The 71,731-nt window shown below is 38.4% G+C and overlaps 4 protein-coding genes and 1 long non-coding RNA gene across 7 annotated transcripts in view; 1 reads left to right on the top strand and 4 right to left on the bottom strand.

Annotated features, from left to right (window-relative positions):
* The window catches only part of abhd18 (abhydrolase domain containing 18), a 19,635-nt gene extending 5,111 nt beyond the window's left edge, over window positions 1-14,524 (bottom strand). Inside the window, exons 1-13 of the mRNA XM_055023625.1 lie at window positions 14,399-14,524; window positions 12,084-12,192; window positions 10,674-10,758; window positions 10,492-10,592; window positions 9,241-9,316; window positions 6,279-6,363; window positions 5,423-5,450; window positions 5,139-5,277; window positions 3,872-3,961; window positions 2,671-2,772; window positions 2,256-2,422; window positions 1,777-1,913; window positions 202-364 (exon numbers count right to left, since the gene is read on the bottom strand). Coding sequence (XP_054879600.1) covers window positions 202-364; window positions 1,777-1,913; window positions 2,256-2,422; window positions 2,671-2,772; window positions 3,872-3,961; window positions 5,139-5,277; window positions 5,423-5,450; window positions 6,279-6,363; window positions 9,241-9,316; window positions 10,492-10,592; window positions 10,674-10,758; window positions 12,084-12,175 — 1,265 coding nt within the window. The 5' untranslated portion in view covers window positions 12,176-12,192; window positions 14,399-14,524. The remainder of the gene's footprint in view (window positions 1-201; window positions 365-1,776; window positions 1,914-2,255; window positions 2,423-2,670; window positions 2,773-3,871; window positions 3,962-5,138; window positions 5,278-5,422; window positions 5,451-6,278; window positions 6,364-9,240; window positions 9,317-10,491; window positions 10,593-10,673; window positions 10,759-12,083; window positions 12,193-14,398) is intronic.
* Window positions 14,525-17,088: 2,564 nt separating this feature from the next.
* On the top strand, window positions 17,089-25,225 carry igbp1 (immunoglobulin (CD79A) binding protein 1). The gene is made up of 3 exons (XM_055023617.1): window positions 17,089-17,599; window positions 21,172-21,507; window positions 24,387-25,225. The coding sequence occupies exons 1-3, from the start codon at window positions 17,129-17,131 to the stop codon at window positions 24,654-24,656; spliced, it is 1,077 nt and encodes a 358-aa protein (XP_054879592.1). The 5' UTR covers window positions 17,089-17,128; the 3' UTR covers window positions 24,657-25,225.
* Window positions 25,226-25,481: 256 nt separating this feature from the next.
* enpp6 (ectonucleotide pyrophosphatase/phosphodiesterase 6) lies at window positions 25,482-47,943 on the bottom strand. Its single transcript, XM_055023616.1, has 8 exons — window positions 47,614-47,943; window positions 44,735-44,914; window positions 41,566-41,677; window positions 39,393-39,534; window positions 35,600-35,779; window positions 32,615-32,752; window positions 31,003-31,126; window positions 25,482-28,735 (listed from the first exon to the last, which is right to left on the bottom strand). The coding sequence occupies exons 1-8, from the start codon at window positions 47,867-47,869 to the stop codon at window positions 28,527-28,529; spliced, it is 1,341 nt and encodes a 446-aa protein (XP_054879591.1). The 5' UTR covers window positions 47,870-47,943; the 3' UTR covers window positions 25,482-28,526.
* Window positions 47,944-55,187: 7,244 nt separating this feature from the next.
* Window positions 55,188-65,698, bottom strand: LOC129354146 (storkhead-box protein 2-like). 3 transcript variants are annotated; one of them, XM_055023651.1, is made up of 5 exons: window positions 65,531-65,698; window positions 64,825-65,010; window positions 63,366-63,518; window positions 59,775-62,139; window positions 55,188-58,399 (listed from the first exon to the last, which is right to left on the bottom strand). In XM_055023651.1, the coding sequence occupies exons 2-5, from the start codon at window positions 64,871-64,873 to the stop codon at window positions 58,195-58,197; spliced, it is 2,772 nt and encodes a 923-aa protein (XP_054879626.1). In that variant the 5' UTR covers window positions 64,874-65,010; window positions 65,531-65,698; the 3' UTR covers window positions 55,188-58,194. The 3 variants fall into 3 exon arrangements, with proteins under 3 accessions (XP_054879626.1, XP_054879627.1, XP_054879628.1); XM_055023652.1 differs by having other exon boundaries at window positions 64,825-64,999; XM_055023653.1 differs by having other exon boundaries at window positions 64,825-64,996.
* Window positions 65,699-66,254: 556 nt separating this feature from the next.
* LOC129354145 (uncharacterized) lies at window positions 66,255-68,390 on the bottom strand. Its single transcript, XR_008605129.1, has 4 exons — window positions 68,276-68,390; window positions 68,128-68,193; window positions 66,839-66,932; window positions 66,255-66,417 (listed from the first exon to the last, which is right to left on the bottom strand). It is a non-coding gene; the product is annotated as an uncharacterized LOC129354145 (long non-coding RNA).
* Between the last annotated feature and the right edge of the window lie 3,341 nt (window positions 68,391-71,731).

Here is a 71,731-nt window from a genome sequence, read left to right as displayed (position 1 = left end):
TGGTTAAATTCATTTCAATGTTTAATATCCAGGAGTTTTTAATCGGAATGTGAATCTTTCACATGAGTTTCAGAAGGTTTTGACCATCCTTCATATTTTGTTATGTCATGTAGCATGGTCCGCTAGTCTTGGTCTCAGGTTAGGTGGTCTACGTTTCTGAGGAATTATGCCAAAATCTAAGAAGACAAGTCTTTAGCTTACCTGAAGAAATTCTGTTTAAACAGGTAAGCACTGATGTGTCCTCCATTCAGATATCTGATTTCACATCCAGGCCAAATCTCCTGAAGGCTGAGGACTCCTGTTCGAGGAATGTAGGCGTCCTCTCTGGCCTGCACCACAATTATGAGACCAGTGTCTACGGGAACTGGAAGAGTCACAAAACATTTTTTTTTTAATTTTGTATCCACTGTTGGTATTTTAAGACGTTCTACAAAGCCATTTCCAGTGGCATGATTTTCATTGCAAGCTGCCAGGGTAAAGTTGTAGCTTTTGTTTATTAAGAGGCAAGATTTAAATTGAGTCAATGATTAGAGTCTAATCAATAGACGAATCCTTCCTGGGGGAGGCATTCCGTTGACAACGCTGGACAGTCAAAACACACATCAGGTCTGGTCAGTACTCGTCGGAAACACTGTTAAAGCAAAAACACTTGGCAGGAGAAGCCAGGAGTGATTTTTACACACAATAAATCAAGAATATGTTTATCCTTACTCTGTAAGAATTAGTTCTAGATTGGACCTAGACATAGATCCAATTCATATCTATGACTAAGTTTACATCTAAACTCGAGTGGTCAGAGATGTTTCCCTCTATTCATCCTTCCTTTCATAGAATGACCTCACTAGCACACGTTTTGGAATTGTCATAACATATACTATTTTTCAAACTTTTTCCAAAGTTTTGAAAAAAAGAAAAACACTCAATTATGGCTCCATTAGATGTGAAGATTTTAATGCTGACAGACACACATACACACACACATATACTCCCAACCTCGACCTCACTTGGCTTTAATAAAAGACATACTGGGACATTTAAAACATGGTGGAAATAAAAATTCATTCAAATGCAACAAGAAAGAAAAGGTATATTTTCTGAGTGTCAGTCAGATTTTTTACTCCACATGGTTGTCCTTAAGTTGTTTCAGTAGAAATATTTACCTCAGTTTGGTACAGCAATGTGGAAGACATCCTCTGACGTTTGATTTTCTCGTTCTGAGCATTCACATTTTTGTACCACAATAATAAAAAGAAAATTAAAAAGATAGCTAAAATCACACAAAATAGGAGATAATGCTAATTGGAGAGTAGTAGGAGAATGCAGCAGAGTGAGAAGCTAAATTGGGAGAAATTTGATCTCTTTAATTTTGATTCAAACTCTTACTGAGGCATTTTGGATCACTCAGAGGTAAAACCCTCTGAGTGATCTGAGTGACTGTATTTGTGGGCTTCCTGATAGTGAAGAGTTGCATAGTCCAGCCTGGAAGTAACAAATGCATGGACTAGTTTATCAACATTACTCTTAAATGTTTCTGATTTTGCCAATATTCCTGAGACCAAAGTGCTAGTCACAAGATTGTTTCACCAAATTTTACTTGAACTTGCAAAAAAATGTAAATCCCAGGTCATCTGGCATGTCCAGAGGAGGCACTGACATGGAAAAACGAGGTGGAGTGGAAAATGAAAAACTGTGCTCTACTCTTGAATACTATTCAAGAAGCCACCATCTTTGATCATGGAGAGGATCTTTTGCCAGACACCAGGCAGAGGAACTTACCAGAAAAGTTGGCCATGTGTGTGCATTCATCCATCACCCCTTTCATGAAGCTGATTGACTCTGTGTGCAGCGATGGCTGACAACATTTGTGGGAGTTCATCTTCTTCCCATGACCTACACTGTGAGCAGTGATGGTTCTAAAACACAAAGAGAAACCAATTCCTTAACTTTAAAATCTAGGTGCTAACACTTTGTAAGAGGAGGTAAGGATTTTAAACTGAATAATAAAGATTAGTTCAAAATTGTGACATGCATTAAGTTCTTGAGTTGTGAAAAGCTGCATGTATGAGAGTATTTTTTATGTGGCAGGTTCATTTCTTTATCCTGTGTTTCCACATCTAGTTTTAGATGAACATACTGAGGATTTTGGCTTCCTGTCTGAAAAACATAGTTTTATTTAACTATGAGCATTTTTTCAGGAAATGGAGTATTTCTCTGCTGGTTTCATTCACTGAGTTGTTATTATTAACAACAATTACCCGGTATTAGTTCCGCTTCTGTTGACTAGTGATGAGCTGACTTCAGACTGTGTCTCCACTTTAACGAAATGACCATCTTTGATTGGCAGCGCTCCGGAAAGGCCAAGCAGATTCCCTAAAGAGTCCACATTCCTCTGCAGTTCTGTTCCCATCTTAAAGGAATCGGCCTGGCAGGCAGAGGCATAGAGAGGAAACAATAAGCATAACGCTTGTGCTGTGTGATCAGAATAGAATAGAATAGAGGTCTGTATATTTGTATTTACTCGCCTTACTAATTAACCTGATATATTTCCATAAAAATTTCATAAACCTTATGGAATTCTGAGGTTATAACTATTCATTCCATGAAGGTTGTGAATAAATGGAATTGTTATGCAGTAATTTAGTGATGTTTAAGGAACGATGAGATGTTTACCCCACAGTACTCCAGCAGCTTGATGATCTCTGTCTCATACACTGAATTAACTGCATACTGCTTCTCCAACTCGGCCCAGTTTACTGCTCTGCTAAGCACACCCTGGATTCACACACAGACATTACACCAGCTCACTCTTAGTTTGATGGAACAACTGAATGAAAACAGACACACTACTTGGCAGCCATACATCAAAGCACAAGTTCTAACAATCTTTCAGTATTTTTCTTTAGACATTATGTCATTTTATTTTTGTATCTGACCATCACAGGCTACACTGTCCAGCCAGTCAACCAGCTGTGGTCTGGACAGCTGGTTAAATATGCAGAAAAGGAAACTTGTAGCTGTGGAATTAAACTTTGGTCGATGTTTTTGCCAAAATTTGAGCCAAAATTTTTATTTGATGCCGTTTAAATTTTTCAGCAATGGACATCTGAAGTTTTTCACAAACTGCTGAGGGATGACAACATTTTCTTCAATCAAGAAAAGGTTTAAAGTTCAGTCATTCTGGCAAAAATAATAATAATAATAATAATAATAATGATAATAATAATAATAATAATAATCTTAATTTAACGAGGTTTGACCCACTGAGATCAAAAGATTTGTCAGAGTCGGTTAAGAATGACAGCATTCAGTTAAAAAACACTCAATTACACCACATAATTACATTAAACATACAATAAAATAAAATATACACAAAGCCACTCAAATTAAACAATAGCATTTCTGCAACTTGAAGAATTTGCACTTGTAAACTATCAGCACTCTTGAGCTGATCCTACCAATTTTCAATAGAGTTGGGTCTGGATTGGAGGAAGTCCAATACATCCCAAACTGTGTAGGAGAACATTGACTTCTAGGAGTTTGGCTCTATAGAGTGCAGATATTTTGCAGAGTCTCATCTCAACATCTCTGCACTGAGATCGCCTCCAAGATTACAGGCATTGCCTTGCCCCACATCACCACACTGCCTCCACCCAAAGCTTTTTGCTACTGAAAAAAAATTGTATTTTGGAAAGTTTTTATGCCCATAACACAAATACTCAACTCAATAATGCATTTTTTTTACGAATGTGAAAGAGGCTTTCTAAGGAAAAAAGATATTTAGAATATTGTTACAAATAATAACCTGACCTGTATTTCCTTGCTTTTGTGCTATGCTATGTTTATCTGCAAGATTTTAGAAACAATGCTTTACCGTGGTGAACACACTGGAGGCAGTAGACCACGACAGACAGGGAATCAGAGGAATGGGTTTGGGCCAGTTGGTCACTGCCAGAGATGCCATCTAGATACAAAACAGGGTCCATGAAACAAATGATCTGTACATAGAAATCATCTCATCATAACATAGCTTTCTTTTATTTTCATTATCCAACAAGATTTTAGTAACTTCATGGAAAGATGGTGAAAGATGACTTTCTGGGTGGAAAAAAAACTTCCCAGGATACAGTGTGGCAACACTGGCTGGTATCATTTCATCAAACGTATCTGTCCATGGAGCTTCAAGGTTTACTGACTGGCTGACTGCTTGGAACAACTGGAAACAGAGCAATTACGCCATTAGTTCCAAAAAGAAATCGCAAATTTATACATGTCAGATCAGGACAAAATGAAGTTCACTTTGGAAATCAGCCACGAGTTTATCTTCTGCTGAGTACTGAAAATACGTGAAAACACAGTAAACATGTTGCTGGGATCAGGCACAGATGACATCTGGAGTTGTCTTTGTGCAAAAAAGGTTTATCTTTTCTGGTGAACATAATGAGCCAGCTTGTCTCACTCTCAGTGCCAAACGCGCCACAGCAAAACAAAGCAGTACACAGATTCAAAAAGGCTTGTTCAAGCAACATATGTAAATAGTGGCATTCAATGGCATCATGGAATTATTAGCACTGCAGATCAAGGCAGAAAATAGAGAGGAAAGACTTTGTTTCTATGTATTAATGTCCACAGGTACCCAACACTATTTGTTTATCAGTATCTTCAAAAATCCAAGGCAGAACATCAGCATAAAAACAGATCCTTAGGTTTAAACAGAAATCAAAGACAAAAAAAATCATACAAACTTAAAGTAGTCAGCAAAAAGTAGACTTCCCCCATCACCCACTCACTAAAGTCACCAAGGTGAGCAACAGGTGATCTACGATCACTACCAACACCATGTGATCAAGAGATACACCAATCCCCAACATAAATGATCTTGTTTTCTCAAATATTGCTTTTGACAAAGAAATACAAACATTGAAACTTATTTTAACATGTTGACAAAAACACAGGACAAAAGGATGTTGTCCTTTTTATATATCTACCTGCTAAATGACTATAAGCCATATTGTTTCACAGCGTTTGCCACAGACAGTTTCTCCAGAAGAACATCTTTCAGGTGAAGTAAGGAACAAGTTAGCAATTGGCAGGTTACTGAGGGCCAGGATAAGGTGTGTGAGCATATTCGATCTACTCACATATCCTCCCATAGAGATGCCAGTCATTCCTAAGGGCCAGTATCCTTCTCTCTCCAGCCAGCGCAACAGCACAGTTGACTCCAAGATCAACGCTCCTCCCATCACAAAGAGGTCCGACACATTCTTTAAACATGACCTCCTGAGATATAAAAATAACTTAAAGTTAACTGGCGGATCTTATAGCTGTCAATTACAATCTCATATGCTACTGCCATGTTGGGAAATCTCAGATTATTATCTGCTTCTACAAAACAGGCCACCACATGTTTGGATAGTTCACTTACAGTTGATCTTTGGGTTTGCGATAGCCATGTGACCTGGTGGTCAAGGAACATAAAAGATTGCAAACACTACAGCTGCATGTTATGTATCAAAAAACTAAAACCACACATTTCTGTTGTTATTCCAAAGTGGGGAAGATCCATGTTAGAGCTATGTGTGCTCTGATTGTAGGGCAGTTTAGTGAGACAACAGCAGGCTTGTTGTCTTCAATGGACAAGCCTGTTGCACTTGAAACTGTGCATCAGTTTGGTGAGGCGTTCTTCATCCTAGTCCTTCCAGGAACAACCTGAGCTGGGAGAGAAATATTTGCAGCATTTGCAGCCATGTATTTCTATCACACTTCTTTCCAATGCTTATTATCAAATCAAAACAAGACTTCATTGCTTGAAAGTTTACCTTACACTTTCAAGCAAAGTGTAAGGTAAACAAGCTTATCATATTCTTAAAAATACAATTCAAGGTTAATTAAAGCCACTTTTTTTGTTGAAATAAAGTTTGTTCTTTATAAATGAAAGAGTTTATGCACAAATAATAAGCTGAGAATTTTTCTATGATCCCAAAGAGGGATCTCCAGGTAAATAATTACTTTTGGTTTAGTAGGTACGAAGTTGAATAAGTTGGGGATCGTTTTTCCAACCAAATACTTTGAGCTGGTTATGGGGTACCACTTCTCTACATAACCAAAACTAGATCATGAGTATCAAACAAAAAGGCAAGTTTAACCATCTAACACTGGTATCGAACATTTACAGACACTACTATAGTAGTTTAACAAAGAAAACTTAAATAGATGTATTTATTTACATATAAGGATACATTGCCTGTTTAGACATATGCTCAAAGATACATAAAGGATATAATACGGATTTTCCAGAAGCAGAGAAGCCATTCCTGCCTCCTTGATCATGGGCCTGGCCATCAAGGTCCGACGCCGCCAAAAAAACTACAAATATAGAAGAGACACATAGAACAGAATGAGAAAATCTTATAGCACTCTTTACTGAACAGTTTTCTGATGTGCAGTTCCGCTTGGACTGTAAATTCTCCTACTGCTGGTTACTGGAGACGTGTGAGAAAGATTGCTGCTGCAAAGCTGACTGCACTGTTTTTTCTTTTGTTTTCTTCATAGAATACTTTTGGCTCTAGTGGCCTTTATTTGATAAAGAACTGACAAGATGGTGGTTTATGAAAGAGGGAGAAGTCATGCACCAAAGGTCAATAATGGGACAGGACTCTAACCCGCAACAACCGCAATGCTAACTGAGGCTTCTGTACACAAACCTTACCACTGCGCAACCCAAAGCCGACTGCATACATACACACGTACACATACACCATGTTTCAGATTATTATGCAAGTCATATTTTCTCAGATTTTCTTAAATGATCAGTATAAATGATGGTCAGTATAATTTTCAAGTTCTGAACTTTTACATGATCAAATTTTACTGAACATTTGTATCAAATTTTACAAATTTTTCTCGGTTGAGGAGTGTGGTTTGGCTGTTGTGGAAATTGTCGGATGTGAAAGTGTGAAAGCAGCGTCCAGAATGAACAACGCAGTGGTTTTATTTTGGACTCAATTGAAAAGGTGAACAGCGTAGTTGAGAGGGGAATTGTTTTGAGAAATACACAAACTACTGTTTTCCCTTTAATAAACCCTGCAAAAAAAGATCATCTTGTCTAATTTGCCGCCTTTCATTAGTGACGAAGTGTTGCTGAAGGAATTGTCACGTCACGGTCAGATCGTGTCAGCAATGAAAATGCTCCCTTCGGGTTGCAAATCACCGAAGTTGAAACATGTTGTGTCTTTTAGAAGACAAGTGTTTATGATTCTTAAAAGTGATATTGAGGAACTGAGCATAGTGATGAAATTTAAGGTTGACGGCTTTGATTACACTATTTTTGCGACAACGAAAACGATGAGGTGTTTTGGATGTAATCAGGAGGGACATTCAGTCCGAAACTGCCCTGAAAAGGTTCAAAAAGAGACTGTTCAGGTTAACGAAAATCCAGAGCTGATGACATCAGCGGATACAGTGAATGGAGCTCCAGTGGGCACAGTTGGGGAGGGAGCTCCGGAGGCTGATGCTGGGGAGGGAGACCCGGTAGCTGCCGGTGGGGAAGGAGCTCAAGAAATTAATGATGAGGAAGGAGTTTCAACTGGAGAGCAAAAGCTGTCAAATGTTGCAGAACGTGACATTGAGGATGTCATTAGTTCTGTTGAAAGAACTGAAGAGAGTCAAACGACCACACCTGAAGGATTACAAGAAGAAATGGATTTTGATGATTTAGTTCACAGTGAAGGAAGACTGATTAGGGATGATGAAAGTGTTTTCAAAGTGCCAAACACTAAAAGAAAATCTAAAGGACCGAAAGGGGTGAAACCTAAAAAGAGTTAAGAGTTAAAAGAAAAGAGTATGAAAGAAAGAGTGATTCTGATAGCGAAAGAGAATCTTCTGATTCCTCTATTCCTGATGGCCAGAGTACTAATGGTTACAATCTAGAACAGATTAGAAGGTTTTTGGAAGTGACAAAAGGGAAACGGGATGTGGCCATAGATGATTTTTTTCCTAATAAAAAATTGTTTGTTGACTCAGTTAAATGGTTAATGAGACAAAGGACTTCTGATGGGCTAAGGGACACTGAAGTATATAGACTTTGAAAACTTGTGCAAAAACTTAGAGCTCGTATTAAGTAATATGAAATTTCAAAATGTCATCAAGACATAATGATGTCATCAAGACTTGATGATGTCTAGATCACATGATGATGTCTCAATGACATAATGATGTCATCAAGACATGATGGTGTCATCAAGACATGATGATGTCATCTAGACATGATGTCATCAAGACATCATCATGTCATGATGACACGATGTGTCATCTAGACATCATGTCTAGATGACATGATGATGTCTAGTAGATGACATGATGATGTCTAGTAGATGACATCATGATGTCTAGATGACATGATGATGTCTAGTAGATGACATGATGATGTCTAGTAGATGACATCATGATGTCTAGATGACATCATGATGTCTCAATGACATCTCCTCAGGTATGTTAGGAGAGGTGCTATATTAGGAGCTTAAGTTTAACCTTTAAGTCTGGTTTTACTTTTGATAGACATGTTAAGCCTCTGGTCCATTCCTATTTCTATTATGTGAGAAATATTCAAATTAAGGTCCATTGTGTCACATCTGTAGTTAATGAAGCATGCTTGTGTTTCATCATGTTTGGATTATTGAAATTAAATTGAAGCAAGTCTCAGCAAAACTTCTACACAGCGGTTGCAAGTTGTCCAAAATACTGCTACCAGCGTTCTGACAAAATACTCAAAGTTTCAATATGTGATTCCAATCTTGATGTAAATCCACAGGCTCTTGCTTTTCCAGAACAAGTTATTTGTTTCATAATTTTTGCTAGAGGTTGTAAACATGTGTTAAAATTATGACACACTGCAACATGCAATGAGTTTTGCTGTAAAGTTAACACAAAACAAGTGGTTGTGGCCCCCTGCTGGTCCAGAAGGGTTGAATGCTGCAAGTCAGTGACTCGATCTACTGAGTTTCCTTCGACACTGTATTGAGAATACTGCATTGTTTAGCAACTAGGATCAAGTGGAATGCATCTATGATTGAAATGTGTTTTTTGTGAAGTGCCTTGAGACAACATTTGCTGTTAACTGGCGCTATATAAACTGAACTGAATCTGTATAGTTATGAAATCCAGTGAATATCAAATGATTTTGTTTTATGATTCAAAAAAACTCAAATATTCAATATTATGGAGATGAAAATGCAGAGAGCTTACATGATCTCCAGTCCCAGCTAACTGAATACATACTGGTCTGTTCCACTGCCACCTCTTTGGTACAATAAATTGGAACCTGAAACAACACACACACCGGAGGTACTGCTTACACATTAGAAAAACACATTACTGCATGTGAGCTAAAATAAAGTGACAAAATAGATTTTTCTTGTTTCTTGTTTTCTAGTTTAAAACATTACTCTAGACAGAAATAATCTGCTGCAGCATGGAGAAAAAGGTATATTCTTTAATAACTTGTAGATGCATGTATTTCTCAAGAATATTTCTCAGACTCATTCTTACATATTACATCATTATGAATCGTTGTCATATTACAATGTGTATGACAAGCTACAGAAGTGCAGCACATCTGTAGCTCTAGAGTTTATTCAGTGTTTATGATGCTCTTCAAATAAAACATGTTTGGATAAACTGTATATCCAGTTGTACTTTCCAGTGAGCACTGTTTGGGCCAAACTCCAGAAGTGAAACTGGGACTAGACGTCCTCACAAGATTTCAGATCAAGGAGTGAAAATAATTAGCAAAACGGGCCAGAAGTGGACACAACTGTGTTCAAAGAAGTTCCCCACTGGTCAATTCCAATTAACTGTAATATAGTCATTACAGCTTAACTAACTTAATTAACTGAGCTAACTTAATATCTCTACAATGATGCAACTGTTTCCACAGGTCATGAAATGGGTCAACCAGCCATCGCACATTCTTCAGATCAGACAAAATTGTTGTCAATCAACTCAACTACATTTGTGCTGCTTTGGCTTTGAATATATTAATGAAAGTTTAGAGGTCAAAATCCCCACTTTTACAAAGTCAAACAAAATTTGTGTGAAATGTTAGTGCCATGTCGAGCAGAAACGTTTGACACAAATTTTGAATGATTTGATGAAGGTGGGGGAACCAACTTCACTCAGGTTCTAGATCTTTCTAGAACCTGAGGAATATATTCAACAAGTACTTTTACTTTCAATACTTTAATGTATTTTTAAAAGAAATTACTTACTTTTACACAAGTAAAAATGTTAGTGTAATAGTTTTTACTTAAGCAGATTATTTTTAATCTGCTTAAACTAAAAAATCTTAATAAACAAAATTAAACCATGACTTATTTAATTTGGATATTTTGGAAATGTTAAGTAAAAATGGCTTGAGATTATCTAAAAACTCCAAGTTTGTGATGCAAATGTTTCCATCACAGATTCAAAGGATCACCAGACTGCCATGTTAGGTACCTTGCTTTGACAGCCTCTTGTGGCAGGATGCCTGGCACCAAATGCTCCAGTGGAGAAATGAAAAAACCATCATGGATGTGGCAGTCAGTGAGCTCCTCTGTCTAGGCAGAATGCAGAAGAAAAGATCTGAGAACACAAAAACTTAGTACCAATGTTTTTTTATACAAAAACCCATCACAAACCTTGTTTATGTAAACAGGATAGTCCACAGGCACAAGTGTCTTGCACTTTTCTCTGTCTCCAATAATCTTTCGGAACTCAAAGATTCTGCAAAACACAAAAAACAAAGAATGAGTGTTTGAAATCTGTGTATATTTAGTGTTGGGAGGAATAATGGAGGTCATGAATATCCATTCATTATTGTCTGCTTATCCAAGATCAATCACTTCTTCTAAACCTCTGGCTAAGTGTTGTTCCCTGATAGGAAGGTCAGCTTGGTGAGACTAAAATAAGTGATGGAGAGACGGGGGATCAGGAGAAGGTCCAGCATCAGCTGTGCCCCCCTCTGGACTGAAAACTGTTAGTTTTTTTAACCTCAGAATGGCCAACTCTTTGTTATTCCTATATTGATTTGATACAGTGGGGGCTTCCACACTTCCCACATCTATGCTCTGTTTCACTTGTTTCAGCTGTTAAAATTGTTGAATTCATTGTTAACAAGTCGTACCGTGTTTTTCCGAGCCACCTTTAAATGCAACATGAGCGCTTCGATGCTCACGCTGGGTTTACCCCTGTGCAGCAGTGATGGAGACCTGCTGCTGCTGCTGTGCAGAGCTACACAGGTGTGTGTTACAATCATGGCAGCAAACCAGCAAAATGCAAGGAACCTTGCACAGTTTTTTCCCCAAACCAACCAACTGAGTTGAGTAGTTTCTGTTGACCGTATCGTTGATTGTTGGCACTTGTGCATTGTTTGGCCTGGTCAGTCTGTGTCTCAGTCCTTATAAAGTTTGAAACGAGATAATAAAAATGGAACAGATCTTTAATTGTGACAGAACACAATTAAAGATCTAGAGTTGGCCTAGAGTTGATAGATACACGCATCGGTCAGATGGGTTTCCCAGAGTTAACCCAGTGTGGCCCTCTACCACCATTCGTTTGCCGCACGTTTACACTCTTTAAATATGTATATATTTCAAATGTTAAGCTGACATTCGTAGTCATAAATGTCAGCTTAACATTTGAAATAGACCAGCAAATATTGCAAGCGAATGCAAAACTTATTGGGAGAGAACGCAAAAAAATAAAAAATAAATCCCCATGTGCCTAGAGAGCTCTGTAGTACCTCTTCCTTTTATTGAGTATTATTATTATTATTGCTGCGTAGATTGATTTTATCCACCCAAAAATGAGCCGATGCCCCCCCTCTTAAACTCGTCTGGAGCCAGGGCCGGTCAGGAGACAGTCATCCATTAGGTTCTAAGTCTGCAACCTCAGCCGCAAAACGTTTAACATAGTGTAATAATAAGTGGAATGGCATATTTAACTAAAGGTATTTTAGTAGTTTTGCATTATTCCAAGAATGTAAACTCGAACACACAACAGACTACTAGTAAATAAAGTTCTAGGTGGTAAAGCAAGAATTTTGTTACCTTTTGAGGTCTTCGGGCTTTCCCCATCCCCCAATGAAAAGTTTGGTGAGGAGAAGCCTTCTGTAAAATACATCCAGCCGACTGATACCCATGGACTAGACCTGGGCATCTACACAGAGAGACAGGAGCCGTCTTCACAAAGTAGATCAACCAGAACTTTATGGTACACAAATTACTACAAATTGAAATCAAAAACGGTGTCAAAGTGAGAAACAGAGGGGGGCTGTGTGCAATTCCAGGACAGGAATATGATCTCTAAATGTTCAACATTTTGTTTATGGCAGACCAGCTATTAAATACGTCACACACAATTAAATATATATCTATATTTAACTTATATTTTTAATTTAATTTTATATATATTAAATATATCAAACAGTCTGTGGAATGTCAACCTCTGTAGAGAATTTGTAACAAAACAAAATAACCTGATAAAACGCAATCAGAATGCGTTAATTGTCTGCTTCATTCACCTTTTTCTTTCATACATTTTTGTGAACCAACTCTTAAATGTTTTACTCTAGCTCTTCCTCGGCCTCCTCAGACCTCAGGTGGAACATGCTCAGGATCTCCTGCAATTCGCCTACCAGGCAGATGTTGGTGTGGAGGATGCCATCCTCTACCTGCTGCACCGGGCCCACTGCCACCTGGATAAGGGCAGCGGCACAGTGAGGATCCTTTTCTTGGACTTCTCCAGTGCCTTTAATACAATCCAGCCCCTTCTGCTCCAGGACAAACTAAACAGCATGGGAGTGGACCAGCACCTGGTCACCTGGATCCATAGTTACCTCACCAACAGGCCGCAGTATGTCAGGCTGAAGGACACCGTGTCTGACACTGTGGTCAGCAGCACAGGAGCCCCTCAGGGCACAGTGCTGGCCCCTCTTCTCTTCACCCTGTACTCCTCTGACTTCCACTACAACTCGGAGCTGTGTCACATACAGAAGTATGCCGATGACACAGCCATAGTCGGATGTATCATGGACGACAGAGAGGAGGAATATCGCTGTCTGGTGAGGGACTTTGCACTCTGGTGCCACACAAACCATCTGGAACTCAACACCGCTAGGACGAAGGAGCTGATTATAGACTTTGGGAGGTCCAGACCAAAGCCGAGACCAGTTGTTCTAGAGGGAACGGAGGTTGAGGTCGTGGGCTCCTACAAGTACCTCGGGCTGTGGCTGGACAGTAAACTGGATTGGTCAAAACACACCAGCCACCTGTATGGGAAGGTGCAGAGCAGGATGTACTTCCTGAGGAGACTGCGGTCCTTTAACATCTGCAGCAAACTGCTGTGGATGTTCTACCAGTCAGTGATCGCCAGTGTCCTCTTCTACACCGTGGTGTGCTGGGGAGGCAGCACATCCAAGAAGGACACGTCCAGACTGGACAAACTGATCAGACGTGCCGGCTCTGTGGTCGGCATGAAGCTGGACTCTCTGGTAACGGTGGCAGAGGCGAGGACACTGAACAAACTGCTGGACATCATGGACGATAGCAGCCACCCTCTACACGCCGTCATCAGCAGCCAGAGGAGCCTGTTCAGTGACAGACTGCTGCTTCCCAAGTGCCGGACCAATAGATTCAAGAACTCCTTTGTCCCCCACGCCTTCAGACTGTACAACTCCTCACTGGGGGTTGGGAGGTGACACAGGACAGAGGGAAGAAGGAGTAGTTTTTCTACAAATGTGAACTCCATATTTATCAGGCCAAACCATACAGTGCAATACCATATCACTGGTCAATCTATCCACCAAATTGCTATAATTTCCTTTTGTGTTGTATTTATATTCTTTGTGTTGTATTTATATTCTTATTATATTTACTGTGTACCTTGTATTTAATTTGTATTTTTTGTATTCTTTTGTGTATGCTTACTGTGTGCCACATTTTTGCCTGTGAGCTGCTGGTAACTATAATTTCCTGAGGGAGTCTTCCCAAGGGATCAATAAAGTATAAGTCTAAGATAACAACACAGTACAAAGGGATTTTAGGAGAGCGCTGTGACAGTATGATCCAGAGCCGAGACAAGACCAGAAAACCAGAACAATGGAGACAACAATGAAGAGAAGAGAAGGTAATGAATGAAGGTCAGCGAACACCACCGACACATATCGAAAACCCTTCAGGGTGAATGTCGCTTGTACGTATCTACGTGCATACATACATACTGTCTGTCCCTCATGCGCCCATGACAGGAACTAAAACACTTGTTAGAAAGCTGGTCAAAGTTCAGCTCACTGTTAGAAGCATGGCGGCAGCTTGCCGGCCGGATCCATTCTAGTCAAACGATGAGCAGAGGATGGTCACTCTACCTCAGAGCATTCTTAATCGGTGGGAGGTCAGGCTGCTGTTAAGGTTGCAGAAAACTCTTCGGCCGAAACTCTGGGTGGAAGGAAGACAACCGAGTACATTCAAGATGCGTCCAAATGGATTTTCGTTTTTCTTTTGATTGTTGGTTAATCGACAAATAGGAGCGAGGCCGCCACCAACTGGACTGGAGGATGAAACAGTAGAGGAGCAGAAAAACATCCAGATTGCGATTCTTTTTTCTTTTATTTTCTATTTTTATTTCTTTCAAAACTACAAAATCAACACACTTTCCTGGTTTGCAGTTTGAGCTTGCCTTAAGGTTTCACATTAGGAATTTGTCACAAAACCAGGATGGTGGATTAAGTCTGGATCAGCCTCTTATCTTGGTTTAATCAAGCCTCAATTCGGTTTCACAAAGACGTAACGCCTAAGAATTATAGCACAGGATGACCATGGTGACTCTGCAGCCTGTCAGTTAGTCTGTGCTTCTGACAGACTATCTGTTCAGTCTGTGCTTCTGACAGACTATCTGTTCAGTCTGTGCTTCTGACAGACTATCTGTTCAGTCTGTGCTTCTGACAGACTATCTGTTCAGTTTGTGCTTCTGACAGACTATCTGTTCAGTTTGTGCTTCTGACAGACTATCTGTTCAGTCTGTGCTTCTGACAGACTATCTGTTCAGTTTGTGCTTCTGACAGACTATCTGTTCAGTCTGTGCTTCTGACAGACTATCTGTTCAGTCTGTGCTTCTGACAGACTATCTGTTCAGTCTGTGCTTCTGACAGACTATCTGTTCAGTCAGTGCTTCTGACAGACTATCTGTTCAGTCTGTGCTTCTGACAGACTATCTGTTCAGTCTGTGCTTCTGACAGACTATCTGTTCAGTCAGTGCTTCTGACAGACTATCTGTTCAGTCTGTGTTTCTGACAGACTATCTGTTCAGTCTGTGCTTCTGACAGACTATCTGTTCAGTCTGTGCTTCTGACAGACTATCTGTTCAGTCTGTGCTTCTGACAGACTATCTGTTCAGTTTGTGCTTCTGACAGACTATCTGTTCAGTCTGTGTTTCTGACAGACTATCTGTTCAGTCTGTGCTTCTGACAGACTATCTGTTCAGTCTGTGCTTCTGACAGACTATCTGTTCAGTTTGTGCTTCTGACAGACTATCTGTTCAGTCTGTGTTTCTGACAGACTATCTGTTCAGTCTGTGCTTCTGACAGACTATCTGTTCAGTTTGTGCTTCTGACAGACTATCTGTTCAGTCTGTGCTTCTGACAGACTATCTGTTCAGTTTGTGCTTCTGACAGACTATCTGTTCAGTTTGTGCTTCTGACAGACTATCTGTTCAGTCTGTGCTTCTGACAGACTATCTGTTCAGTCTGTGCTTCTGACAGACTATCTGTTCAGTCAGTGGTCACATAGAACAGAAACCAATTAGTTTTGTCTGTCATTTTAAAACTAATAATTGTATTTTCTACCACTGTAAAGTTAAAATAATAGTACTTGACTAAACACCAAAATTAATTAGTGGTGTTTTAATGAAGGGTGATAAAAAAAAAAGTCAAAACACAGAGATAAGAAAACAGAATCACAGACAAATACTTATTTTTTCACTTTTCCTTTCACATGTTGATTGGCCAGGAATTGTACAAAGTTAATTCTATCATTTCAAATTACTTTTAATTCAATTCAGTTTATTTATATGCAATAAGTGTGAATTGGTGCTGACGGAGGTAGGAGATAGTCACTCTGTCCAACTGTTGTTTCCTTGTGCTGAACACATCATGCCCTGGCCTGCTGGTGGCCTCACCTGTCAGACAATCCAGTAGCTTACTACTGTCAGCATGTGAATGCATGAATGAGTGAATGCATTGTGAAGCACTTTGGGATCATCTGGACCACACAAAGCCCTATTCATCATCTCACCATCTCACTGCACTTTACAAAAAAAAAAAAAGACAATTCAGTCTCACAGACAAATTCCAAGTCAAGTTCATACATTCCAACGGCTGCCATCTATTATCTATTATTTATACCTGCAGGGTTCACCCTGGACAGGTTGACACATGCAACAGATGCATAGGACAACCAACCGTGCAAATACATACAACTAAGGGCAATTTCAAGAGACTAATGGAAATTTTAGATGTGCCTCTGCTGCACCACACCTGAATAGACTAATTCGGTCATTCGCAGGACTCTGGAGAACTGATCTACACAAGATGGAGGTAATTAAGCCGTTTCATTCCAGTGTTCTGTACCTGTAGCTAAAAACTGCACAACAGAGGACTGGAGTTGGACACCCCTGACATAGAGGGTTCCCGACTGGCCCTGGGTTGCACTGACTTAGTTTGCTTATGCTTTGGGCAGGCCCTGATAATAGGATCGAAAATGTTTTCTTTTTTATTGCATGTTTGTCATTTGGTCCACACTACTTAGTGGCAGTAATGCTTCCTTCAGTTGTTTGCCAACCTCTAAAATATAACTATGAAAAAGATTTTTAACAAAACATTTATTTGTAGAATAATTTAACAGGACATGGCTTGTTAAACAAAGGTTTTAGAACATAGACATGAATTTTAAAGTCTGGTATAGTATCCCGATCCACACGCCATTCCAGTGGATGGCGGTAATGCACATCAGTAAGTTGCTTGCCAACCGCCTCAAAAAAATAGAAGAAGAAGAAAAGAAAGGGAAGGAAGAAGAAGGAGAAGAAGAACAAGAAGAAGAAAATGGCTGAAAGTATGGCCAATGCGGCTGAACAGTCATCCGCTTCTGACACTGAACAATTAAAACTCTCTGACTTATTGGAGCGAGGCTGGAAGATACTCGAGGAACTGGACAGTTCAAACGAACCGTTTGGCCCCAACACCGTACATCGCATTAAACGCGGTATTAACATGTTGGATGCCGCGTCCAGGATGGTCGTTCAGCTCGACCTGTTCAGCCGTAACGAAGAGGTGGAAGAGATCGCCACTGCAGACCTGAAGTACCTGCTGCTCCCCGCCCTGCTGGGGGCCCTGCACATGAAGCAGAGCAGCCCGCACAAACGACTGGAGACGGTGCAGACAGCTCGGGCTTACTTCATGGATTTTTTAAAGACGTGTCATGACTACAACATCTCACAGTTTGAGCTGCCGAAGGCATCAAATGAAAACGATGTTTCCGAGGAAACATCAGAGGGCGTATTTTCAAAAAGCAAGGTAAAAACTACCTTGAACTTTATATACATGTGTACGACTCGTAACATACATGTCTCATGCTGACTTCCGCCAAATGTTGCAGGTATGGTTTAAAGAAGTTTGTTTTCAAAACGCAGGGCTTTGATATAAAAATGAGATTTATACATCACCTTTTGTACGTGAATCTAATATTTTTATTTTAGCTGCAGTCTTGCACATTAAACCGTATTGAAGCACAGACAGACAGAGAGAGACAGACAGACAGAGAGACAGACAGACAGAGAGAGACAGACAGACAGAGAGAGACAGACAGACAGAGAGAGACAGACAGACAGAGAGAGACAGACAGAGAGAGACAGACAGACAGAGAGAGACAGACAGACAGAGAGAGACAGACAGACAGAGAGAGACAGACAGACAGAGAGAGACAGACAGAGAGAGAGAGAGAGAGACAGACAGACAGACAGAGACAGACAGAGAGAGACAGACAGAAGGCTCAAGCCTCTCCTTGTCTTAGCACAGGGACCTGGTGATCAGGGCACCGGGTTTGTTTAGAGCCGCCGTTTTCTCCTGCAACGTAGCCAGGGTTACCTTAACATTGAAAGATGTTAAGTTGACAGGAAATGTAAAATATTATTACTGGAAGACATCGCCAACAATAATTAAACCCACAACTTAAAAACAATAAATAAAAAGAAATAAAATAAAAATAAATATCTATTATTGTTAAATCCAAATTAAATAATCCGTTAATGGATCTAAAACCACTATGTAATGCTGATCACATTGAGAACCAAGGCATAAATGAACTAAGAGAATATTATTGGTGCTACTTTTGATTTAATGCTTTCAGTATACATAAATTAAAAGAATTTTAATTGTTTAACATCTAAATTTAAGATTTTAAGTATACTTTGTAAAATTTCAAAGAACAATATTTATAGTTAGATTATTTTGTTACCACAGCAACAATATGATGCTGTCAGTTTGATCTTTGAGTTTATTTAAGCTGTTTGTTTACATACATAAGATGTGTGTGTTCATCCATCTTAGTAAACTACTCAGCCCCCTCTCCCAGATTTCACTAAATACAAAGGCTGTTAGTGGTCCGGATGTCATTAGGGGCCAATTAGCGCAACAGAAATAGTTTTGGTTACCCAAGCTTTATGGGACGAGTTTTTCTGATGGTCGTGCAGCAACTCCAGCAAGTGGACATAGCATTTGATATGCATTGTGTTGCTGCAAAAAAAATTAAATGAACAAACCAGCATGCTGCACGACTATCAGGCAAACGCGAAAGCTTCTCCACAGGCTGAACTTCCGGTCCACTAACACACCTGCTAACTGGAAACTCAGACTTTAACAGCGCAGACAGAGTCAATGTGTGGAGATGTAAACACATACACTGCACTTAATACTTTGTTCTTAAACAAATTTCAATCTCACTGCATGTTCAACGCCCATCTCTAAATGCACACCAATGAACAGTGAGTGCAGCTCAATGTGAACATTTGTGGTTCACATTGAGCTGTGCAAGCAAAGCAAATGCGGTGGATTTATACTCGACTCCTACCTTGATTAATTCTACAAAGAAACATGGATCCTCCCAGGGGTTGATATAAATATCCATATAGCTCAGCCTGTGTTCAGTTTGAGTGGAAGGAGGCGCTCACAATCTGTACCGAGGTAAACTGTAGACATCAAGCCGAGGAAACGCACGGAGGTGTCAGTGGTGTGATTGGTGCACACGCCGTGTTCAAAGCATCAGCTATTAAAACTACAAAAAAACCTACTCTTTCAGGAATAATTCTGCCCTGCTAGTAAAATGTTCACCACAGCAGAGAAGCTTTCAATCCAGCTTATTAAAAGAAAAAAGTTTTTGTTATTTTAATTTTATTTTTTTTTATTAAAACAAACGCTTCGCCGGCCATAAAAAGCCTGGCAGCTGCCATGCTTACAGTGCACTGGGGGAAAGCTTGGGTGATCTTTTAGTTTGCCTTCTACAGATCCAGATTTGGACTCTGACTGCTATTTAGAACTGATCGTTTTTCCACTTATGTGGACAGAACTGAGCCCAGATGTTATGTTCTTCAGGTTATACCGTGGCTTTTGTGTAGTTTTGATCATGTGCAGTGTAATCTTTGCACTAGGTACCCCAAGAAATGTGTCCCAAAGGTTTGACTTTGATTTTGACCAACCATAATACAGCCCACTACAATTTTTGGGAGGGCGGGGGGAAATGTTATTTAAGATTGGAAGTTGCAGTGCACAAGCCTCTGAAGATTTCACTGATGAAAGAATTGTCTGACCTCCATCTATCCATTTTCTTCCGCTTATCCGTGGTCGGGCCGCGGGGATAGCAGCCTAAGAAGTGAGGCTCAGACTTCTATTTTCCCAGCCACTTGTTCCAGCTTCTCCAGGAGGATCCCAGGCCAGCTGAGAAACATACCATATCCTGGGTCTTCCCCGGGTTTGTCATTTGTGGTGTCTTGCCCATGCCACATATGAGAAACTTGTGGCGTGCCTGGAACACCTGCCCAGCAGGCGACCAGGAGGGATCCTGACCCGATGCCTGAGCCTCAACTGGCTCCTCTCGACGTGAAGGAGCAGCGGCTCTACTCTGAGTCCTTTCAAGATGACCAAGCTTCTCTCTCTATCTTTAAGGGAGAGCTCAGACACCATGTGGAGAAAAGCCATTTTTGCTGCTTGTATCTGTGACCTCGTTCTTTTGGTCATAATTCAAAGCTCATGACCATGGATGGGGGCAGCAGTGGTAAATGAAGAGCTTTGCTTTTTGCTTTTTTCATACTGGTCATAAAAAATCTGGAAAGTGTTGTGAAAACCATCATTTATTCTAAACCCGATAGACCAAAAACGTGCAAGCGCACGAGCAACAAATCAGCCAACATAAAGCAATCAGACATCTTTACGTTTTTTATTCTTTTTTAGCGCTAAAAAAGAGACGCTTACCATCACAGACCAGAAGTGAAAACCAGGGGCCCCGAGTCGATACAGAATGTCAGAAAAACGGGAAGATTTGTTGCTTATGATCTAAGAACACGCCCAGTGGTCATCCGATGTCCTGCGTCGCCTAAATCTCTATTTGCTTGAGATGGGAGTGAGGAGATGATTCAGTTTCTGTGTCTGTTACAAATACAAAGGCCTTTGTTTGAAAGTATGAGAGTGTAATGTGTGTAGAAGCAAATGTGTGTATTTGACCTTGGTAAGCGCCTCAACAAAAGTCATTTATTTTTATTTATTTTTCCATTTTCAAGGCCTGGAAAGTCATAGAATTTCAGGTCAAGAAAAGTCATGGAATTTGCAAATAAGGGCAAAAAATGCCATCTTTTTCTATGGCATGAGTTTCTGTGGTTCTCATCTTGGATTCCACTACATTTGGTCTCGTCTCGATGTCAGACATTGAGGACTGTGTGTTTTATTTCAAGACCACAGCTGTGGAAATATAACTAAATTACCAGGATATTGTCTAGTTTATTTGTCAACATCCTTGTTTTAACTCGGTGCAACGGTTGCTTGATACCGTTAGACATAAATTCATGGACTTTGATTTACTTATGTTGCTGTGGTTTCAGTCTTTTTCTGCAGGTTCATCAAATTTGGTTGCCATGGCAGCAAAGAGACAAGCGAAGATTGAACTTTATCGACAGAGAAAGGAACTGGAGACTAAACTGTCAGATGTTCACAAAGTAGTGGACAGTGGACAGGCCGATGACGAGGTCAGCAGAGAATTTTACCTTCTGAATGTCCAGAGATGGATCACTATTTGTCTGGAGGAGATGGAGGCCATTGACCAGGAGGTGGAGATACTGAAAAACATGGATGTTCTGAAGCAGAGTCCTGCTAACCAACCAGCGCAGCCTCCCAGAAAGCCCATGAAACCCTTAATCCTCTCTAGAGATGCTTTACAGGTGAGTTTGTCTGATGATGGCAACAGATGAACTGGTTTGTAAGTCAGTTCATGTGAACTTTAAGAATCATCAACATTCTTAAAGTGCATCTTTCACTTAAAACACATGTTGACGCCTTTGCATTGCAACAGGTCTGAAATTCACATTCTCACTGCATAAATGGCCCATATTTCAAAGAAAAAGTACTAGTTCCTCCTCTTCCTAGCCTACTTTCTGCTGCGCCTGTAAATAACGCCCCTTAGCGACAACCGTTAATGATATATGCAGAGTGAAAGCTTCTAGACCAGGGGTGTCAACATCCAGTCCTCAAGGGCCGCTGTCCTGCAGGTTTTAGATGTGCCACGGGTACAAAACACTGGAATGAAATGGCTGAATTACCTCCTCCTTGTTCTCCAGAGTCTTGCTAATGACCTATTATTCTATTCAGGTGGTACAGCTGAGGCACATCTAAAAGTTGCAGGACACCGGCCCTCAAGGACTGCAGTTTGACACCCCTGTTCTAGACTATGCAACAAGACCTGGAGGAGGTGACCAGTCCTGAGCATTAAATTGGCTACATGTTTAACATTGAAGGCTCATATGTACGTGAACCAGAAGCTCGACCTGTTGACAGCATGGTAAACAGAGTTCATTTAAATGGTTGGAAAGCAGATGTTGAAATGGAAAACAGCATGCAGACAGACCTAGAAATAGGGCTGGGCCAATGTGCTGAGTATACTCTGAATCGAAAGAATTCACTGATTGAAGATGGTTCTTGTCTTCCCAATACAGTCTCGTGAAGAGGATGGTCTGGGTTGTCCATAATTTTCTTGATTCAATGAAGAATCCTTATTTCCATAATCATTTCCAGGGATTCCATAGTCACCCCCCAAACAGAACCTGCCTCCTTAATCAGGTTGTTGAGCCTTTTTATGTCCCTGGCTCTGATGCTGCTGCCCCAAGACTGCAGAAGAGATGACACTCTCAATAACAGATTGATGGCAGATCTGCAGCATCTTAGTGCAAACCTTGGAGGGTCTTAGCTTCCTCATCGAGTCCAGTCTGCTCTGTCCCTTCTTATAAAAGGCTTCACTGTTGCGTATCCAGTCCAGTCTGCTGTCAAAGCAAACACCAAGGTATTTATATTCCTCAATCAACTCCCCTTCTCCTCCCATGATGGAAATAGGGTTTGATCTATCGCTGTTCCTCCTGAAATCAACAATCATTTGCTATGTCTTGTTCACATTTAAGATGAGATCATTGCTCCCACACCATGACACAAAACAGTCCACCAGATCTCTATGCTCTGCTTCTTGGCCATTTCTGATGCAACTGACAACTGCAGAGTCATCGGAGTATTTCTGTTGATAACAGAAGTCAGACTTGTGTAGAGAGTGAAAAGGAATGGTGAGAGTACAGTCCCCTCTGGTGTTCCTGTGTTGCTGGTCATCTTGTAAGACACACACTCCTTCAGTCTCACAAACTGGTGTGTTTGTGAGGTAGTCATAGAGACAGGCCTGTGACAATAACAAAAACGATTAACTGTCTCAAATTATTGCAATAATCTATAATATTGTTTGAAGACCATTTTAAACTGATGTAATGGTAATAACATAATGATGTGAGCACATCCTGCCAAAAATAGATACTTTATTTTCAAATGAACATTTAACACTGGAAATGGTAAACAAAATACACTAATCAACCAAAAACAAAAGTAAAATGGAGTCTCAGTCTCTGTTAACAAAAAATCACTCGAATAAAAAGCAAACGCAACATAAAACCAAAGCGCAAAAAAAATTACATTCAGTACAGATTATGAAGTGTGTATGCTATACAGCCCCTCAGTAATCATTCGATTTAGATGGAGAAGACAGGCACAGCCAACTACCTGATGCAGTAGTTCACTTCTCCCTTATGCTAAGGAAATGAGGAAGGGAGGGTCAGTGGAGAGCATTGGAGTTGAACCTTTTTTCAACCAGTGTCAATAGAGAAAAAGGCAAGAAAAAACAAGAAAACCAATAAAGTAAAATGTCGACAATTTTTATTTATCCTGCAATTGATTAATTTATTGTTTATGCCGACAGACCTAGTCATAGATACAGGTGACTGTTGAGGCTTCCACCTGTCTGCTAGAGTTCCTCACTGAGCAAATCAGGCTGAATTAATGGTGAAACCATAGAACATGGTCCTCACAGTGCTGCCTGCTTTGTCCAGGTGACAGTGGGTTAGTTGAAGCAGGTGTCAACAAATATTACATTATGGAGAAGGTATATGTCATTAGTGACAATGGAGACAATGCCACATATATATACACACACACACATATGTGTTATAGTGGTACTGCAGTGGATTTCAGCTCAAATTTTGTAGTTTCTCCTTGCAGCAGTGCACACTGATCACCATGTTAGTTTTCATACTGTGAGTGGTGAAATCTTACCTTCCCAGCTGGATGAATCTCACCCAAAGCTAATCATTTTTCCTGCCTCACCATGTCCAGACCAATTGCAGCCTGAGCAGTCGCACATAAACACGTTTTAACCACACATGAACGAACAAAACCTCCTTAAGCTCAGTGATTGCATGGCAGCCGTTTGGCTCCGTTCACCTGCAGTTGTCACAAATCACACGTTTTTTCTAGGAGAGCTTTTTTGTTTATTCAGCACTTTCAAATATTCACTAGCAAATTAAAAACCAAATACAGCAACTAGATTTACAATTTGACCCCAGAAAAATATTTTTCTACCATTTAACAGAACCTTGAATATGCATTTTAAGAAACAGTTTCAGCTAGCTCTGTTCACTGTACATGCTGCTAGTGCCATCAGCTGCAGTATAGGTTGTCATTTTCAAACTATGCTGAGTCACTGTGCGATGAATTTCATTTCTCTTGTCCACAGGCTCAAGTATTCGGCGCTGGGTATCCTAGCCTCCCCACCATGACGGTGGATGATTGGTATGAGCAACACAAAAAACACGGAGTCCTGCCTGATCAGGGCATGCCGAGCAAAGTTGCTGTGGAGGACGACACTGATGTGCAGGCAAATGATGAAGAAAAAGAGGAAAAGGCTGAGAATGATGATGAAGCTTCTTTGTTAAAAGCCAGAAACTGGGATGAGTGGAAAGACGATCACCGCCGAGGATATGGAAACCGCCACAACATGGGCTAATCCTTTCTTAACACTCTTAATTTCATGTTTGTAATGTAAACAACAAAGTGGATCTTCTTCACATTATAAGAATGTCTCAAAATTTGGAATGGCCCTTATGTTCTTTTATTTGTATTCTTCAGAAAAGAGTTGTTTGAAACAATGAATCAGGATGAATTATTTAAACATCCTCTCTGCTTTCTTCTTTCTTGCTTTCTTGAAACCATGGCATTTCAGTAATGCCATGGTTTTAAAGCTACATGATGGTTGTACAACTAAGCTTTTCCTCGTTTGTGATTACAAAATACAAAAAATCCTGTTAGCCAAAGCATGAACGTATCGGCACCATAACGCATTTGTAATATAAATGTTCTTGTCTAAAACTCATCCTTGTGATGTCACCAGATCTGAACATCTCACAATGTCAGGTTAAAGAAAGCTTTCAAGTGATTTCTTGTGTTGTGGTGTATGCAGCTGCTGGAATGGAAACTTCTAATAAAAATGCTGAGCTGGCTTTTGGTTAGCCCACAGAAACAACTGAAGGTCATCATCTGAACATAGACACATTAAATATTTTATAGCAGTTTCAATGTTACAACTCATTTTAACATAGTGATAGTCTTACCAAACCTATGCTGGTTGACTTTCTGTCACAAGCAAAGTATCTCTGCTTTGGTGAAAAGGTTTGGTTGCTGCAGGCTATGCAGTCTGAAGTGGAGATTGACTTTGGGATGCTAAGCAGCATCTCCTGACATATTCTCCTCAACACTAGCTTAAAAAGTCTTCTTGTTGACTTGCTTTGCACCAGCCCATCTGGCTAAAGAGGGTCGGACCCTTTAAACAGAGCTGTTTCAAGTTGCTTTATTTATTTTTAAGTTTATTTGATAGGGACGGACACACATTGACATAGACGAACTGCACAAAACAGCAGTCTCATGTTTGCGTCATAGTGCAATAGCAACTGCTAATTTGCAGCCTTGCCCTGGATGGGCTTTTAAAAAGTACATTTAAAAATTGAAGTGATAAAATTTAAATTAACATAATGTTGACAACATCTACAAACCAACAGTGGAACATAAAACACTGAAAATGGATGCAGTTCTGTTTTTGATATAACCAGAGTTTTGTTTTTTGAATATACTGAAACTGGTTATGGACTTTAAATCAACCGGACATAAGATGGTTCCTTGCAGAATCCTTGTTGCTATTTTGCAGAAGACAGATTTACTATTATTAACGACAACACATTGTTCACGATCTTTCAAATATGATTGAAACCAAGACAATGATCGTTCTGAGAAATTAAAAGATGAAAGCCTTGAGATCAGTAAATTGTGATTCACGGTATGGAAAGCCTTTTTCAAGTCAAGGAAAACGGCACCACTGATTTGTTCTCTATCAAGTGATTGTTTAACCTTTTCAAGCAGCAAACTTCTAGCAGTCACTGTGGAATGATTCCATCTGAAGCCAAACTGAAGAGGATGCAGAAGATTGGGGCGTTCTAATTACAATAGTAGTAGTTCTAGAATAATTTTCTCCAGCACTTTTGACATGACCGGAATGAGACTTACTGGCCTGTAGTTGCTGATTTCATGGAGACTTCCTGATTTGTAAACCGGTTTCTCCAAAGCTTTTTTTCCATGCATCGGGAAATTGCCCTGTTCTGATGGAAATATTAACTAAGTGAGTTAAAGATTTTATTAAAATATTGCTGTATTTTTTTAAAACAGCATCTAAATTATACATATCTTTGCGGAAGAATTGCTTAAGCTGTTGATAGCTTTTTGAATGTCAGTGATGAATTTCCTTTGTCTCAAACCAATCGGAACACTTTTTCATTTATTTTGTACCATGTATATCCATTGGAGCTGGTGGGAACTTTGATGCCAAGTCTTCAACTGAAGAGAGGAAAAAATCATTAAACATTGTTGCTAGCTGAGCAGGATCAGTTATGATTTTTTCTTCTACCGCAAGTTCATATTTGTAATTAGTGCGTGCATTATTGGGATTCAATAAACTGTTTAATTGTTTCCAGATCGTCTTACCATTCCCTCCTGCTTCTAACTAAACATTTATATCATATTTTGCTTTAGATTTACAGTGGTGAGGTAAGTTTAACGGCATCAAACAGTTTTCCCTAGAAATGGATCATAAGTGGTTTGAAAGAATGAAAGCCTCAAACAACAGAATAGCCTACTGGCATTCGGCAATGCAACCATTTCAGTTTGATATCCATCACATTACTCAGAAGCTGAACTCTACCACTGACTGCTGGTCCAGGGAGTTTGCAGAAGAGGGGGGCAGTGTGTGTAAATTCCAGATCAGGGCATGCCCAGTGGATGGTGAGAGGAGAGGCCTGGTTGCAAGGCAACACCAAGAAGTGGAGTCTCTTTCTCCAGTGCACTTAATACGGTTCAGTCTGATTTGCTTTGTCAGAAAATCCAGAAGACACAAGTGAAGGCCTCAACAATCACCTGGATATATGACAGACAGACTACAGCTTGTGAGACTGACCAGCAACACAGGAGCACTGTAGGGGACTGTACTCTCACCCATCCTTTTCACTCTCTACACTTCAGACTAAAAGCACAAGTCTGACTTCTGTAATCTACAGAAATACTCAGATGACTCTGCAGTTGTCGTTGTATCTGAGGCTGCATCTGATGGACCTATCTTACATGTATGGCCCTATGGGCTTAGAAAAAATTTAATCTACAATTTGTGTTTCTGAAACCACAGCAAAGCAAGTTTTACAACCCTTTTCTGCATTTTTTAGAGAGATCCCCTGTTTCTTTTTTTATTTTATTTTCTATTCTTATTTCTTTGAGTGGTTCACTGATTAGGACAGCTTCCAACAATTTATTGCTGTCTGCTTTGTGTTTAGGGAGAACATTTAAGTGTGAAAATTCGGATGCTTTCATTATTGTATATTGCTGCTTTATTGATGTGATAAAATACGTTAGATAGGATATCTGTGGAATCAGATTCTCTAACTCTATATCCCACAGCCACGGTGACCTGAAGGCCACTCTTAAAGCAGAATAGGAGGCCACGCTTCAGCAGTTTGTGAACAGCATGCAGGTTGTTGTCAACCTGCAATTGATGCTCAAGGGCACATGGCACTGTTGCTTAGAAAGTGCAGGAAAAAATGTACCCCAAAATACTGTGTTCCTATAAAACAGTATTTTGGTACTTCATGAAATAAAAAAGCAGTCGATGTGGAACAGAGCACCATGTAGTTCCAGCCTGAATCACAAACCCATACTGTAGGTCCAAAGCATTCTCTCTTCCTCTCAGTCTTATAGACTAACAGTCAGCAAATTTCAGCTTTTCTGACAGAAATTACCCATCATCCATTTGTTAATTTTCAAAACTGCATCTCTGTTTTCAGTTTAGTTCCACATGCAGATTCTCATAGAAGGCTCACAAAATAATCTCTAAATGTTAGACCGACACATTGTGATCAACTTTACAGGAAGTTATTCAGTTTTTTGGAAAAAAAATTTCTAGCGTTATTTTTGGACAACCATATATTCTCTTTGAAGATTACAGTTTTGTTATATGGTTAATTAGTCCATCAGTTTACGGAAACGGAAAATTATGTTCTTAGATAAAATTCTTTTTAAAAAACAGAGAAAAAAACATTGACTGAAAACAATACAAAGCAAAATTATATTATGCATAGTTTTTATCAATCTAAAAATCAAGCAAAAATAAAAACAGAAGTAAATTGAAACATAAGCTAAAAGTACAATTTCAGTATAGTTAGATATCTAAATATAGATACTACTTGTCAGAAGTATAAGTGTAATTAAATTTGTAATTATTCTTTCACCAACCACAGCAGATCATTACAACAAAAATCTATATGTGGTAATTAATTTGCATCTCCTAGTAAAATTCTAACAGTACTCCCAGAAAACCCACACTGTAGGTCCAAAGCATTCCAGACTGTAATGGACTTTCAAAGCCATTAAGTAGGTACTCAACTCGAGACCAAGATCCATTATTAGGCAAAGGATTTACACCTAAAGTCCAGCACATCAGGTTGTAGACATCCACTGCTCTAATGGGGGCTGCTCGAACATTCTTCTTGAAATCTGGGTAGACAAAGAAAATATATTTAGATCTCTGCTTTATATTTTGTCATTCCAGTTTGAACACAATTTCATAAAAACCTGACAAAGCACCAACATACATTTTCTATTCCAAATATACATCTTGTGTTTTTTTGTAAATCGATTGATTTTATAGATTTTCAACATGAAAAAAACCACACCACAGTCACCTCCCAAATAAAACACACAACAGTGGGAGGACATAAGATAACAGATGGTATTCATAGCAAATCCATAAAATATGGCATCCATCCATCCATCCATCCATCCATCCATCCATCCATCCATCCATCCATCCATCCATCCATCCATCCATCCATCCATCCATCCATCCATCCATCCATCCATCCATCCATCTTCTGCCGCTTATCCGGGGTCGGGTCGCGGGGGTAGCAGCATATAAAATATGGCATATTATTTAAATTTATCCATCAAGCTAGTAGTGGTTGTCAAATATCATAAAACAGAGTTTTTTGGTTAGGCAAGGTCAGATTGTTATGAATATATGATTTTGTGTGTTTTGTGTCTTTCCTCTATTTTTTATCTGCACACATGCACACTGTTGCACGAATAAACATTGCCATAACATATAAGATTGGCGACAGTCACACATAAACAAAACTGATCAAAACAGGCTAACACCTCTTAGAGAGGAAGCAGAATGAGGAAAAGATAAAAGCAGATATTGCATTACAATCTTTATGGTGTGCTGAGTGGAGCCCAACTGGAACGTGAATGTCACTCTGTATCCATTTCTTGTAACATTTCATCATTTTTTGCATAAAATGCTGTTGTATTCTTAAACAAAGCAGTGACTCTGAGGGGTAATGCTCTGGTCCCAGAATTGTTTAATGGACCTGGGAGTTACATGGAACAGAAAAATTGTGCAAATCAAAAACCGGGGGCTTGTCCAAGTCGGTTTCCAGGTTCCTGAGACCAGGGCACCCTTCTCAAGGAAATTCCAGGCCATGATGTCCAAAAATGGAGCTTGTGAGCACAATTAAACAGGTAGATGGAATGTTTTTTTCTGCTGGTAAGACATTTTGAGAACAGAATGCACTTTGTACAGAGGAACATTCAGTTAGTGTATCTGAATGTTAATGGTAATGATGAAATCATTGAAGAGTGTATTGTTGAAAACCATTTTTAGAAGATTAATTAGGTCATTTGGACATGTCAAATTACAGTGTTTATACATCTAAAATAAACACTAACTGTTTTGAAATGATCAATTCATTCAGCTCTAGACTAAAAACAACAGTTTTGAATCAATTAATTGGGAAATGTAATTGCTAAGTGATCATTTAAATTATTGCACAAACACAAGAATTACAGTTTTCGAAAGCTATCAAAAGAAATAACCACAGACCTTTGTTTTTCTTGAAAGGTTACAAGAATATAAGGATACTCTAACCTACAAAAAATAGTTTTACTTGATTTAAATGTATTTTCTATTTTCAAACAATTTCAAACTGCAACCATAAGTAAACAAATATGATTTGAAGACAAACAAATACTGAAATGCAATATAAGTAATGATTTTCATTTCGAATTTTATTTGGATATATAATTTGAAAACTTAACATTTTAGGCTCTTAACTTAAAGTTGTTCATGACTTGTGACATGATAAGTTAGAGTAAACCATGATTTCCTTAACTTTTCTAGAGGAGAACCAGTCACAACTCTGAGTTGTATTTGTATTTGGATCCACTGGACCTGAATATGAAATAGTTTGTAAAATGGGTTGAGGCATTTACAAGCCATCTAAATTGACACCTTTGGTGGAGAGAAGCAGTGGTTTTACTTTGGAGGCTTTCTGAATGACAGAAGTTGAAATCCATATGTCATGGTCCTAGGATCAAAATGCAGATGAAATGGTGATCAAGAGCTTTGCTTTATGGCTCGGCTCTTTTTTTCTTACTGGCATTAGAGCAGAAAAAGTCCAAGTCAGTCTGACCATCTTCCACTTTATACCACCATCACTCATAAACAAAAAGATGAAGCAGTCAACTTTCTTAATTGAGCTAAATGTCATCCCAATCCCAAAGAGTTATTTTTTTCTCTTATATTATAGCAAATCTCGTATTTTTATCTCTTTTAGGCAAATGCATCTTTTGTTTCTGTGTTCCACACTTACTGTATGTGATACACTTACTGTGTAAGTGTGTTACACTTAAAAGTGGTGTAAAAAGGTGTTACTAGATCACAAATAAAACAAAATACCATGCTAAATTTGAAATGAATTTACCTGGCCCTACTGCCATGAAAAAGCCTCTCATGTCGATAAACTCGTTATCATAACCATGCCAGCCATTTTGCCAAGCTGATGCCTCCCCCGAGTCATTTTTCCAGTAGGGAAGTGTTGTCTTGTTCTGCAGAGAACACCAATAAATATGACACGATGACATAAGACATAACATGCTTTCAGACAAAGTAAACAACATGTAACATAATCATATTTACACAATGTATGTAGAGAATATATAATACCAGTCTTTACTGAAAGAAAAATGAAACAAGATATTTCTACATAATTTTAAAGTTAAATCAGACCAAACCTCTCTTTTATGCTTAGCTAGAATGATCAAAATTATTATTATTTTTATTATTATTATTGTTTTGATTCATTTTAGTTCAGTTACAACACAAAGAACAAAAGAGAATTCCATGCTGTCTCCCACATACACGCACAAAAGAAATAAAAGAACAAGGGGAGTGCTGTGATAATGTAGGGGTTCATCATAACCCCTACACTATCACCCTACACCGCGTTGAGGCCGACGCGGCCGTCGCAGGTTTGACTCCCAGTCCCAGTGACATTTGCCGCATGCCTACCATCTTTCTCCATCCTTTCTTTCCTGTCAGCCTACTTTAAAAACAATACGGGCCACTAGAGCCAACCAAAATCCCCTGAGAAAAAAATTACAAAAAAAAAAAACTATAACGAAATATTTCACACGAGTAAAAGATGAGGAGTTATTAGTCTTTTCTTCCACTCCATGTCACCTCACAACCGTTAAGACAAAAAGAAAAAAAACTCCAGCAAGAATAAATAAAGGCTATCTTTAGCCTGCCAATATCTACATCCCCTGTCTACTGTCCTATTGATATAAAACTTATACCAGTAGCTTAGAAAACAGGTGTGATTATGTAGAAAATGTTATTTCACTCTTAGCTCTTTGTTTCTTCAAATTTGGAGGGGAATGCGTTTTTTGGCAATATGGATTTTGAGCCTGCTGATATTTGCATGCCCTGTCTATTTTCCCCAAATATTGTTCTATTGATACAAAATTTATACCAGAAGCTTGGAGAATAAGTGTGATTATGTACAAAAAGGGAAATCCCTCTTAACCCTTTATTTTATAGATTCTAAATTTATAAAATAAATATATTTTAAATGTAATTCGATCACAAAAATAGTACACTTAAGATATTCTTAAGAAACCATATACTTAAAGTATACAAAGTATAACGTTAGTTGTTCCAACAAAAAAAAAAACGCATGTTATAGTACACTTAGCATACTTTAAATTGTGATATAGAACAATTGAATTAGTACTAAAATACACTAAGAACAAAATTAGTTGTTTAAAATAACACACTTAAAATACACCGATGAGTGGTCTGGCTTCAAGTATGCTGAAGTTTAACATGCTAAGTATATTTGTTTTTTAGCAATTTTGTAAGTAAATACATTGAATTTAAAGTGAGTTTTCTTTTACTTTGATATTTCTTTTACTTTCTAACTCTAAACGTTTAGCTGGAAAATTATATTCTATTCTCAAAGGCAGATACTATAACTATAAAAGATGAGATGACAAATAAAAAATTATATAAGTTGATATAATGTTATTTCATACCTTAGTGATAAACCAGCCTGGTTCAGCAACCAAAGTGAGAGAAGAAACAAAGTTCCCTTTTTTGTAAAGAAACCGTTCAGGGATTTCCTGCCTGGAATAGACACGCATGTTACGGACTTGGCTCAAGGCAGCATAGACCTGGTAATACACACAAACAGAAAAAACTAATTTTATAAAGCAACTCTGAAATGGCTCTATTCCATAGGCATAGGAACCAGGTGGGACGGAGGGGACGTGTCACCCCCAATATTAGAGACAGGTGCATTTGTCCCAAACATATGCATTTGTTTCACCCAAGAATTTCACCACAATTGCAAAAACTATTTGATTTTGAATTTTTCTACTATGTAGGTACAACACACCACCGTCAACACAGGGCTCCATAGAGACAGGAAACAGCAAAAAGTCAGAAACTCCTTTCACATGAATGTGAACATCTGTTGGGAACGTTGCCATGAATATTGCTTGTTTAACTTCTTAGTTTACTTTCATAACCAAATATTTTTGGCTAAGTCGTTTTAATTCTGAAATAGTCCAATGTTTTACTAGTAATTTTGTCTAAAAGTTAGCTACTCGAGCCACAATGTTTTATTTCTCATCATAATGAGACTGAAACAGCAGCAAAATGAGCTGTTTTCTGTTTAAAGTGTAAAATCAGTGTGAGCAATGGCTGCACAACACTTCATCCTTTATTTATCAACATGTATGACATTGGATGGCAGTGCTAGAGACAAAGGATGCTCAGGGGAGGTCTTCAGTTAGTTTACTAAAATATGTATTAACATGTTATTACTTAAATAAATTAAACAATTTTTTTATTAAAAGAGTTAGTAATGCATCAAGTGCATTACTAAGCACAACATCAGGGGTGCACAATGTCCAAGGGCCCCTTCACTGCCAGATGCATTTAATAAGTTCTACATCAGCTTTGAGGATGCTAACGCTTCCCTCAGCACCAGACTAACACCACCACCTGGTGACACGCCTCACACATAGCAACGTGATCAGCTTCCCTCCAGGAAATCAACCCCTGTAAGTCTGCTGGCTCCAACAAAATCCCAGGGCGAGTACTGAGGGACTGTGCACACCAGCTGTCTGAGGTGTTGATGGACACCTCAGACAGGTGTCCATCTGAGGTGTGCACACCTCAGACAGGTATTGAGACAGATGACAGGTGGGCACACTGTCATCTGTGCCCACCTGCTTAAAGACTATTATTACTGACCCCAAATGCTCCCCAGTGACAAGCCTGAATGACTATCAACCAATAGCCTTAACATTGGTAGTCATGAAGTGCTTTGAGAGGCTAGTCATGAATCACATCAAGGACTCCATTGACATCACTGTGAACCCCCAAAGTATGCCTATAGGAAGAACCGGTTCACTGCGGACGCCATTTCATCGGTGATCCACACAGCCTTCACACAACTGGAGAGAAGGAACTCCTACATCTGTCTGCTTTTTCTGGATTTCTTTTCAGCTTTCAACACCATCATCCCAGAGACCCTGGTGCAGAAGCTCTCCTCTCTTGGATTGAGTTCCATACTGGGGAAGTGGATTCTGGACCTCCTGACCAACAGACGTCAGACTGTCAGGATTCACAATACTGTCTCCTCCTTCATCCCCCTCAGTACTGGCTCGCCTCAGGGGTACGTGGTGAGCCCCCTCCTCTTCACTCTGCTGATATATGACTGCTCGGCAAGACACTCCAGCTGTCATATAGTGAAGTTTGCTACCACATCCAAGGAAGGCAGCAGGCGTGCAAATTACCCATTCCTAACTCGGGTGAGGTAGTGATGAAAAATAACAATAGAGGCCTCTTTCAAGGCCCTGTAATTGGAATGAGTACACTTTAAATCCAGCTCTACTCAGGAAGCTGTAGACAGCTGGTGTCTTCTGCTGATATATAAAGAATATTGTATCCCTTCAATCATATTTTGATCATAAGTAGAGTGAATGTAAACATGGCAACAATTGTTGCCGCTAGCACAATACATAGACAGTACTATGCTAGGTCTCCACAGCTTTACTGTCCATTCAATATACCTTGCTGTTCCCACATAGCTTAAAACTATCAGATATTTTAGATCTTCTAGACCTAAAGGAATCTGAAAATGATGTCTTCTACATCACTGTCATTCCCATAGTTGAAACCCTCCCTTCTCTAACCCCCACAAAGGCAACTCTTTACACAAAGTGTGGCCTATTCATTGAATGACGACTACAAGATGACGGTTCAGGACAGGGCCACGGTGTAGTGATTGGTCTAGTGGAACAGGGACAATTTCCTCCCAGATGCAGATTTGTTCAGAACATTTTTACCTGATTTTGCCTCTTTGATGAAATTACCAATTGAGGTCGAAGGTTGAGACAATGACATCTGCAGGATGCAGTATTAAATCTTTATGTATCTAAAATATTTCTGAACACTCTTGTAACCATTCTTTGTTATAATAGGTCATACATGTCATAATTTTTCTTCTTTTTATAAGTATAAATAGGCCATATATGTGCAATTTACACTATGCTGTTTCCCACTAGCAACAATTGTTGCCAAGTATAAAACCTAAATTTTTACTAACATAATCAACATAAAATGTAAAAATTCATAAATATGATGTGTTAGGAAGGTCAGAGGATTGAAATGCATGCACATATTTTGCAGGAAAATTTTTGGGATTAAATAGGTTAATTCCCTCCTTGTCAGCTTGTCAATTCTGATGGATTTATAGAACAAATGTATACGTTTGTCATATATTTTCCATTTTCAAGAGATACATATTGTTGCATTTTATTTTAGAACAAAGCATTAGTTTAGATTTGATTCATCTTTGTTCCTGATATGTTTGTTGTGTTCCTTATTTTTATGATATTACATGTAAAAATAAGAATGTTCTCCATCAACATGCTGAGGCCACAAAATCGCAACATTTATGCAGAGTTTTATTTCTAAAAAATATAGTAAAAAAAATGACACAGGGTTACCTTTTGGTATGTGGTGTTTTTAGGCCACAGGCTGACTACTGGTCCTCTATCCATTATCTTCACAATGTCTGACATGTCTATATATTTGTCCAGTTCTATCACCTTCTCCATCCACTGGATCTTTGTCATACCATGGTCTGAAAATAACATCACATTTAACTGATTCTCCAGGTTGCTGTCCTGAAAGGAAATAAGAAATTATATATATATATATATATATATATATATATATATATATATATATATATATATATATATATATATATATATATATATATATGCCGCTACACCCCCCCTCATGACCTCCTTCCTATATATATATATATATATATATATATATATATATATACATATATATATATATAATATATATATATGTATATATATATATATATATATATATATATATATATATATATACACACTTATTTAAACATTCATTTTGACATGAAACTCACACTTTATGCCTTATGCATAACTCTCTTCTATGGTTAAAGTTCAGAATAACCCTCTGATAACATCCTGCAGGATGTTATCAGAGGGCAGCTGAACCCGCTCTGTCTAGCTTAACATTTTCCATGAAGTAAAACAAGAAAACAATCATTTCTGAAATTTTTATTATCGAACCTTCTTTACAATGAACAAAACTGCGGAGAAAAAAAAATCTTATGTGTCAAAACGTCTTGAACGTAGCACACGTTCAAGACGTGGGTGTGGCAGGCCAAAGTGGGTGTGGCAGGCCAAAGTGGGTGTGGCAGGCCAAAGTGGGTGTGGCAGGCCAAAGTGGGTGTGGCAGGCCAAAGTGGGTGTGGCAGGCCAAAGTGGGTGTGGCAGGCCAAAGTGGGTGTGGCAGGCCAAAGTGTGAATCTTATTGGTCCATTTACTTTGGTCCATTTACTTTGGTTTATTTAGCAGCTTGTCATTGCCGCTACACCCCCCCTCATGACCCCCTTCCTTCACTCTCTCCTCTCTCAGTCACTACTTCCTCTTCTGAGAGGGGAGATGTGCTACCAGCTCTCCATCTAACGGGTCAATTGAGTTTCCTAAATCTGCTGGGATTTACCCTATCCAGAACTGAAGTAAACTCTGTTTAAGCTGGTTTCCAGAAAGGATTCGCCTGGTTACTGACGGCCTACATCCAGATGTCTCACCCTTCTTCCCCCTGTGAATTAGCCAGACTGAGCAACATACAGATAACTAGTTTCACAGAGCACATCTGTTAACGGTTGCTCCTTCTCTTTTTTACAACTTGCACTTGTTAGTGAATCAGGTTGGTTTAGTGACTCGGGCGAGTCCCAAGGATGTTGTTTTAAATTTGGGCTAAAGCAACCTATAAAACATGACCTAGTTTTCTTCCCCAGAATCAAACATCACAGCTATTTTACTACCATCAAAGAACTTTGAGTTGACTCATTAATTGAATGTCCACAACATCTTTTAGATTTTCTTTATGCTAAATATTTTATTAGTAAAGGAATTTTGCAAGGGTCAGTACAGCTTAATTCAGTAGCAGAAATAATCCAATAAGTAAAATCAATCATCTAGCCTGTCTTTCCCTAACGCTGATATTAAGAACTAAAAAGGGAATCTTTAGAGAGACGGATGGAGTTTGGTGTCTCCAACCCCAGAACTGGATCGATGATAAAGAAGGTGTTGCAGCAGGAAAAGGAGTTGATTGACGAAGGCAGGGATCTCTGTTGGTCTGAATAACTGTCATCTCTGCATGGGTGATGAGGACACGCAGGACTTGGGTCTTTATCTTTTCCTTGGTCTTCATCTTTGTCTTTGGAGTCTTTGGGGTCTGAACCCAGCCGATGAGAGAAGTCCGATTTGAAGCCACATGTTGCGGGGCTGATGGATTGGTCCCCGTGAACAGGACAGTCTTCGGCTCTGTAGCCCCGGCTCTTCTTCAGCTGCAGAGTTCTTTGTCCATCTCGGTCTTGGCTCGAAGCTGCCTGGAGGATCCAACCAAAGATTCCTCTTTTGCTCTCCCCTTATATGGGTTTATACCCGCTTTCAGTGCATTTTCATTGGCTAACACTGTTGCTGTGCTTTATTGGGTAACTTGTTTGGACAGATACACTCATATCCATCACTGTCTTAGAGACATTTTGTCCTGATGTCTTGGCTAATGTCTCAGGGTTGCTCAACGTTCCTCCCGTGTCTCTGACATGTTTAAGTTGTTCAACAATCTATGTCCTAATAAGGCCTTGGTCATCTCTGCTTTCCCGTTAGTCCCCATCTTACCCCTAACCCTTCACCTACTGTCCACTGTCAGGATTCCGGTGTGAGAGCGTGTGCATGAGAGTGTGAGTGGGAGTGTTACATCTTCCTTCAGCGAGGATCTTCGTGAGGAGTCTGGGGAGCCAGCGCAGGTGACGCTGATCTGCCTCATCAGCGTGCTGGAATATAGGAGCGGCAGAATCCTCCAGTCATCGCTAGATGGTTGACGCTACCGGTAGTCACTCTGGCCTCACCTGTTGAAAACTTGTTTCTAGAACCTTGTTGTGTAACTCGAAGTTACTTACTCTCCGTGTCCTGTTCGTTTCTAGGACTTTTTGTGTTCTCGTTTCAAGAAGCTCCTGAGAATCCCTGCCTGCTCCGCCATTTCCACTGACTCCATCCTGTTCCAACCACTTGTGATTTCTCCTCGCACTCACCCCCGGCACTGTTGCACACCCTCACGCCGGATCCTGACGCCTCACCCCTAAGCTCTGGAAGATCCGCACCAATGTAAACCAGCTCCTGATTCCTCCTCCGAACTCACACTCTGAACCCGTTATAATTCAGCTCTCGTTTCAGGCCAACCTGGTCGAGCGACCCTCGCCGCCTATCGAAGTCCAGAGGACTGAATTTTATTTGTCCTGTTGTAAATAAATCACTTGCCTTTCTATCCAGTGTGTGGTTCCTGCATGTGGGTCCGCAAGTTAAATCAAACTATGTCATCCACCTCCAACACATCATCAGTGATCTTTAATAGCAGTTACATGTTTTACACCATTTCAAATTCAATGTTAAAATCACATTCATAATCCTTTTAGTGTCTTTAATTTAGCATTAATTTATAAGTTTATGATAACCACAACTTATTACTCTTTTATTATTTGATACCAAAGTTACAGTTACTTGTTTTACTTGTACGTTTTTCCACAAGTGTAAATAAGTATTGTTATAAGTAAACCAATATTAACATAAGTACTTTACTTTAAATCTTATCTAATTACTCAAAATGTTTAGATTTTATCCTTTAAAACTTTTATGCTTTTAAACAAGGACGGGTCTCAGCTATGTTTATACAGCTGCAAGCTGGAAACTTACTTCCTCTTTTTCCAGGAAACCTGCTCTTCCTGTCTACATATATACATATATATACTTTTGTTATAAACCCTGAGCCAAGAAAATTTCTGTCTGTATCAAACAAGTCGTCCTTCGTGTTACTCTGTTCCCGTGAAGTAGCTCCCAGTCTCAAAAAGGTTGTGACCCCTGGTCTACAGTTCCTCAAAATAAATACTTATTTGGTTATAACTTCCAGACTTAGATCATATTAAGTTTGTTCAACACTTTTTAGTGTTTGTACATCATCTGCGGACAATTTTGATGTTGTGCTGGGGCCTTAGTGCATTCCTTTTGATATGTAGAACAGGAAGAACTCTTCATTTTAAACATTTCAGTTCATCAGTCTGAACTGAAATCAACAGTCTCGACACTAGCATTAACAAAAAGAAGCATACATCAAATACATAGATATACATATAAAGGTAAACCTTTGTAAAAGCAATAGTAATGTTATTACCTTGATTTTTTGGTTTAGGATCTGCATGGTGAGATCGAGGTGTTGCACAGCTGTTTTGACCTGAGGAGACTCTGGTCCAAAGTGATGTCCTTCCACATCTATTTGCTCATAGTAAACAGCTGCCATGTCTGCTTTTCCTGAACTAAAAGAAAAGGCATATTATAATGAATCTCCAACCAATAGTATCGAATAAATGTCTATGAAAACAAATGAAGCAATACATACAGAGCCTCAAGCACGTGCAGGGCTGAGGGCTTGAGACCCTGCCCCTTTTATCCTTGATGCCCCAAGTGCCCTTTTTTAAGTTTTTATTTTCACAATTTTCTCCATTTTTTTATCTGTGGGTCAGGAGACCTGCTTGTGCCCCTCAACAATAATATGTAGCTAAATATAGCAATTCAGCATTAGTCTGGCTACCCTTGGTCTAATACTAAAGGGGTACAAGTATTAAGGGGTTCTATACACTCTATCAGATTATGGTCAAAAATCATTTATTTTAAACTGTGAATAAAGACATAGGTCTGATGTGGAAGTTAGAAAAAACATTTCTTTTTATGTTGTTAATTGTTCTTGTAAATGCAGTGTAGCAATCAAAGAAGTTTACAGCAGCATTTCTGTGTTTGCGAGCCCAAACACAGGGAAACTTTTGACGTCAATTTCAACATTCTGCCTAAGTGCTGGACTAAATGCCCAATGCAGTTATTCATTACGTTGACTTTTTGAAAGTTTATAATGCTTGATTGAACTTGCATTTGTAAATATGTAATTTTAAGAAAGGAGAGGAGGAAAAGGCAGAAATATAGGATTAAAATATATATATATTTGCACTGACTTTTGAGTTGGGAATATTAATTTACACACTGCATTTAAGTCATATATTGAATTCCGTCAAAAATATACATATTTTCTGCAAATATGTGTGTGTGTGAAAAAAAAAAAAACACACACATTATATTAAAAAAATTCCCTTCTCACCCACCGAGGTGGTTCTTATCCTCTGAGCTCGGGTCCTCTACCAGAGGCCTGGGAGCTTGAGGGTTCTGCACATTATCTCAACTGTGCCAAGGACTGCACATTTCTGGACTGAGATTTCTGATGGACAAGCCCCTACATGGGATGTACCACCAGCAAATAACCCAAGTGGCTGATATAAGTAAATCCTACCAATGGCTGGAAAAAGCTGGACTCAAGGACAGCACAGAGGCCCTCATCCTGGCCGCCCAGGAACAGGCCCTAAACACCAGAGCAATAGAGGCCCAGATCTACCACACCAGACAAGACCCAAGGTGTAGGTTGTGCAAGGAGGCCCCTGAGACAGTCCAGCACATCACAGCAGGGTGCAAGATACTGGCAGGGAAAGCGTACATGGAGCGACATAACCAAGTGGCAGGCATAGTGTACAGAAACATCTGTGCAGAATATGGACTGGAAACCCTGAGATCAAAGTGGGAAACACCCCCAAAGGTGGTGGAGAACGCCAGAGCTAAGATCCTGTGGGACTTCCAGATCCAGACAGACAAAATGGTAATGGCGAACCAACCAGACATTGTCGTAGTGGATAAACATCAGAGGAAAGCCGTTGTGGTAGATGTAGCAATACCAAGTGATTGCAACATCTGGAAAAAGGAGAAACTGGAGAAATACCAGGGCCTCAGGGAAGAACTGGAGAGGGCCTGGAAGGTGAAGACCACAGTGGTGCCTGTGGTCATCGGGGCCCTCGGGGCAGTAACCCCCAAACTGGAGCAGTGGCTACAACAGATCCCAGGAACACATCAGACATCTCAGTCCAGAAATGTGCAGCAGTCCTTGGCACAGCCAAGATACTGCAGGACCCTCAAGCTCCCAGGCCTCTGGTAGAGGACCCGAGCACACACACATATATATATATATATATATATATATATATATATATATATATATATATATATATATATATATATATATATATATATACACACATATATATATATGTGTGTGTGTGTGTGTGTGTGTGTGTGTGTGTCCTCACCTCCTCTGTCACCATATTTTTCTTCTAGTTAATAAATCCCACAATTAAACAAAAAAAGTGAACCTCTTTTACCAATGAGTATTACATGTGTTGCCAAAGACTTACATATCTTATTCTATATCTTAATTTATCAGATATTATGTTTGAAAAAAAATGTCTTCTCACCTCAGGGCAGCAAGTGAACTGGTTATCGAATGTATAAGATCTTCTTTTGATGGACTGTTGACGTATTCTTTGCAGAAAGCCGGACGAACATTCAGAATTTCCACTTCACAGCCTAAAAGCAAGTATAAGAAATCATTGTGCTTGTTATATGTTACCTGTAAACGCATTAAAAAATAATAACTAATATCACAGTTCAGATGAGTATTAGACTTGGATTTACTTTAACCTGAAGCATATAATAAATTTGACCTTCTTTGAATCTTTGCTGTCAATCACAATTTCTCTATAACAAACACAGGTCCATGATAAATGGACTTGTTGAGTCAAAAGATCAATTTGACTCAACAAATTGACCTGCTGACAGGGGCATTACCATATACCATCAAGTACACCATTCTACAAGAGAAGATCTGCAGAGTTGTCCATTTACCACATAAAACTCTATCAGGTCAACATCCCTCCATCACTTTCTCCACAATTATTGCATCACAACCATAATGACCCCTTATTTGGACATTTCAGATAATACAAAACCTATAAAAACCAACAAGCATTGGTGTATTGTTAGGGTTGCGCATGGACATTCAGGTCTACGTAAGATGTTGCCAAGTCTGCCAAATGCACAAACCAGAAACCCAAAAAGACTTTGGTAAATTACAGCAAACACAGGTGAATGCACAATGGCAAATGATAGGACTATACTTGACTGAACCCTTTCCACAAAGTAGTAATGCCAATGTCCACCTCCTGGTTTTTGTGGATTATTTCTCTCTGTGGGTTGACATGTTTCCCTTCCAAAAAGCTGCTATAGAGACTGTCTCTCAATGCCTGATCAAAGAGATTTTGACACGATGGAGAGTCAAGTCAATGTTTATTTATATAGCACATTTACAACAGTCTCAGCTGACCAAAGTGCTTCACAACAAACAACATCACAAGTAGATAAATGGTAATATAGAAATTAATTTTAGTAAAAAAATAATAAGATAAATATAAAATTGGTAGAGATACCAAAAGCTAATACCATGAAACAAAAAACAATTGAATTTTATCTGCAGCAATTTCCTTCCATCCTTGACCTTTTTCTCTGTAACTGGTGTTACACCAGGGAGAATGGATGAGTTTTCAGGCAGGACTTAAACTGACCTACTGACTGAGAAAGCTTAATAGACAGAGGGAAACTGTTCCAAAATCTAGGGACAGCCTCAGAAAAGGCTCTGTCCCCTCTAGTTTTTTGCCTAGCTTTAGGGATGGACATTAAAAGCTGGTCAGTTGACTTTAGAGTTCAGGGTAGGCTGAAGTGCTGCAAGAGCTCACTAAAGTAAGAAGGGCCCATAGAGTTTAAACACTTGAAAACAATCAATAAGACCTTAAATTTTATCCTAAAAACAGGGAGCCAGTGATGGAAGTGTAAAACTCGGGTAATAAATTCACGCCTGCTTGTTTTTGTCAACAGACAGGCTGCAGCATTTTGGATGCTCTGCAGTCACTGCAGGGAGCGCTGCTCCAACCTTAAATAATCTAAATGTGATGTAAATGTGTGGATAACCCTCTCAAAATCAGCCAGAGGGAGATAAATATTTTATTTTATTAAGGCTCCTCAGCTGAAAGAAACTGGCTTTGATAATAGGCTAATATGTTTATCAAATTTAAACAATCACACCCAAATTTTTTCACTAAAGAACAACAAAAGACAGGGGACCAAACACATGTCCAAGCAGGGGATTGTGTTGACCAAACACTGAAAACCTTATTTAGTTTCAGAACATTTGCTCTTAACCATTCCTGCACATTTTGAAGACAATCCTGCAACATATGGACAGCAGACTGACTGTCTTTTGTAGTTACAGGTAATCCAATGAACGTCATCTGCAAACGATAAAAAGATATTTTGTGCTTTATAAAAAATACAACCCAGAGGCAAAAAACAACTAGAGGGGACAGAGTCTTTTCTGAGGCTATCTCTGTGCTTATTGCACACAAAAAGCAAAAAGAACAGGCACTAATATCAACCCTTGGGGAATCCCATACTTCAGAGGCAGAGAAATATTGCTGTCCTATATTTACAAAAAAAAAACACCTATTTGAAAGTGAGGGGACTGAAGTGAAAGTTTAGGAGTTATGTGTAACCGGTGTGTACTATTAGTGTTCTTTAAGTATAAGACAGCATACTGTTTTATACTGTCTGTTAACCTTGATGTGTTCTGCGTTGTGTTCTGTTGAAGAAAGGAGAAATTGAACCACAGAAATTGCTGGTTGTTCTTTAATGCAGGTTGCTGGCAGAGGCCTGCACAAATAGAAATAAAAATGCCCCTTAACATGCAGCTCTTCCATTCCCAGGAGCCGGAATTCCCCTCAACTCAAAGTATTATAGTATTATTGCTCTTGTAAATGAATCCACAATAATAAAAAAGGTCAATTTTTTGTTCAATAAAAAACCTCTTAAATAATTATATATCACAGCTGTTTTGTGCCTGTAATAAAACCAGTTTAAACATTGTAGAACAAAAGAACCTGCACAAATAGAACAGGAATCAGAATTCCCCAAGCAAGTGGAGAAACCCTGTGACTAACTAATAATATCTGCTCTAACATTTAAGGAAAATGTTCTTCACTTGTCAGAAAGAATACTCCACTGTATGTCTTAAAACAAATAAACATTCACTTACAATGATTTTATATATTTCATAGAATGTGAGCTTAACCACAAGCAAAGAGAATTTCCTACCTCTTCTCAGTCAGTCTAGCATCAACTGCAGGTAGTACAGTACTGATGCTCTCTTAAAGTAACAGTACCGGCACTAGTGCTTATCAAAATGAATAAAATCACAAAATTCATAAAATATAACAAAAAAATAGGATTCTTCAGCATTAATCAGGATTTGGTGAAATTTCAAACATTATAATAATAAAAAAATAAAAGCACATTTTCTAAAGTTGTTACATATAGTTAGCTCAGCCATAAGCTAACCATAATTTATGGCTAAGCTATAAGCTGTGAGCTGTGAACTAGTCTTATTTACACCAACCTGAATGAAAAATAAATAAGATCCAATAAAGTCACAAAAAGAAGCTACAACAATGGATTTCTTTACAATCTTTCAGCTGCAGTTGAAGAAATGTTATCAAAAGTGTTAAGAAACCCTTACGTTAACAGTGGTGCACTCACCAGGCCAGAAGTACATGAAAACTTTTTTTCCCAGGTTTTGCATGGTGACCCAGAGAGGTTCCGATCCATTCCACCAAAGAGGCAACCGACTGTCAGAATTGGTTCCAATAAGAAACTCTTTGTTTAAGACTTCATCCCACATGTAATTTCCAACCATCTGATGGGTCTCACAGTGACGGCCTGAAAAATAATAGTATTGGAAAGTTTGAAAACTGATTATTTCAAATCTCAAAAAACTACTCACTAAATCAAAAACAATAAAAACATGGACATCCTACTATTCACAAATTGATGAAGATCCAAAACAGGTGGGATGAGGTATTTGATATGCTGAGCAACAAGTCTCTCAAAGAACTTCATGATTACTGATGTTATGCAATAGCAGGGTTTCCCCCAGTGTATTAGAAACCTGGTGACCCACCATGCTTTACTAGCATAATATTAGCATTTTTAGGGCCCCTGAAGCCCTGGGGGACCTGATGGAGCCACTGACTTAATTTTGATCAAACAGAAGTGCAAATAACCGATATTCATTTTAATTTTATTTTTTGATTAGTTGTTTTTAAGACTAATTCTGGGTTAAATACAATTTATTACAGTTACCCAGGAATATTTTTACATTTCCTGTCAAATTAACATCTTTTAATATGAGGGCCACCTCGGTGCCCCAATCACAGGGCTTCGCAAGTTTTCTGGGGGAAACCCTGCAATGTATGGCAGCTAATTAAAGCAGCCATACACAGTTTTAGTTATTAAAGCTTTGTATGGCAGATGTTTTGCCTAATTTGATGATGGTTGCTGACTTGAGACAGAGACTGACAGTTGGCTGAAAATCTGAGTGAGGACCTCTGCTAGCTGCTAAGCACAGGCTTTCACCACTTCCCCAAGTACTCCATCCAGGCCAGGGGATTTTTTTCTGATGTACTTTTTTGAGTAGTCAATGTACTTGATGGTTGAAAGGCTGAAGAGTGAAGGCTGGAGGACTGTGAGACTGACAGTGTTTTGTAGGAGGGTGTATGAAAGTAAGTAAGTGTCACTAGGAGTTGAGTTAAAAATGGCCCTGAAATTTTAATGTTGTATGTTTGTGCTAACATTTTCAGTATTTAAGATACTTTTTTAACCTAAAGAGAAGTTCAAACAGCCTTAACTCAATCCTGGTTCTGGCAGACTGTCTGACAGTCTCACCTGTGCTGACCGGAAGAACATCTTCTTGTCATGAATCAGAGATAAACCTCCTTCCAAAACATTTTGGCACAAACTCATCATGGAACTTTCTCCTTTGTAATACTTAACCTACTCTCTTCATTATACAAAGGGACAATTTCCGTGTATTTGGATTACTTATCTCCGTTTCACAAATTCTACTGTTGCATTTATACTAAACAGCCTTATGATAGATTAACCGTGAATGTAAATACAGCTCTGGAAAAAATGTAGAAATCGCTGCACTGAAATTCATTGAAAACCTCATGGTTATTCAACTAAATATTGATTCCTAACTCTTATTCCACAAACTATTGATTATTAAACTCCTCCTGAGTTAAAATATTAGAATTGTTGTTTCTAAATTAATATGAAGCTGTTTTCTTTGAGGTCTGAAGGCACTGCCACTTTTTTGTTTTTTGACCATTTCTCATTTTCTGCAAATAAATAAAAACATTTTGCCTGGTACTTCAGAGATATGTCGTGAGTGGTACATATAATGAAAGAACAATGTTCATTTTACTCAAACATACATCCATAAAGAAAAAGTCAGAGAAACTGATCATTTTAAGGGTCTCTTAATTTTGTCCAGAGCTGTATATGTATGTATTTGTGTGGCACCCTGCCTTAACTGTGAAGATCTACGTTGTGTTTATCCTAGGTAATGTTTTCTATGTTCTATACTGAGCTGTTTAAAAAGGAAATAAAAAAATATAATTAAAAAAACTAAATTAAAAAAAGGGGCCCTTTGCACTTTGGGCTTCCAGGATAACCAAGTAGGAGTTAAAGCTTTACCCACAGGGTTACTGTGGGCAGATCCTTTAGGTATCAGGCTCCTCTCCTATGGAATCAGCTACTTTTAAAACGAGGCTTAAAACTTTTCTTTTTTATAAAGTCAGTGCATACACTTCCATAACGTAGAAACTTTTTAATCTACTTTGAATAATTAACTGAGCATCCTGTACTGTTTGATAACTAGAATCAATTGGAATGTGTGAATGAATTGAAAAGATTTTTTTCCAAAGTGCATTGAATTGGTGATATATAAATGAACTGGATGTCTGAAAAAGCTGTACTGAAAAAAAGCATTGATCTGTTAAATAGCACTTGAATTTTTTTTTTTGAAATATCAAAACTTAAGATCAAAATTATTAGCCCCAATTAGAAACTTTAACTGTATATATACACCTATATATGCACCTGCTTCATATACTCACAACAAGAAGAAGATGATTTGATACATATAAAGAAAGTTTGATAGACAGTCGTCAAAATATATTTACTCATCACTGAATATTGTCAAAGAATATCTTCAGACTACTCAACTATTTGCTGGACAACTTGTCTGCACTGTTGTCTATGAGGAGCAGAAATGCCATAGTCATAGGATAATTATTAATGATTGCAAAATTTTTAAAGGCCAAAGTCCTTTTTGAGTATGGATAACAGAATACTATGCCTCTCAGTCTGCAACAGTTCGCTTAAAATTTATGTTAAAATATTATTATGACTGGGATTTAAATAATTTCACAACAGATTACAGTTGTGCTAAATCAAAATGTACACTACCACAAAGGCACTTAGGTTTTACAGAAAAAAAATAATGCTTATATAACTTATAATATGATACAAACGGTCTGTGAACAAATAACTTGACTGATGGCTTGATAGCTTACCTGTCATTAAGGAATAGTAATTTGGGTACGACAGACTCGGAAAATCTGGAGTCATGTAGTCCACCTTCACTCCTCTCTCCACCAGCTCGCGAAACCCTGGAAGTTCATATAGTTCATCTATGTAGTCATAACGAAAACCGTCCAGCAAAAACACAAGTAACGGGCGAGCAGCGAGACCCGGATGTAGCGCTTCAAACAGAAGTGGCAGAAAAAAGCACAAATGGGAGAAACACGAGGAGATTTGTTTCGTGGGCATGTTAGGGCCTCGTTCTGAATCGTTCCACCAAATAGCACGATGAATGTTTCCTGGAGGTTCCAGCAGGCACGCTGTGGTGGGGCAGGGTGGGGGCAGCAGGCACGCTGTGGTGGGGGCAGGGTGGGGGCAGGGTGGGGGCAGCAGGCACTCTGTGGTGGGGGCAGGGTGGGGGCAGGGTGGGGGAAGGGTGGGGGCAGGGTGGGGGCAGCAGGCACTCTGTGGTGGGGGCAGGGTGGGGGCAGGGTGGGGGCAGCAGGCACTCTGTGGTGGGGGCAGGGTGGGGGCAGCAGGCATGCTGTGGTGGGTGTGGTTACACGGAGCTGAAGTTGGTTTCCCGACTGCAGCTCCCGATTTGGGAAATGGTTAAAGGGCGATTCCATCTCATTTTTCACGACCTTCAGCATCTTTTATGTACTCTAGTTAATAAAAATTACAACCTGGACTAGATTATTGTCAGTTAATAGCTGAATATTTAAAACTAAGTTTGTGTAACATTTATATGATGTGTGAAACTTCAATGAAAGGCAATGTCACCTAATTTTTTCACTAACTTCACCATCTTTTATGACAGAAAACAAAAACCTAAAACTGGATATATCAGTAAAACTAACGGAAATGTCACTCCTTTCAGTCAAACTGGACACAGCTGACCTGTTTGCAAACATAAGAGGGTTCATTGAACTATGCAGAGTGTTTCATTGAGGTAGAAGTCAAGACTAAAACCCACTGCGTTAGTTCTGGGTTTGCAGCTCTATGGTATAAACTGGAGTTGCAGTGAGCATGAGGTCAGAATGATTTATATCTGTGAACAAAGAATTATGTGTGGTATTCTGACTATCAGTGCTACCTCGTCAGATTTTCCTTCCATAGCATGGATAGTCTATCTGTCATCAAAAACTACAAACAGAAAACTACAGCGGGTTGTGTTAAATACATTGGATAAGATTATTTGCGTGACGAGACTGAAGTGAAAGCTTAAGAATTATGCTTAGCTTAACATTGGAACAATTTATATCCTTGACAAAAACACAAGAATATCACTTCCTTCATCTGAATAGCCATAAAATGAAAAGCTATGGATGTATGACCTAATCCTTTTATTAGAATATCCTACCTGCTAAAAAAGATTTGAAATAAAGATAAAACAGTATCAGACAGGGGGAACAAGTTTTCATTGAAATTAAATGAACACAAAGACAGATCACCGCAAAAAAAAATTGCGCATTATACGTTTGTCTGTTATGAGCACCGAACTGAGCAGATCACTGCGCTCCTGTGCTTGATTAATATTAATAATTAATTGTACACTAATATCACATGGCTATTACACGGCTTCAATCTCACAAAGCCACGTAATATCTATTTAGCAAAGTTTAATAATAAAAAAAGAGTGAAATTAAAATAAAATATTTTAAAATATAGGGACAAAGTAGCACAAAAAACGACGTATTTTGTCCTGATTAACTGAGAAATAATTTCTTGTTTGTAGTGGTATTGACTTTGCAGACGGCACACTAAAACCAAAAATATTTGCAAGATTCCTGTCATATAAAGTGAAGACATGAAGTAATACAGCAGCTTAATGTTACGTAAAGCTTATGGATTAAATAAAACACATGAAACGATACTTCCGCAGGTACTTTGTGTTTATAAGAAATCTGCAGTAAGCAGTAGGCTATGTCGATGTAGGATGGATCTACAGTTAGCACAGACAAACAGAACATGTAAATATCCATGCAGGTCAGTCAACCTGTGTCCAGTTGACCTGCATGGATCAGCGCAGAGGTAAACAGATGAAACCCGATCTCTGCTTTAAATGCATAAACTATACACTTAGCTTTTAGGAATACATTTACATTCTTTTCAAAGCTGTGTTTGATGACCCCAATCATTACCAGACAAACATTTCAAAATATGAATGCTTTTTTTTCCTTCTTTCTTTTTTTTATTTTATTTTTTTACATTTGTCACTAATTTTCTGTATGTGCATCTTAAATGAAAGTTTTGCATCAAAACATATACCTAAGTACCTTAGCTATAGCCTATCTACCTGCTTCAGTTTTTGCCCATATCATCTGAGAGCTACTGTGGGAGTAACTTTTTTTTCTTTGAATGAAACCTCCATTTATGTGACCATCTTTCAACCCTATCAATTGCTAATTGAATTCTAGTTTTAAAATTACTAATATTTCTCCTCTCACCCATAATGCCCCATCCTCTGCATATAATGCTGTACTTATTCTAAAATCTATATTATTAAAAATACCATTAATTATTATATTAAAAAGCAATGTGCTACATACACTTTCTTGCAGTGTTCCATTTTGTATAGCATAAATGTTTGAATGATATACCCCTACTTTTGCTTCTATTGTTCTATTTGTTTTTTAAATCCTTTATCCAATTATTTCAATTTTGTCCATCTTAATTAACAAACCATTCTTCCAAAGCATTTCATGTGCATTTTCAATATTAAAATATGTAGCTAGAAGAACTTCATTTACCTCAGCCTTTCTTATTTCACTTATAAACAAACAATTGGACCAACAGTTGTCTGTCCACTCCTAAAACCTCTTTGATGGGGAGAAAGAAAATCTCTTTTTTCTATTTAATATATTCTCTTAGTTATCATCCTCTCCAACAATTTACATAAATTAGATGCATGAGGTATTGACCTATAACTTTTAATCTGTACTGTATCCTTACCTAGCTTTGCTCTCAGTACAACTACTGAATGTTTCCAACTAGAGGGCAATTCACCTTGTTCCCGTACTTTATTGTATAACTTTAGAACTACTCCTTTAGCAGCATCTGATTACTGTTCAATCATCATATGCCATCTTTACCTGGAGATGTATTCTTAACTAAAAGATCTATTCATCTCAAACAATGAAAAATATTAATCTAAAACACCTCCATTCATCTCTTTCCTATTTAAAATATTCCTATTATCCTCAATCATTTTTAGTCTCCATGATAATTGTTCACTTGATAAATTTTGGGAACTGTGTACTTTCACAAAAGACCTCTGCTCTTTCTTTGTTATAGCTTCACATGGATTATCTTTTATCATAGGTAAACAAAACCTCTTCTAATAACTCTCACCTTTCTAATCATTCCCCCAGAATTGAACTTCTGTTCCAACTGTACTACAGAAACCCTTCCAATAATTCTTTTTAGATAATTTTATGATTCTCTTAACTTTAGGCTGTACTGTTTTGTATAATATTAAATTATCAAGTGAATAATTCAATTTTAACATTCTAAATAATTTATTCCTAGCTTTAATAGCTTCTTTATATTCATTAGTCCACTAAAGAACCATTTTCTTTTTCTTTAACCAGTAGATTTTCCAATGGCCTTTTCTCCAGATTCACATACAGTTGTAATAATTGAATTTAATTATTCCTTATTATCAGTTATCAGTAATTCTCTCTGGCTTTACGGTGATCCTGCTCTTCTTCTTCTGGAGTTTTTTATGACAGTTTTGAAAGTGTATATTACCTCCACTATGAGGTCTGGAGTGTGAACTGGACCTAATGCCGTTCACAAATAGATCTTATGTCATACATTTGAAAATGGATTGGATAAAGACAGCTCCTGTGTTTTAGTTAAAGAATTGAGAAAAACAAATCATATTCGGAGAGATGTAAAACTGAAGATACCTGCTACATTTAATGTTAAGGACAAGTAATATTTTTGCTGTAGAACCTGTCACGAAACTGTCCAAGTTGGATGATTTGAGGCATCAAAACATCATTACTTAATGTGTAAATAATGAACACATTATTTACTACTTTGCTAAATAATGTTACATTAAGATCCATTTAATTGTGTTTATTTTTCTTCTTTGCCATTTTAACAAAGTAGTAAACGATTATTAAGGAACCCAATGGAGCATACTTTGTTAGCATCAAGTAGCATGTATGTAAACACTGTAAGTATTTCATTGAAATATAATTAGACTCTGTTTACAAAGTACTTACAAATATTATAGAAATTTATTTATAATGCGATAACCTAGATAATCTATTTGAAAATATTGCCAAAAATACAATTTCAGAAAAGTATTGTTTGTATATATTTGTGATATATTTTTAAATATTTAAATATGTACACATTTATACAAATACATGCAAAGTGTAGTTTTGTAGTTTTAAAAGGATTATCCAAAGTATAATTTTAGTGATATAATGAATTAGAATTTAAAGCATATTTTACAAAAAATACACTTTTAGAAAGAGTACTAAAATACATTTTTGAAAAGAGTATTGGAAGCATGTTTTAAAAATGTATTTATTTGGCATTTTTTATGTAATCTTAAGTATATCCTCTAGACAACATACTGAAAATGTGTTTCAGAAAAATATTTGATATGTATTTGAATTTTTTTTTTCACCAGAGACCTTCCAAAGCATCATATATTTGAATGACTCATCATTCAAATATATCAGTCAGGTGAAGACTACAAAAGAATTCCCAAGGAATTAAATATACAATGGAAAACGGTGAAGACTGTCATCTTCAAGTGGAGAAAATATGGCAGAACATGGACATTAAGAAGAGGTCATCTGTCCAAAATTAATTAGATGAGAAGAAAACTGGTCAGGAAGGCTGGCAAGCCAACAGGAGCACTAAAGGAACTGCAGGAATTTCTAGCAAATACTGGCCATGTACTACATGTGACAACAATCTCCTGTCTTCTTCATATGTGTGGGCAATGCGGTAGTAGTCATTTTTTTCTTTTTTACCTTAAAAAAGAAAAACATTCAATATTTAATTTTGCAAAAAGACATTTGAAGATTCCCAAATGCATGTGGGAAGATTTGTTATGGTCTGATGAAACCAAGGTTGAACTTTTTGGACATAAGGTATATTTGATGCAAAAACACTTCTCATTACCAAAAGAACGCCATACCTACAGTGAAGCATGGTAGTGGCAGCCTCATGCTTTGGGGCTGCTTTTCTTCAACTGGAACTGGGACCTCAGTCAGGATGAAGGGAATTACGAACAAAACCTTTGGCCTTCCGTTAGAAAACTGAAGACGAAAAGGAACTTTATCTTTCAGCATGACAGTGACCCAAAGAGCACATCTAAATCAACTAATGAATGGCTTCACCGGAATAAGATTCAGGCTTTAGAACGCAAGCCACAGTCTACGCCTGAATCCCACCGAACATCTGTGGGTGATCTGAGAAGGGCTGTACACATATGATGTCCTCACAAGCTATCAGCTTTGGAGAAGTTTTGCAAAGATATCAAAGCCAAAGGTGCTGCAACAAAGTATTAGTCTAAGGGTGTGGATTTTTGTGCAACCATATTTTTATTTTAGATTTTCCCCTTGTGGTTGACATTTCCATCCTGTATGCTGTGGTATGCTGGGTCAGCAGGCTGCAGGTGGAGGTGGAGGACACCAACACACTGAACAGACTTATCCACAAGGCCAGATCCTTCTCTCTGACTGCGGATCCTGTCCAACACGCAGGCCATCTCGGACAACGAGTCTCATCCACTTCATGATGTGCTGGTCTGTCCAGGACACCTTCAGCCAGACTCATTGTACCAAAGTGCACCACAGAGTGACACAGGAAATTATTTCTGCCTGTACAATGCCCAAATCTGAGTAACTTTCAACTAATTTTCTCTGTACTCACATTATTTATAGATTAACATATTTCCATGTGCATGCTTGTTTTATGTATTAATATTTAGTTATACTGAACTGCTGATACTACATACTTGTGTATATATATATATATATATATATATATATATATATATATATATATATATATATATATATATATATATATATATATATATATATATATATATATATATATATATATATATATAAATTTTCCCTTGGGGATCAATAAAGTATATTCTATTCTATTTAAAAGTTTCATTTTTTCAATTGCATTGCACAGGTCACAATATAGGTGGAAAAAGGTGTGAATTATTTGTCTTGCTTTCATTTATTTACATAAAGAAAACCTGGCATTTGAACAAGAGCGTATAGACTTTTTATATATATATATATATATATATATATATATGATAAACTTTTGTCTCTTATGGTTATATTTGTATTATTAATATTTAACACCTTGGATGGAGTTGCTTGGCAACTAATAAGCAATTTTCCCTTGGGGATCAATAAAGTATATTCTATTCTATTTAAAAGTTTCATTTTCAATTGCATTGCACAGGTCACAATATAGGTGGAAAAAGGTGTGAATTATTTGTCTTGCTTTCATTTATTTACATAAAGAAAACCTGGCATTTGAACAAGAGCGTATAGACTTTTTATATATATATATATATATATATATATATATGATAAACTTTTGTCTCTTATGGTTATATTTGTATTATTAATATTTAACACCTTGGATGGAGTTGCTTGGCAACTAATAAGCAATTTTCCCTTGGGGATCAATAAAGTATATTCTATTCTATTTAAAAGTTTCATTTTTTCAATTGCATTGCACAGGTCACAATATAGGTGGAAAAAGGTGTGAATTATTTGTCTTGCTTTCATTTATTTACATAAAGAAAACCTGGCATTTGAACAAGAGCGTATAGACTTTTTATATCCACCGTATATTAATTTAAGACAAAACTACCTAATATCAAAACATTTTGCAATGATTTGAAATAGCAACAGATACTATAATAAAATGACTTAACAGTAGCTTCACAATTGAGTGATAGTGCCTATCAAGAGTACACATGGATGTCAATGCTTTCAATTCCATATTAAAACCAATAGTTTTATAACAACGATTAGATTAACTTTAGTGCAGTTTTTCTCTTCCACACAAAATTATACAGAGGCTCAAATACATACATACATACATCCTAATTGAGGAAAGTGCTTTCAAAAAATACTTATGGTAGTCATCAACACTTTGTGGCTGCTTTCCTAACAGACCTTTAAAAAGCCCATATGCTGACAAAATTATGATTTCAAAATGGCAGCTCATTAATTATCATGGTGGCTCTTTACTTCCTAAGCGTTCTTCCAGTAGGCTTTTAACTAGTTTAAGTGATCTGCCGCAGATTACAGTCATGAGCGAAAGATGCTGACTTTTGCAGGTAAATATTTGCAAAACACAATCACAATTTATTATACCTTACCAACCTGTGCAACTAATGTTTTTTAAAATTTATTGGTGGATGTTTATTTCATCTTGGAAAAACAAGTGTTCAAATAAAACATAAAACCTTGGAAAAATGAATGACATTTATATCTTTGATAAGTCTAGGTACTGTTGCTCTTTTAACAAAACCTTAATGTCCAAGAAGTGAAAGTCTTTTTTCACCTAATGATTTATTCGGTATTATAAAATTTAGTAGTTAGCCACTGTCACATAGGTAATGGTATAAATCCTGTGGGGGGAAATGAAATGCATTCTGTATTGTGCTGCATAAACCTTTAAGTACAAGGATGAGATATATTTCTAGCACCATTGATTCAAGAATTACACAAGATAACACCTCGTTGGAGTAGCTGTTACATTCCTTATGGGTTTTTGTTTTTTACATACCCTTTCCCTTTTTGTCTGTTGAAAATCTTGCTTTCTGGAGTCTTTCCCTGTTTTTAAATGCTATCCAGCAGGAAGAATCTTTGCTTGTACATTGTTTTTTTGGGCAGTTGCAATGATGTGTAACTATAGCAACAAGGCACTTCTTTTTACAACAGAGAAGCAAATCAACAGCTCAAAAGCTTGAATACTACCTAAACCAAGACCCCAAATCTCAGATGAATTAGATTATGAAGACCCAGAGCAGAAGCAAAGTGGAGAGAAAGAGAAAGATCAAACCATCTCTTCTATTGATCATCACAGCTGGGGGTAGAAGATCTCTGACAAATAAAATGTATGAAGTTCAAATGCTGTAATGGACTCACAGAGGGTGGAAATGCAGTGTTATCTGTTGTGTTGAGACATTGCTTTAGAATCACATCCCCAAATTCAGTGTTTCTGCCTGCCAGTGTTTTCTGCTTTGAACTATAAAGAGGCAGTAAAATGAAACGAGGGGAATTAGCTGTGCTATTTAACAACTGATGCAATCCACAAACATGCTGCTGTAAAAATAATCTGTGAAGCTCAGACATTGCTGTAACTTATGTCCATATTTATCAACTTCCAGTAGTTTTAGGATTTTCCTTTTGATAAAATTGTAGATTATTCTGAGCCATCTTAGAAGTTATGCTGCTGGATCACCTTGCCTCACTCAGTTAAAATATCCTACTATTCTCCAGTTCTGCATTTAACTTTAGCTCAATGTTTTTGCTTTTCATGGAAGCTAAGCTTACCTGCTGCTCTATTTAGCTGTCACATTCCTAAAGGAAACCACCAGCTGAGCTACTGCTGCCACCAACTTTATGTTCCCTTGCTATAGTTGACACACATTTCTCTACCTGTCTCTATTCATTCATTCTTGTTCATACAGCAGTTGCAGAAGCCAAATATGAGCAGGCTCTTTTTTCCACCCTTTAAATTTTACTACAAGCTCAGACAGATGCTTACAAGTGTTTCTCCTAGATCATTGCTTTTGTGTTTTATGCATCTCTATCTTCTCAAACCATCAGCCAGCCATAGTTAACGGCTGCTTGCATTGGCTATAAGCATGAAAGACGATAAAAGATGGTCACTGAAAGATTCTTCCTGTAAAATGACTGTGCAAGACATTTAACCCCAAGTTAAATCTGCAGTGTATAAAAGTGTGTGGGAATGGGTAAAGCTCTTTCGGTGGGTAAAATGAATGGAAAAGCGCTATAAAGGTTGAGTTCATTCACCACTTAAAACAGGAGGTCTCCACTGTTGCTGCATGCATTCTTAGTATGAGGGATTGTTGCAAAGTTAATGCAATTGTTAACTTTGAATAGTTGTTTGCAACCCAAACCATCACTATCTGCTTCTTCAAGAAAGAGGAGTCCTTCAAAGTCAGTGAATCAAAGCAACCAACTGGGTTGTCTTAGTTAGCTTTTTCCCACCAACTTTGATTAGAAATTGAACTTAAGTGGGTGACTTATTAGCTAGTATGAAACTGTACATTTTATGCATATAAAATGTTTGATATGTCTTCCTTTTGAAGAGTGCCTTCAGAGAATATTTGAGTAAATAGGCACTATATAAATAAATTGAAATGCCTTAATTTAATGTCTCATTTTCTTAAAGTAGGGGATTACTTACAACACACAGGCAGTCATCAATGTATAACATCCATTTTTCAATTCACAGTTAAAATAAAACAAAACTAAACGCTAAGGCTTGCTTTTAATTATCTGACTCCGCCTCCTTCCTGAATATTGTTGTATTAAATGTGACACGGGTTCTGTCACTAGATAGTTATCTAGTACAGTTCCTAAATAGATCAGAAAGTGCTAGGGGGAAAAATCCTTTACTGATTACTTATTTGTCTATGACAATAATGCACCTAATTCAGCCATTTTCTAAATCGTTGGGCTTTAGACATCAAATTTATAAGCTTTTTTTCTAAAGAAGCTTTGTTGAAGAAGCACCACATTGGCAGAAGTAAAAATTGTCTTTCACATTCTCTTTACCAAAAAGCAGTTCTGAAGGCAATAAAGCCACAAATTTGTCACATTTTAAAAAGCTGTAAAAATTCCTTTCTAATACTTTCAAACCTAGAAGATTTGTCACATTTATCTGAAAAAGTGTAAGATCAACAAGTTGTTAGTTTTACAGAAAATTTTGAAATAAGACTTGTGAATGTTAAATTACAACAAAATATACCAATGTGTGAAAAAAAATGTTTTTCTTGCTGTCTTTCCTTAAAGGGTGTCTGCAAGTGGCTAATATGACACCAGAGCTGAAAAAGCCAACTAAATAGAATGCATCAGTAACAGTACGCAGCAGAGGTACATCTCTCATTTGTGTAGCACCAGCAGAAGGAGATACACTGGTCTGGAAAAACAGAAATGAGACTGAGAAAAAAACAAACAAAACAGAACAAACCTGAGATTATAGATAATACATATTATTGACACACACATGCCTCAACCAAAATATATGAATAAAAAAATACTAGAGCACTGGTGTGTAAAAGACCGAATCCAACAAGGTGGTTACAGTTCATTTGTGCATGTCTTTGTTGATGCCTGCACATTTTCATATCTGCAAGACAGAGAAAGATCTGTTCTAGATTCTTTTTCCCACAGTTGACCTATCACAGCTTCCTTAGTTCAGTCTGTCAGTTTCATGGTGTAGCAGTCAGGTTGAGCTGCTACACCTTGAGGCGGTTCTGTCCGTTTTCACTGACTTTGTGCTTCACTCAGCCCTTAGTTCTGATACTAGACGCTGGTGATTGACGCAAGGCAGGTAGTGGGCTTCTGTAGTTTCTCCTGTTGAGTGGTGGCAGATTCTGAAATAGCATGGAAGGAAAAAGGAGGACCGCTGCCAGTTGTGGTGCTGAGGTGTCCAGGACTCAGGGTTATGTTTTGACGTCTGTTACTTTCAACTATTGAAGAGGTGTTTGATGCTAAGCTCTCTCTTGTTCTGAAAAGACAGATACAAAACATGAAAAGATGTCTGTAAGGAGATGGTAGCTATTTTTCCAGTAAAGTAAATTAGCAGTTTTAACACGTTAGTACAAAGTATATTTACAAGGGTAGTAGTATGTGTTTTCTAGGCACACTCAAGTAACTGTGTTATCTTCAGTTGTTATGAAAATGCTTTATGAGTCAAGTATGACTTAAGGCATTTAACTTTATAATTAACACCTTGAAATTGGCCTTTAGTCTCAAAAAGTTTCATTCTGAAATGCCACCTTCAGGAAGTCATCACATCACTTAGACAAGTGATGTGACATTGTTAAAGGGTTAATAGACATTAACCCTTTTTAAGAGTAAGAGTATTGAGGTGTGCCGATCGATCGGCACACCTCAACCGATTTCCGTGAAAAAGTGTATGATCGGTGATTGCGTCACATTTATCTCACTTAGCAGCATGCGTGCGCAGCTCTCGTTTCATTCACACTGCGCAAGTGCACTACAACAAATCCTGTCGTGTGGAAATGGGGGGGAAAGTTTGCGTGTTGCAGCAGAAAATTACATCGGGAGTGAAGCATGTCAAAATGCAACAACACAATAAATCTAAAATGGCATTTAAAAAACAAGCAAGTTTGGCTTTAGGCTATCTAAAAACATCCGGAGCGGCCAGATAGCAGCTAAAGTAGCGAAATTACCAACACTTACTCGGTCAGAAAGCTAAACAAATAACCCGAAAAATAATGAACGTTTTCGAGTTAGCGGTGTAAGACGCTGGGATCTGCTCTCGCTCTTGGACCGTCGATAAACCCGACTGGTAGTGATACGTCACAGAGGTGGCGCCGCTCAACCTCCCCCAGACAATGATCACAGAACGTCTGCTTAAAGATGCAGTATATAACTTTTAAAAAATTTAAATAAAAAGATTTTAGGTATGTATTGAAATATATCTATTATGTCTAAATTAGGTGAATTTATTGCCAAATATTTTTTTCATTTTGCCAAATAACAGTATCATTTCGACCTAAAGCAAAGAATTAACAGCCCTTCTAGGCAATCGGCAGGGATCGATGATCGGCAGGGATCGATGATCAGCAGGGATCGATGATCAGCAGGGATCGATGATCGGCAGAGATTGGCCTCATGGATGATTGGTATCTTAATCGATATCAAAAAACCCGATCTAAGTGTCCCTGAAAGAGCGTGTATGAAATTGTAGGAAAAGAGACTACATAAAACGGTTTAATAAACTAACAGAAATAATATTAAAATAATAAGGAATGGGATTGATTTAATAGAAAGCCTACTTTAACATTTGCAGACAAATGCAACAAAATATGTTTTAAAAAAATTCTGCAAGAAATTATTAATACTAATGCTCTCACCGTGGTGAATTGAATCCACTGTCAACCGTAACAGAGCTGGAGTCCATACTGTCAAGTCTAGCAGAGTGGACTGAATGCTGGCTCTGGTGGGGCTCTGAATGGTTTCCTTGAACACCAGAGAAAGTAAGAGTTCTTTCAAATCTCATTTGTAAATCCCTTGCCTTCTCTCTCTCCAACAACCACTGCATGGTCCCTATTCCACATTCTTCCACCTCAGAAACACTTCCTTTAGGTTTTTCCCCTCCTTTTTGAACTTTAGTCCCTTCATCTTCAAGTTCCTCATCATCTGAGACATTGTAGTAGTCAAAAGAGTTCTCTGCAGCACTTGATGTGGCCTCCACTCCCTTTTTGGGAATAGACAAAGTTGTTATAAGTGGTTTAGGAGAATCAAATCCTTTGTGGGAATCAAGAGCGTCACAGGATGAAGATAGAGTAATTGAGGCAAGAACTGTAGATTTCCTCAAGGAGCTATAGCCAGGCAGCGGGAGGCTTGGAGGCGGCTTGAAGAGCGTATCTTTACTAAAAATGTCCTTGTGTTTCTCCTGGCCAGCAGAGGCACTATGGGGTGGTTGTCCATTTGAAATTGCAGGGTCAGGGATAGACAGAGGTATTGGAGGTAGGCTTCCACCTTTCGGTCCAACATTTGACAAATCCTCATTTGAGGGGCTGGAAGTCTGTCTCTCTGTTTGCCTGTCAGCAATGTTTGCTATGAATCCACTGTGGTTGTTTTTGCCTTGAGTTCCTAATACAATTGTTGTTGTAAGAGCAATTTCAGAGTTACCAGTACACTGAAAATAATCCTCAGATGGGTTGGAGGCAGATAGAGGTTTAGGTGAATATGTTGGTAAACAGTCCTTGCTCTTAATCTTCTCATAATTTCTGGCACCATCCAAACCAGCAGAATCGACTGCAATCTTAGATGAGGGTGGTGTGGTTCGAGTGTAGTGAGATGAGCTTTGATTAGCTCGTAGAGTGCAATCATCAGTGAAATAATGACTGCGGTCATCATAATAATCAGGTGGTGGTCCAAGTAAGCCAGCATCTAGCGCCCCTTTAGAATTGTCCATAGATCTAGAACGCTCCTTAGCCTTGCTACTTCGTTCATTCCTTGATTTTCTCTCCTGAGTGTGAGAGTGTGAGCGATGGACTTTGGAATAATGAGTTGATGGACCATGGCTTGGCTCAGGGAAAGGAATTTCCATGCGGCGCTTGGCCAGCTCCCCAGATACATCCCATTCGGGTGTGACAGGCAATTGAGATGAGTCAAGGATGTTGGGAATGCTGTGTGCAAGGTGATGTCGAGCTCGTTGACGCTCCACAGCCAGAGCTTGCTCTCTTGGTGATCGTGCAAGTGAGGAAGAGTAACCTCTATGATCTTTGTCAGGTAGCTCTAAATGGCTACCATCAGTTGTTTCAAAGCGGAATGCTCTTATCTTACTCTGTGAGCGACTAAGTTTGGATTGAGATTGCTTTCTGTGCCTAGGCCCACTTCTTCTACTTCTGGAGCTCTGATTGGCTGATGATGCTTTGCTCCTTTGAGTGCGTTCTTCTTCAAGTCTCTTCATAACTGCTGTATGTCGGGCCAGATTTTCCACTGTAAGGTCAGGGTTGATTCTACGTATAAGTTCCATTTCTACGTGACGGGGCAAGTGGTTGGGTTCCTCTTCGTCATGGAGTGGCCACTCCTCAGGGGGAAACTGTGCAGAGAAGGTAGCCAATTGCTTGGCTTTATCCTTCTTAAAACTCAGACGAAACAATTTCAAACCAAACTTTTTCCCTCCTGTAGCACTGCCCAGCGTTTGCTTGTCTAGGTCCCCACATCCTCCTCCTCCAACAGGCCCTCCTCGGTGCTTGATGAGGGTATCTGTCTTAAACGAAATTCCCAGGGAACTACGGTTCTTTTCTGAGTTGCTGGCTGGTTGCTGAGAAGGTGTTTGTGGGGAGTATTGTGATGAGTATGTGTCTCTGTGTTCTTTCGGAGACGGTCGCTGAATTGTAGTGTGGTGGCTGGGTGGATCATGACCACTGCTGTAAAAAAAATCATCACCTCCTGCACAGTGGCTTTGGCTGGACTTTGTGTGTGTGCAATCTAGAAACCCCCCTGAATTGGATGGTGTTATGGTGCCAGAAAGAGGAGAGATGCATTGAGTTTGCTGATGCCGCTGTTGTTTCTGATGCTGGTATCTGTCAGATGTTCGCTCATCTAAATGATACCACTTTGAGCTAGTTCGAATAAGACTTGGGGTGATGAAGTAGGTTTGAGGAGTTACAATGAAATATCCATCGGGTGTTGGGTAAATTTTACGCTCTCGGACCAGTAAGCTAAGTGTGTGGTGCAGGGCTTCCTCTGTTGGTGTAGGAACACCTAAGAAAATATCAAAAAAGTTACAGAATTAATAAATATATTGTAAATTAATTAAAAGACCTAATACAACCACCAACATTGCTATGCAAGAAAATATTTTTTCATTTCTTCAACTCTAGACGACTTATAATGCACAAGGATTTCCCCTTGTGCATTATAAGTCTGACAGGTTACCAGAATATACTTGCCTCTGCACTGTCCACACCACTACATGTTAGCCTCATACACTGTTGCCTGGTAATACACCTCCAAGCTTTTGTGACTTGGTGCATACTGCCTGCGCCATCATTTATTTTATTAATTTTATTTTAACAATACTTTAAAATACTTTTTAAAGCCAAAAGTGACTACTCACTTTTCTGTACTCACAAAAGTGAGTACACCCCTCACATTTTTGCAGATCGCTCCTCAGCACACAAAACACGTCACACACACAATTGGTGACAAAAAAAACAGTGTATGTTACATACATAAGCTAAATTATGGAAAATTAGTTCATGCATTAAATGTTTTGTAGCCATTTCATTGATGACGTACAGGCAGTAGGAGCATGCTCTCATAGAATGGCAGCCAGTGCAGTTAGTGAGAGGTTGATGAATCCCAGGTGAGCCTCAGCTCGATGCTGCCTCACCGGCTGCTCCTCCCAGCATTTGAATGGGAAAACTGTTAGTGTATGTAACGAAGAAGCAATCATAAACGGCAGGGAAACGATTCGAGGTGAGACAGGCAGTTCTCTTGGCTCATTGCAGGGGGCGCTCATGATCCCAGATATTGTGACTCCACAATATCCATATATATATGTGTGTGTGTGTGTGTGTGTGTGTGTGTGTGTGTGTGTGGTTGTGTGTGTGTGTGTGTGTGTGTGTGTGTGCATTTGTAAGATAATTTGTAAGAGAGAGTGCTATGCTATGTATGCTCAGGATTGGGAATTAAATTGGACTGGACAATCTACGGTTGTCTTTCAATAGACAGCTACAGCTGTGCTTGCAATGAATCTATCACTGAAAGGAATTTTAATTCATTTCTGAATGTTTTACAAAGTTAAAATTTTTATCTGTCAAGTTAATGTTTGTTGTCTGTTGTTTTGTTGGTTTTTCTATAATGTAAAGTGACTGAACATTCTAGAAGATTTGGTTCCATATGTTTGCCGTTTATGCTCTAACCAAGTGTAAACTGAATAATCAAAATAGATGTCAGTGAATTGTGTTGACTGGCTATTGTGTTACCTGGAAAACATGTCTGCAGGTGTTCTGTTAGAGTCTCCTGAGTGACACTCTTGTGGGCAGAATTCATAGCAGAGACAGCCAATAATAAAACTTCTCCCAGTGGGATGAACTGCGACTGGCTGATAGGGGACATACTGATGGGAGAGACATCACCTGGAAAGGGAGCCACGTCATTAATTTCGAGTGTCTAAGATTGACAAAAAAATCTATTAGGTACAAAGTATTCTTATTTCTTTCCCAAAATGTAAATATTACAGTATGAGACTGTGACATGACTTTTTAATACATCAATATTTGAGGCATGTTGTATACTAATTATCGCGAAAAAAAAACTTTAAACTTGATCTTTTTACTTTGATTTACTTAAGAAAAAAGAACTTTGCTTTTCATGAAAACCAGATGTGACATAACCTCAATATATTTGAAATTTCATCAATAGATGTAATGTGTGTTGTGACATACTCCAGTGAGACTTGCTTGTGACCACTTTTATTTGCCAGAGGTGCACACCTGACAAACTGATTTGTCAGGTGTGGCCAGCAGCAGTTTATTTGCATCATGACATAGCCTTAAAACAGCACATTCTTTAATGAGCTGAGGCGGTGAATGATTTTGTGTACTGAAAATTATGAATGTGTTTTTTATAACCTGCAGACCTATCCTATAGCTTCTTCAAGGAAGCATAATAATGAACCTTTAACAAATATGTAAACAATATTTTGTAAAAGTTGGCAACTCTTTAATTTATTTCTAAACATGCAGTTCTCAAAACTGAGAATTATTAAACCCTCACATAAAAATAAACAGTGAACACAGGCCACAAAAATTGACTAGACAGGAAAACAATGTAGCATTTAACTGAGAATTATAATTAATTCCAAGGGCCCTTGAACAACTTTTTTTTTCTTATAGAAATAGAAAAAAATGGGGGCCCTGTCAATTGCCCTCCTCCTGGTTCTGATTGGTTGTTTTTGGTCAGAATAGTGCATTACTTTAGACAGCAGTAGCAGCTCAGGGAGGAGGTGGAGGAGATTGATCTTTTCACAGATTATCTGTTTCATAGCAAACTGTTGTAACATGGTGACAGCTATAGCAAAAAAAATTTTTCATTATTATTAAAGTTATACTCTGCAGTTTGAACAAAATGCAACAATATAAGATTTTTTTTAAAATAGGGAATATGACCTATGTAATATGGGATCCAGCAGGACAGTCTGAGGCTATCTTTTCAAATATTCTAGTTAAATGAGATTCAAATAGCTGCCCTTTCTCTAAATGCATTGATTTCAACATATGAAACCAATTGTCATTTTTCAAGCATGTGTGAGCAGTTTTTGTTTGAGGTTCTGAATGAAATTCTGCAATGCCATTGAAATAGTTAATTAGTCTTCCTTAAGAACTAAGAAAATATCTTTGAATTGACCAGATTAAACAACCCATGAACGTGTGTAGGCCTTACCCAAGCATTTGATGGTGAAGCCCCGCGGAGGGTTAAGAGATCTCCGCATCCATCCCTCTCTTAGCACCTCCAGATGGTCCTCTTTTCCCTGGATCAGGAGCACGTGTTCATCTATCCATCCCAGGAAGAAGGTCTCCTACACAGCTTCAGTAATCCGCTGGTTCCATATATGCTGCTGAGAGTTTTCTGCTTTAAAATCGGCAAAAATCTCATAACCAGTGTGGTGTCTCGGAAGCTCGTCGCTCTCTGACACACCAGCTGCAGCTGATGCCTCAGCACCTCCATCTCTGGCCAGTACGATGGCCAGAGAATGGGGAGCAATCTGCAGGAAAGATTCCATTGACAGTATGGCCTTTTAGCTGATTATTGACTCGCTTATAGCCATCAGTTTTGTTAATTTCAAACACATTTAGATAAACTGGGAAGCAAAAACTCAAAATCTGCCGGCAATGCGGCTAAGCTCAGCAGCAACCGCATAGCCCACAATTATTTTAAAAAACGGTGCTTGCCAAAAATCTGCCTTTTTAAGGTTACATAAAAGTCATTTCTGGTCCCACTCTGAGCGCAGCCTGTCGGGTCGTGAACGTGGGTTCAGTGAAAAACAGCTTTCGAACGCAGACACGACATGACATTGGAACATATACCAAACAGGCTCATTGTTAGGTCACAAACTAGCTAGCTAAATGCTAACGTGATGTTAGTTCACCCAGGCAACAGATGCGCGAGCTGCCCTCCACAGCAGCCAGTGGTGTGGGACGCCTCTTTGTTCTACTCCTCGTGAGGCGCAAAGCAGCCAGATGTCCAGTCGCTGTGCAGGAAAGTCCTCCTCTGGCGACCGGGCAGCTTCAAGACCGACACCATAGCTGGATGCAGGAGTCTCATCCAGACACAACGAAAGCAAACGTCATTACGAAGTTGCGTCACCACAGCGTCATCTCAGAGTATGTGAAGCCTACTACGAGTTGTAAAGAAAAATATGTATAATTTCGCTCTCATATTAGAAAGCATTATATTCAAATATAATTTCTTGGTATGTCTACATTCTACTTGTTGTAGATTATGTATTATTTTGATCATGGCTACCTGCAGTTTTTAGATGCATCTATATGGAGTGAAAATAGTCTCAAAATACCTGTGCGTGTGTAATACTGCATTTGTAATCTGTGTAAGCATCTTTGTGTGTAACTTTGTGTAACCCAAAAGTTACTTTAAATACACCTAATAAGGTATTGGAGCACTAATGCTATGAAAGTATATCTAAAAAGAAGTTGGCCCGGATCAAAAGCTAAATTCTAGTTGTGAATGACAACACAGGAGTGCACAAAGTGTCAACAAGAAATAGTCAAATTTAATAATAAAAACAATTGTGGATCCACATATACAATTGCAACCAAATATCACACTTTTTTTTTTTTAACAGAAAATAAAATAAATAACAGTCGTTTCAATGTGTCAGTCGATTCTCTCAGTATTTCAAGGATAGTGACCAGTCGGGTCACTATCCTTGAAATACTCGGCTCTCTGGGCTGGGGCTCGCCATCCAAATTCAGAAGTGGGTCTTGAAGTCTCTGGGCACTCCAGGCCAAAAGTGCACTGTAAAAAAAAAAAAAACCTGACCTGGAACAAGGCCCAAACAAAACATCTCAGAATACAAGATGCCAATATCAATCAAACCTATGTATCAATAAATTGTTATAATTCAGAGATCTTCCATCATTGCTCATTTTTTTCTTTTCAAGTTGTACAAAAGTCAGCAGTTTATCAGAATACAATGTTATTTACACATCAGTGAAACTAAAGAAATTAGCTTCATATGTGGTAAAGAAAAATAATACAATAGAATAATAATATATATTGTAATTCAGGGCCGTGCAGAGACCACTAAAGGGGCAGGTGCTCAAAAAAAAAAAAAAAAAGGGCACATCTAATCACATTTTAGGACCGAATATTAACAAAGTCACACAGCTTTCAGAGTTTAATTAACAATGATAAATTACAAAATTGTGAGACATACAATCAAAGAACATCTGCCTGGGTTGCTGTACTTGCAATGGAGATGAAGACTGTCCATTCAGAAAAACAGAGCTGCATCAAACTTTAACGTGGAACTGCAGGAAAAAAACAAAGGCAAAAATTTAATTAATGCATGTCACTATGAGAAAAGACTACTCTTAACATAATAAAAGCAAAACAAACAAGCTTATTTGCGCATGTCAGAAATCTTTGCTTGCTATTCAAAGTTTTGCTTGCCATTCTCACATGACGTCCTTGGCAGAGCCTGAAATAAAAAACAAAGATTTCTGATGTGTGCAAATAAAAGTTTATGTTTGCCCCTTCATTAATGACATGCTTTATTGGACAGATTATTGATTATTACATACATTATATCCATTGTGGTAGTTCAGGATGAGTTATTTTTAATTCTAAATGAATATCTTTGTTGGACTTTTATTTAAGTTCTCCTTCGAGATACATTTACCTAACACTAGAATAAATGCAATGTACATCATTCACCAAAGAAAATTAGAAAATCGGACATATATCCATGATGGAGATGATGGTTTTTGGACGGGCGATGTGCCCCTATTGCATAAATAATGTTGTCATTAACAATACAGGGAAACTTTTTAGTCATCTTGCTTTGCTAGCAAAGTCATTAGCTAGCAGCTAGCTCATAGCACAACAACAACAGCCTAATGTCTGATGACAAAAATACTGGATCGATAGATAAGAACAGCTTTCAATATAACAAGAGGAAACTCTTGTTATATTTCATTTCTGCTTAAACCGCGAGAAACGATACAACATTTAACGTTTTCCGTTATCTGACAGTAGCAAGCCAACTCCAGTTTTTTCACCCAATTTTTTTTTTCAATTCACCAAAAGCTGTTTTGTAATCTGGAACGTCGCTAGCTTGAGCTCCGCAGTTAGCCGCCTTGTCTCACCGCGCGAGAGGAAAGTGCGTCGTGCGTCACGGGCAAAAGGTCAAAGGTAACAATGTGACCGCAGGGCTTATTGTGTTGTTTTTCTTGCAAAGTAATAATAATAATAATAATAATAATGATAATTGTAGTACATGTGTAAGAAAAAAAAAAAGACCAAAGGGGCACTTGGGGTCATGGAGCGAAAGGGGCAGGTGCTCAAGCCCCCATAACAACCCCCCTCTGCACGTGCTTGACAACAATAATAATAAAAATCTTACTGTGCTACTTTATTTTTATTAAATTTGATCAGATATTACGTGTTTTTGCCAATTTTCAACCAATTCACTGAGCCAACTGCCGAGCGCGTGCGGTCACTCACCAACGCTCTGACGAGTCTGACGCTAACGGGGATTTTTTTTCCCAGTCTCAGCTGCTCTCAAAGAAACTTTCAGGGATAAAAAAAAAAACCGAATTTACTATTTTTAATTATATATTTTGAGAAACTATACCAATATTGTTTTTATTACCGTTTGTCCAGATTTTATCATCTCTTTCAGGCTCTTAACGAAAACACCGGTCAACTGTGAATTCTCAACCGCCTCTGACGCGTTCTGAGCAGAATCACAGCGCAGTAGTGAAAGGGGCGGCACAATCAACCCCATTGGCTGACGCAATATCAGACCACACCAGCCATTGGTTGCCCAATCCATCAGCAAAACAATCACTGTAGGCCTACTTCACAGCTTTTAAACATTTTTAGAACTTTTTGACATATTTTTCTAAGTAAAATAAAACACAAAATCTATTTATACTTTCCAATCTTGTGAAACAAAAAAGAGACATCAAATTAACATAATTAACTTTCACTTGTGTTTTTAACACTGGGTTACACTTGGATAGTTGCTCTTGTAAACCGTAAAAAGAAAATTTGTGCGATATTTTTAAATATGTGGTAACATAAAAGTAGAAACAATTACAATTTCTACAAACATTCATGTCTAAACACACATTTTTAACTACAACCTCACAAATCTGATAACTACGAATTCAAACCTTCTACTCCTACAAAGATAAATAAGTATGCACGAGTTGCCTGATACACACAGACAAAACTGCACTTACAAAACTTCACTTCAACCATTACGCTCATTACAGAAAAAGCCATTTGAATAGTTCACAAGGTTGATTTTTTATTGTCATGCCAACAATTTATTTTTAGATTCTTATTTCCTGAAACTCCCAGATTTTGTAGAGTTTCAAACTGCACAATTTATGTATAAAATTAGAAACAAACTATTAACAGAAAATATTCAAAAAAATTATTTACTGATAAAGTGGGGGTTTATGACTATAGAGAAAACCTCAACTTCAGAATTTTTAACAATGAATAACAATGAAAAGAATGTGCATTTCTCTTATTAGTGTGAAAATCTGGAATAAACTCACTATAGAGCTGAAGCCAAGCCCAAGCATGTGGTATTTTAAAGAACGACTCAAAGTGGTTACTATTCAAAAGTATAAGGATGAACAAGGGTGATGGATTTGGCTGGGAATTACATCACTGTGGATGACTTCAGCAATTGGGTGCAGGATTGTGTGTGTGTGTAAATATATGTGGGTGTGTAAATAGGCATATATATTTTAATGAATGAAGGAAATAATTTAACAATATATTTGTATATTTAACTTGTCTTTGTACCTCTTACCATACTTAACAACAGATGAGTCCATTAGCAGTAGCTCTAACCCCCGATTCCAGCATAACTTGGAAAAATCCAATCATGAAATCTCTTCTAACTTACCATCTATCTCTTTAAAGCGGAAGCAAACACTGTAGTGCCTCTGGATGCTGGCATGGGTAGCCGCTATGGTGGAGGAATGAAAAAAAAACAATAAATAACTAGGACCACAAAGCAAAACACAACAATAAAATGAGGAAATGTCTTCCACTATTTCAAGTGGTTAGCATCTCATCCAGGAACAATTTTATGGATCTCTAGATCAGTGGTAACAGTCAAGAGACCAATGCTATCACCATCCAGTGGAGTCGATTGCTATCTTAGCTAAAAGGTCGAGAAGCGATCTGTTGCTGATTTACAGCCCAAACCCACCACACACAATTTACACACTGGGTGCACGAGCAGGACATGTGTCAGATTCTTCTTCTTCTTTGTTTATTGGCGGTTGGCTATGTGTCAGATTGAATGCAGTGGCTTCTTTAATACCATGCCCACTTTGTCCAATTCGAACTGGTCTCACCTGGAAAATAATTGATTGGAAATGGATAAAGGGTTCTGCACAAAACCATTATCAATAAGAAAATCCATCCATCCATTTTCTGTACACACCTCGTGGGGCAGGAAGGGATGCTGGTTCCGATCTCCAGCAGACATTTTGGGCAAGAGGCGGGGGACATCCTGGACAGGTCGCCAGTCTGTTGCAGCAATAAGAAAATGAAACATTTCATTTCGATTTCGTTCTGTTTCAAGAGACTTATTAAGCTTCTAGACTAATATCTCCCATGTCTCTGTCACCACCTCAAATCCTTCTGGTTGTTCTAAAGATACCACACCATCAGCAAGGGCGTGCAAATATGCCATTATGACATCCATTTGGTGCAATTCTAAATCATACTGGGCAGCAAACTGCATTAGAAAATGCACATATGTCATATCAGCAATTGGGGAAAAAGTCTCATGACAGTCAATACTTTTGTTACATATAGTGCAGTGGTTCTTAATTTAGGTTCGGTGAGTCAGTCGGTCTCAGGGCTTCGGCATAACCGCGCCCAGCTTGTCCATCACTTGCTGCAGAGGATCAAGTGACATTGCTTAGCCAATCAGTGCTGCGGGGAATTTAGCGCGCGCAGTAGTCAACGACAGTCGTAGTTGGTGTGGTTTCTTTCTCAATATTTTAATCCATACTAAACATTAGTGATGGTGAGATGAAGCCTCATGAGGCACTGAACCACTTGAGCCAAATGGTTCGAGAAAGGATTCATTTCTTGAAGCTTCATGTGCACACAAAACCACCTACTGGCCAGGTGTATAATCACAGCCAACTGTGTAACACGTGTGATGCATTTAATTTTTGTCTATTATGGCTCTTGGGAATGACTTCAGAAAAGGTGTAGAATGAAATCGTTTGTCTAAATTATGAATATACATATGTGTATAATAAAATATTGTTTGAATGTATTCTCTGTGTGTAATTTTTTCCAAAATAATAGTGTCATGTGATATGGCATGTTGTGTAATGATGTTTTTCTGTAGGGCTTATCAAATCAAAATGTTACCACATAGGTTGCTGCAAATTATTTTTGCTAATTTTTGTATAAATGATTTATGTATATATGTTCAGAGAAAACAGCACAAAAATGGTAAGTAATAGTGAATTTCTTAATGGGAAGGGCCTTTATTTTGAAGAACAAGGTGTGAGTTCAAGCTTTCAATACTATTAACTAATTTTAATAGTACATAAGTTGAGAAACACACTTTTACTGGAAGCAAAAGTGGGCATGTGTAAAATTGGCCTCAATATCAATATTTGGAGTAATCTTCAGATGTCCAGTCTACACACCACAAACAGTTTTAAAAATATTGATTTTGGAAAGCCTATTGGTTTCTCTTATCTTACCAAATATGTACTTTGAAGATTGGACAAGTATCAATCAACAAATCCATCTATCTATCTATCTCCAAACATCAAACTAAATAACCACTATCCAAACTATCCAGCCTCTATCCACTCTCTCAACTGACCGCAACTCGCCTACAACAACCCACATTTTGAATGCAGCCTGTGGGTTTTATAAAGCTGTCAAACCCCGCGCCAAACTCTGAACCACTTCCTGAAGCAGTCACGTGGTACAGCCGGGCAGCGAGGCCTCGGACGTCATCGTTTTCGGCTCCTCCCCTAAATGAAGCAAGCCTCGATACGCGCTTTACGGAAACGTCCCCTCCTTTACTCGACACACTCTCCGA

This window comes from Poeciliopsis prolifica, unplaced genomic scaffold (assembly GCF_027474105.1).
Source record: "Poeciliopsis prolifica strain line A6 unplaced genomic scaffold, Auburn_PproV2 SCAFFOLD104, whole genome shotgun sequence".
Lineage (NCBI taxonomy): Eukaryota > Metazoa > Chordata > Actinopteri > Cyprinodontiformes > Poeciliidae > Poeciliopsis > Poeciliopsis prolifica.
This window is presented reverse-complemented; position numbering and strand designations above follow the sequence as displayed.

What these genes read in the sequence shown, in the direction of transcription:
- igbp1 (XM_055023617.1), top strand. Translation starts at nt 17,129, where the DNA reads ATGGCTGAAAGTATGGCCAATGCGGCTGAACAGTCATCCGCTTCTGAC. An exon ending in GCGTATTTTCAAAAAGCAAG is followed by an intron (nt 17,600 to 21,171) that starts GTAAAAACTACC and finishes CTGTGGTTTCAG; the next exon opens with TCTTTTTCTGCAGGTTCATC. An exon ending in TCTCTAGAGATGCTTTACAG is followed by an intron (nt 21,508 to 24,386) that starts GTGAGTTTGTCT and finishes TCTTGTCCACAG; the next exon opens with GCTCAAGTATTCGGCGCTGG.
- enpp6 (XM_055023616.1), bottom strand. Translation starts at nt 47,869, where the DNA reads ATGCCCACGAAACAAATCTCCTCGTGTTTCTCCCATTTGTGCTTTTTT. An exon ending in TTACTATTCCTTAATGACAG is followed by an intron (nt 44,915 to 47,613) that starts GTAAGCTATCAA and finishes ATTATTTTTCAG; the next exon opens with GCCGTCACTGTGAGACCCAT. An exon ending in CAGGCTGGTTTATCACTAAG is followed by an intron (nt 31,127 to 32,614) that starts GTATGAAATAAC and finishes TGTTCTCTGCAG; the next exon opens with AACAAGACAACACTTCCCTA.
- LOC129354146 (XM_055023651.1), bottom strand. Translation starts at nt 64,873, where the DNA reads ATGCGGAGATCTCTTAACCCTCCGCGGGGCTTCACCATCAAATGCTTG. An exon ending in CTTCACCATCAAATGCTTGG is followed by an intron (nt 63,519 to 64,824) that starts GTAAGGCCTACA and finishes CTCCCTTTCCAG; the next exon opens with GTGATGTCTCTCCCATCAGT. An exon ending in CCTGCAGACATGTTTTCCAG is followed by an intron (nt 62,140 to 63,365) that starts GTAACACAATAG and finishes ATATTTTCTTAG; the next exon opens with GTGTTCCTACACCAACAGAG.